Source organism: Delphinus delphis, chromosome 1 (genome assembly GCF_949987515.2).
Source record: "Delphinus delphis chromosome 1, mDelDel1.2, whole genome shotgun sequence".
NCBI classification, from domain to species: Eukaryota; Metazoa; Chordata; class Mammalia; order Artiodactyla; family Delphinidae; genus Delphinus; species Delphinus delphis.
This window is the reverse complement of record NC_082683.1, coordinates 19,545,535-19,610,416: the sequence shown is the minus strand read 5'-3', so window position 1 is coordinate 19,610,416 and position 64,882 is coordinate 19,545,535. Positions and strand designations below refer to the sequence as shown.

The 64,882-nt window shown below is 44.2% G+C and overlaps 2 protein-coding genes across 6 annotated transcripts; one reads left to right on the top strand and one right to left on the bottom strand.

Annotated features, from left to right (window-relative positions):
• Positions 1-8,242: 8,242 nt before the first annotated feature.
• RHCE (Rh blood group CcEe antigens) lies at positions 8,243-41,444 on the top strand. The gene is made up of 10 exons (XM_059998975.1): positions 8,243-8,390; positions 18,352-18,538; positions 22,123-22,273; positions 24,708-24,855; positions 25,623-25,789; positions 27,328-27,465; positions 29,854-29,987; positions 33,690-33,769; positions 36,751-36,824; positions 41,392-41,444. The coding sequence occupies exons 1-10, from the start codon at positions 8,243-8,245 to the stop codon at positions 41,416-41,418; spliced, it is 1,254 nt and encodes a 417-aa protein (XP_059854958.1). The 3' UTR covers positions 41,419-41,444.
• Positions 41,445-43,170: 1,726 nt separating this feature from the next.
• Positions 43,171-63,878, bottom strand: TMEM50A (transmembrane protein 50A). 5 transcript variants are annotated; one of them, XM_060016603.1, is made up of 7 exons: positions 63,630-63,758; positions 61,858-61,963; positions 60,019-60,131; positions 57,554-57,621; positions 55,399-55,491; positions 52,612-52,672; positions 43,171-43,655 (listed from the first exon to the last, which is right to left on the bottom strand). In XM_060016603.1, exons 2-7 carry the CDS (start codon positions 61,948-61,950, stop codon positions 43,610-43,612), a joined length of 474 nt encoding a protein of 157 aa, XP_059872586.1. In that variant the 5' UTR covers positions 61,951-61,963; positions 63,630-63,758; the 3' UTR covers positions 43,171-43,609. The 5 variants fall into 5 exon arrangements, with proteins under 5 accessions (XP_059872586.1, XP_059872578.1, XP_059872594.1 ...); XM_060016595.1 differs by lacking the exon at positions 63,630-63,758 and adding an exon at positions 63,321-63,603; XM_060016611.1 differs by lacking the exon at positions 63,630-63,758 and adding an exon at positions 63,177-63,224.
• Between the last annotated feature and the right edge of the window lie 1,004 nt (positions 63,879-64,882).

Sequence of the window (64,882 nt, the reverse complement as noted above, 5' to 3'; positions counted from 1 at the left end):
CGAAGATACATTTCATTATTATTGGATTGCATTTCATTGTATTATAATCCACATTAGAGCATACGGTGCTGTTTTCATTGTAGGCTATCACTAGCACCCTATGAAATCGCGAGGCCTGGGTTTGCGGCACGTGCGTATCTGGGCTGAACTGTGCTCCAGTCAGTCGCATCATTATGTAAGGGGCTCACAGCACCCTTCTCATCCCGGAGGCGCCGGGGACAGCGCGCCGGGGGCCTTTTCTGCGGAGCCTGGAGTGCCCGGCCAAGCCGGCCGCGCCTGCCACCGACGGGGGTACGAATGACAAAGCAAACCACACACACACACACACACACACAGACACACACACACACACAGACACACACAGACACACACACACACGCCCTGCCAGCTTCCCGCGACGTGGTGACAGCGCGGCGGCCTATCGGAGGAGGCGCGGGCGGGGCCGCTGCAGTCCTGCCTCCTGGAGGTGGTGTCACAGGGGGCGGGGCCGTGGGTGAGCGCGACGTCGCGCGAGGTTGCAGGGGGTGTGTGGGGCGGTGCGGCCCGGGCTCCACGTACGCAGGGCGGGCTGGGCGGCGGGTTTTGCGGGCACCGCGCCTGCTGGACCCGGCGAGCGTCGGCTTCGGGAGCGTCTCTGCCGCCGGGCAGAGGTCTGGAGATGCGGGGATGCCGGGCCAGCGACCGTTCTCACGTAACATTCCTAGAGCCCCGATTTTGTGCCAAGAACCGTGCTAGGTGCTCTGCATCTATTTGTTCATTTACCCCTGCAACGTAGGTATGGCAAAATAGCAATTAGAAAAGACAACAAAAAATTTTTTTAAGAGAAAGAAAAAGGTGAATGTATGTCGAAAAGAGGAATGCATGTCATTAAAGAAAACTGGGGAAATGTAGCACAGTTGCTGGGTTGGGGGGAACACCCATGGGTCTCATCACCTTAACACAACTACTGTTAGCATTCTATATATTCCCCTTTCTTTCCAGTTTTCCCCCATGGATGATATATTATTACTATTACTGTTGCTTTTATTATTAAGCAGAATAGTGATCATATTAAATATTCAATTTTGTATTCTGTTCTTTAGCTAACATAAGCATTTTTACATGCTATAATTAATGCACCCTTCCTAAATATTTCTGATGAATGCAAAATCTCCTGTCAAGTGGCTGTACCAACTTAAACACTCACCAACAGTGGGACAGTTAGATGGTCTTACAGCACATTTTAAATACTTACAGGAAGCAGATGCCGTCTTGTTTTGTCCTGGGATGCGTGGACCTCTCCCTGCCCTGTGATCATCCCCTGAAATAAAAACCCGCCCCAAGAAGGAACTTGTAATTTACACCAAATGCATCATCCTCAACTGCTGCTCTTTTATACTGTTGCAAATCTTCAAGGATCACCCAGTGCCTGAAAGAGAAAACCCATTCTCTCTATTATGGCATCCAAAGATGGTCACAATGGGGACCCACCCCTATTTTCCAGGCCTCCTCAGGCAAGCAAGCCTTATCTATTCACTGTCCTCAAACCCACCAGTACAACCTTATCTTCCCTCATTCCTGCCTTTACTTCTACAGAGAGCATCTCTGTCAGTATTGTTCCTAACTTGTGGTTTCTTGGGTGAGGCTTGTCCATCCACCTAGATGAAAAGCTTCTTGGGGATGGGATTCATACCCTGTACAGATGCAGTTTAGAAAAATGGCAAGAATACCTGCTTTTTCAGACCAAGATTGAAATTGCAGCTTGGCCACTTACTAGCTTGGGCAAGTTACTGAATGTCTCAGAGCCTCTGTTTTCACGCAGGTTTGTTTGAAGGCTTACCAGATGATGAACTCTCAGGGCCAGGCATGCAGTAGGTAAGAGCAAGTCATTTCTGTTAACACTATACTTGGTTTTCTTCCTTCACCTCTACTCCAGCACGTTGATAAAGTGTCACCGGGCAGCCAAGGATAACATACTCTGTGAGCTCAAAGTTTCACCAAGGCTGTCCGTCATTGTGAAATGCTCTGCTTGGAACTACAGAAAAAGACTTCAGTTGCCAGGGCAGGTTGGTTCATGGAGAAGGATACAGGCAGAACCTAAATCAATATGACTGGAGGCTGAAAGGCATAGGTACATGGTGAGGTCATGGCTCCAGACTCCATGGGGTTCGTCAACCTGAATAGCCCTCCTCTCCATGACTGCAAGTTTCCAGATTACCTGGGCCAGGGACTAAGACAGTCAACTCTGTGAGGTTAGGGGCCGTATCTGTGGTCTTTTCCACTCCTCACTGGGTCCCTGTCGTCTAGGACAGTGCCACGGCACACTGCGGAATGGGTAGGTGAATAATCCAGAGAAAAGATGAGAGAGGCACTGGGGACACATGCCAGCTTTCTGGAGCTCACTGTCTAGCCTGCCATCAAATAGGTTCCTGACAAGGGCATTCCATGTGGAGAAGTGTGGAGTGGCTGGGTGTTACTGGAGTATGTGGCTGGGAGTTACTATTGGGCAACAGACTATCTGAGAGCAGAAGAAGGGCAGAGAGAATCCCAGGGTTGGCCCAAGATGATGCAATCTGGAGGTCTGGGTTCCAGTCCCAATTCAAATGTCAACTCACTGGTGTCCAGAGTTGAGTCACCCGCCCACCCTGTGCCAAGGTCAACTCTGGAGACACTTCAAGCCCTATGTTTAGAAGCAGAACATGTTAGCTCCATTTTACGGATGAGAAAACTGAAGCTCAGAGAAAACTAGGTCATGCAGTTGGTATGGTAAAGGAATTTGGCTTGAGCAATATGAAGCCTTGATGCTCTGGTGCCTGTACATGGCTCTTGATGGTAAGGATTGTTGATCTAATGATTGGCTGGAGTGGGGTGATGGGAAAGGCCTCCTTGTCAAGAGCCCTAGGACGGGCCACAGTAAGTCTGCCCTTCTCCATTCCCTTCCTCTCACACCTCCTGTCCCAGCTGGACCCTGTATTTTCCTGACCGACCATAGCCCAAGCCCCTCTGGCTCTAGCCAAGTTCCAGCCTTTCACCTCTGCAACCTGAAAGGACCCTTTGGGATCCTAAGGGCACAGAACTGGGCTGAGATGAGGCCTGACACAGAGCTCCCCAGTTCCCCACACTGCCACCACCAATCAGGAAGCAGGGGAGATCAGCAGTGGCCATTTTACAGATGAGTAAGACAGGGAAGAGGAAATCATTTGCTCTCATTCAAAAGACCAAGGGCCAGACAGGAATTCAGGGCTGTTCCTCCTCTTCTCCTGGGACTTTCTGATGGCCAAGGGGTTGGGATTGGCATGTGAGCTTCAACTGAGCTCAAAATAGCTCAGAATAGCCTGGAGAGAGATCATCACACCCTATTTCACATATGAGGAAATTGCATACCCACCTCTTTCAGCAGCTTCGATCCCCTCAAACCCGCCAGGCACGGCTGGCCCAGCTCCCTTGAGCTTTGTTCCTGTCCCACGTGAGTCACAGAAAAATCCAGACATTGGATGGCCACCTCCTATACGTGTGTCTGTATCCCCCAGAGAGCCCTGTTAATGAATGATGTTCATAGTATGTTTAGAACAGAAACAGTTTAGAAATAGCCCAGCTATCCCACAAAGGGAGCTGGTCAAACAAATGATCACACATCCTTACTGTGGAAATCGGTGTGCCATGGAGAATGACGACACACAGCACTTACTATGTGCAGGCACTCCTCTAAGTATCATATGCATTTTGATCTAATCCTCACAACAGTCCTATGACAAAGAGATTACTACTGGTGCCACATTACAGGTAAGAAAACTGTGACACACACAACTACTGAGCCTGAGCTCTAGAGCCCGCAAGCCACAACTACTGAGCCCACGTGCCACAGCTACTGAAGCCTGTGCGCCTAGAGCCCGTGCTCCGCAACAAGAGAAGCCACGACAATGAGAAGCCCACACACCGCAACGAGGAGTGGCCCCCGCTCGCCGCAACTAGAGAAAGCCCACGCACAGCAACGAAGACCCAACACAGCCAAAAATAAATAAATAAATAAATTTATTTTGAAAAAAAAAGAAAAGAAAACTGTGGCACAGAGAAATTAAGTCATTTGCCTAAGGTCACACAGTAAGTGATAGAGCTAGGATTCAAACCTAGGCAGTCTGGTGGCAGAGCCTGGGCTCTTATCCACCATGATAGTGTTATAGAAAGATTTTTTTCCTGGCTTGGAAACCACTTATGATATTCTGTTCATGAAAAAAACAAGTTACTAAACATTTGCTATATAATCCCTTTTGTCGTAGGGGAAGAAAAAAGGCATAAATTCACATGAATAGAAAAAAATCTGAAAGGATATATGCACAACGAAGTAGAGCTGGTTTGGGGAGATGATGAAATCGTGGGTGCTTTATGGAAGCCTTATGCACCTTTGCATTTTTGAAGTTTCCTATGGTAAACATGCCAAGCTTGTGCCATAATAATAATGCTAACATTTATGGAGTGTTTTCTACACATGTGACACTTTATGTGCATTACCTCATTTAATCTTCACAACCACCCTGTGAGATCGACCCTGATTTTCTCCACTTTACAGGTAAAGAAACAGACTCAGAGATATTGGTACTCTTACCGAAGGTCACACAGCTAATAATTTGCAGAGTTAGGATTTGAACCCATGTTGCCTGACTCCAAAGCTCATGTTTGTTAAATGAATAAATTATTGACTTAGCCACACTTTAACCAGGCATGCCCAGAGCAGGATCAAACCCTTGGTGCGGACAAGCTTCCAGAGAGGAGATGGAGGGCCTGCCTACCTCCTTGGTCGCTGCTCATGACTTGGCTCAGGTGAGGAGGGCCTGGTGAGTATTCTCATAGAGTCCCGCTTTACAGAAAACGCATGATTACACGTGAAAGCTGCAGTCTCTCTGACTTGATTCATCACACGCGGGGGAAGCCTGGTCACTCAGAACAGGAGGCCACAGTCATGGTACCACTTGCTCACCTTCATTTCCGAAACACAGGTTGCCAAGCATGCTTACATAGTCTCACATTTATAATAACTCTGGGAGGAAAGCAGAGCAGCTCATCTTATTTGACTCATAAGGAAATTGAGACTGTGAGTTGTCTAGTTAATGGAAGGCAGAATTGCAAAGAAGTTAACAGCACAAGCCATGGCGTCAGATGGATGTGGGTTGGGTTCCGACTCTGCTGTTTATTAGCTTTGTGACTTTGGGCGCTCACATCACCTCTCTGAGCCGTAGTTTTCTCATCTGTAAAATGGGAGCGGTGATGCCTGTACTCACAGGCTTGAGGGGAAGAGCAGATGAAATAATGTACGCAGAATGCTGGGTCCGGTGCTTGGCATTCCAGAAATGGCAGTTGTTAGTCAGTCAACAGATATTTATTGAGCACCTACTACGGACTAAGCATCAGGTGCTGAGGATACAAGAGTCAAAAGTCCCTGGTCTCCTGTTGCTTGGATCTGGGTCAGCGAGGGCAGGAGCATGCAGATACCTGGGTGGAGGGGTGCTTTTGGCATAGGGAGTGGCAGGTGCACACAGAATATTTTCCCCCCAACATTTTGTTATGAAAAATTTCAAACATATATCAAAAAAGTTGAAAGAAATGTTCAGTGAAAAGCCATTCACCTCCCACCTAGAGTCAACAATTAACATTTGATTTGCTTTATGACATTTCTGGCCTAGATTGCCTGTGCTTTTCTGTACTAGGGACCCTGCCTTGAAGATTTGGAGTCACACTAGCTGGAACTGTCATCAGAAAACAGGGGTCTTTTGCAAGAATTAGAGAGGAAGACAGAAAACTCCCCTTTTGACCAGTCTTCTGGGAGAGGCCACCTGTGGGGGTCCCCTCCCTTTAATAAAAAAAGCCTTTCTGTTCACTGAGAAGCTTGGCCCTCTTGTCAAGCGGTCCGTCCCTCACTGAGGCAGGATCAGGTTAGGATGCCTCTGTGAGAACCAGCTGCCATCATCACTGAATTTGCTAGCTGGTAAACGCAACCATCAGGGGCTCCAGGCGCAGGAGCTGGCAGCGGCTGGAAACCTTTGGTGTTCATCTGCCTGACACTTGGTTTCCCTGGGCTGCCTGGTTTACAACCTGCTGGTACAGGACCCATGCCAACAGGGGTCACATTCACTTATCCCCCTCACCCCTCACAGGGGAGTCCCTCTTTAAGGAAACCCAGCTCATCAGAAGTGCTGATGGCCAGAAAAGGACCAGAAATCAGAACCAGGGCTGACCATGAGGGCTAATCTCTAGAGACCAGGGCACCTACTCCCTTATTTACTGTTGAGATAGCAGAAGCCTTAGAATCCTACATTCCTAGACTTTTAGAAGTGGAAGAAGACTTAGAAGTTATCTGGACTAAAGTTAAGTGGTTCAACACCCAGGTGCACAAGTCAGACTTCCTGGGTTGAAATCCCAGCTCTATTACTTACTAGCCCCATAAACTTGGGCGAGTCACCTAACCTTTCTGTGCCTCAGCTTCCTCTGTTGTAGTAAAGGCTAATAGTCCCATCTCACAGGCTAGTTAACTGAGTTCATACATGTAAAGTGCCTAGGACAGTGCCTAGCACGCTAAGTGCTTAGTAAATTTTAGCTCCCGAAAATACCTAAAACAAAAGTAACCAGGTAGTGGTTTGCAGCCATTTTTTTTCCTAGGCATGTCTTAACATACTGCGTCATTAATTTTTTACAAAAGTGGGATCGTACTTACACACTGTTCTGTAATTTCCTTTTTCACCAAATAATATATCCTCTGTGCCATTTTTGAGAAACCTTAAAAGCATTTTCCTCTGGATTTTCCCCCATGTTCAGAACAATCATATGGGTGGCAGATCGTGTGTCCTATAGTTTACTTAACCAGTCTTCTACTATTGGACATTTAGGTTATTCTCAATTTTTTCCCTTCTGTAAATAAAGCTGTGCTGAGCAAGAAGTGACTGATGCCCGTGACTGTATGACCTTGGGTGTGACCTTCTGTGTCTCGGTTTCTTCATCTAAAAACAAAAAGACAAGATTCTACCAGGTGATTAGAATCTCCCTTGATCCAGATATGAATCGCATGCCAGACATCTCTGACAAGCAACCATCAGTTTCTGCTTGCATTCCCCTAGTGACAGGGTGCTCACTACCCCATGAATGGTCAATAAAGTATCCACTCATGTTGGGTCAAAATCTGCCTCCCTGCTACTCCTAGCCAAGTTTTAGTCTCTGGGATCCCATAAATTCAGTCTATACTCAGTGGCCAGTGGCTGGCCAGTGCAGAAGGTAAAAAACTTTGATTCCTCCCTCCCTCCCTTTCTCCATGCTTACTATGTATTAGGTCTTCTGCTGAGCAGATGGATGTGACCACAGGATAAGTTAGCTGCAGGTCAGAACTAGATCTCAGGTGCCCTAAATCCTATTCCAGGGGACTATCCTCCATTGTGAGTTGGGCGTGCTAAGGCCGGTGGCCATCCTCAAATGCATTGCAGTGTTCATGCCCCAGGCAGAGTCCTGGGATGCTCTGTGAGCAAGTGACCAGAATGGGGGACAATTTTAGCCTCACCAGGGTTTTACTAGAGCTGGACCCAAGCCTCTTTTCTTTTCTCCCACCTGTCCTTAAGAGATTTAGAAACAGGTCCATTTAAATACAGTTTCAAATAAAAATAATTTCAACTGTGTAGCTCTGAGGACTTAGTTCTCTGTGGGTCCTGTGTCCTCCCCAGGGCTTAGCATTGCTCTTTGCTTTCATTCATTCATTCATTCAATATATCCTTTTTAAGAGCCCACTTGGTGCCCTCTCTGACATGTGGTAAGGTTTTAAAGAGAAATTTTGCCAATCCAAAGCCCCATCTGAGCTTTAGTTTCTCCATTTGTAAAATAGAGGTGTTGAGTTGATCTATTCTTTGCCATTCTTGCAAGATATAGTGAAGGTAAACGAAGTAAGGGGTAGAGAAGGATTCTCATGTTTGGGGATCAAGTGAATGAATGCCCTCCTTTCAACTGAGCACAGTGCCTGTAGTAGGAATGCAGCAACTACTTGTTGAATGAATAAGTCAATGAATGATTGAATGAATCAGTTAATGTTGGAATAAATGCATTTTTTTCCTCCTCCCTGTCACTGCCCCTCTGCTCCTGTGTTAACTCCATAGACAGGCCAGCAGGGCCAGCCTTGAAGCCTGAGATAAGGCCTTTGGCGGGTGTCTCCCCTATCCCTCCCCCGAGTGGGTGTGGAGCCGAGGTGTAATGCCCGGTGCTGGTGGAACTGACGCACAGAGACGGACACAGGATGGGCTCTAAGTACCAAAAGTCTGTGCGGGGCCCGCTGACCCTGTGGGCCTTTATGCTGGAGGTGACTCTCATTCTCATCTTCTTCTTTTTCACCTCCTATGAAACTTCTGTAAAGGAACAGAAGAAGCTCATGAGGACCTATCGAGGTGAGTGTCCAGAGGGGAGGTGGTCACAGAGGCAAGTAGCAGGGGCAGGGGAAGAGGAGGTCTGTGGTCCTCCAAGGGCCTAGGGGCTCCTTTCCACAAAGCCTCCGAGGAAAGGAGTTCCCTCATCCTCTTCCATTCATTGCACAAAGACCCAGCCAACAATACAGTCTCTTCTTTAGGACCGGTGTCACCATCACCTCTTCCATGAAGCCTCCCTTAATTTGTCAGGGCAGAGGGAGGGGCCTCCTTTTCTGTGTTCCTAGAATTCCCTTTGCCAAATGGTCTTCACAATTCTCTGCTTCTCTGCTCCCCCACCCCCGCTTCTCTCTCCTTAAAAGCAATGAATTTCATGTTATTGTTGGGTTCGGGGGATTTCGTTTCCTTTTTTTGTCTCTTTTTCGCATTTCTGTGCCACCCTCCTTTTGGAAGCTTTCCTCTCACTTAGGGGCTGGGAAGTCTGCTTTCTGCCTGCAAATCCAGAGCCATAAGCTCTGGCTGAAGGGGAATGTAGGATGGTTGTTATTTTATATGCAGCTAAAAATATTCATAGACTGTGATGAGAACAACTCTAAACAAGACAGACATCCACAGTGGTGTGGCTTTTGCTTTTTTTAAAAGTTGAGATGAGTTTTCAAGTATATCTGTGGGTCAATATGTTGTTTATGATAATGGAAGGGCCTCCTGGAGTGAAGTCCCTGGGACAAAGCTGAAACTTGAGCCTAGTTGAGTGCTTGCTTGTTTCTAATTGATATTACCTAGTTAACTGGAAGCAAAGGGAAGGCATCCCTGGGCCCTCAGCAGTGGAAAGGACAAGGAGATGACTTGGGAAAGGAAGTCCCTATACTGCTTAATGGGCTAGCCCAGAGAGGGCTCTCAGTGCTGGACAAGTGAGACCTGGGCGCAATTTTAATTCATTTCAATTTACTTTGATTCTTTTTAATCCGGTACAATGTAATTCAATCCATTCACTCATTCATTCCCTCAACCCTGTATTACAAACCATGTGAGATCCAAACGCATGCTAATCAGGGATGATATTTATTGATTACTTACTAGGTACCAGGCACTATTCTAAATGCTTTACCATAACTCTACAAGACAGGTGCTATTATGATCTCCTTTGTTCTTGTGAGGAAACTAGGCACTTAGACATGGAGTGATTTGCCCAAGGTTGTTCAGCTAGCAATAGCACAGCAGATTTAAACTTAGTCAGCCTTATATTTTAAATAGGTAACCAACAAGGACCTACTGTATAGCACAGGGAACTCTGCTCAATATTCTGTAATAACCTAAATGGGAAAAGAATTTTAAAAAGAATAGATCCGTGTATATGTATAACTGAATCACTTTGCTGTATACCTGAAACTAACATTGTTAATCAACTACACTACAATATAAAAGTTAAAAAATTAAAAAAAATTAAATAGATTAAATAAATAAATAAAACTAAATAAAGGGAAAAAAATAAACTTAGGCAGCATGGTTTGAGTTTCCATGCCCTTAACCATGATGCTTCACGACCCCATTTTACAGTCAGGTTGAGCCTCTTGTCATATAATCAGTAGGCGTAGGAGCCAACATTGAAACTTTGTCATTTGGGTACAGGGTCCCTCTTCTTTACCCCTAGGCTGTGCTGCTAACGTATAATAGATATAAGTGTCCTCAGGTGCTCACTTGGTATGGAAGCACAGAGGAGGGCCCACAACCCATGCAGGGAGATGGTTATGTCAGGAAAGGCCTCTGGAGGGAAGTGACTGCCCAGCCAGGACTTGGAGGCTCAGTAGGAGTTACCATGTGAAAATGGAGGGTCAAGAGCACAGCAGGAACCATTGTGTGTACACTCATCAGACTGCACCAATCTGGGGTTTAACAGTGCGGTGCTGTTGGAGCATAAATAGGGAAGCAGGGTGTGGTGGACCCATTGCATTGAGTGAGAAGTTTGCCCTTCATTGTTTTGATCTAATAGGAAGCAGGAGTGTGATCAGTTTGGGTTTGGGTTATGGAGAAAGCCATTCCAGGGCTGGCATGGGGATGGAGAAGAGAGCATGACTTGAGGTAGAAGGCCAGTGTGGAGGCTGTAGTGTAGTATGGACCAGGGGGCTTCAAATTTTTCTGATCATGCACACCATTATTCAAGCATGCACCATATTTATACGTACCGCTACATGAATACATTTTGTACATTATTATACAAGTACACAACTTAGAAAATTTGAAAGAAATCAAAAGTAAATATAAAATATTTTCAAATTACTGATCATAATGGTGTCAGTTACTCTTAAGGCAAGGTCCATGGTTACTGTTAATGATAGTGGATGGGACTTCCCTGATGGCGCAGTGGTTAAGAATCCACCTGCCAATGCAGGGGACACGGGTTCGATCCCTGGTCCAGGAAGATCCCACATGCCGCGGAGCAACTAAGCCCGTGCTCCACAACTGAGCCCGTGTGCCACAACTACTGAAGCCTGCATGCGTAGAGCTGGTGCTCTGCAACAAGAGAAGCCAGTGCAGTAAGAAACCCACACACCGCAATGAAGAGTAGCCCCCACTCGCCGCAACTAGTGAAAGCCTGCGTGCAGCAACAGAGACCCAATGCAGCCAAAAAAAATAATAAATAAATAAATGATAGTGGATGCAATCCATTCCTCGGGGTCTTCTTAACAATTTCAAATTATCTTGCTTGACTTCTTGTCAGATATGATTAGATTGACTTTTTTTTTAAACTCTGAATGTGGCTGACGGAGAGTCTGCACGAGGAGAAGTATCACTCTGCCCTTTTGTTTCTGTATGTTTGGCTGCCATTATTGTTCTGCCTTCAATCTCTGTTTTTTGGCAGGAGTTGTTTGAGCCATTAGTCCGTTTTGTGAAGGTTAGTTGAGTTAAAACTAGGAAGCAATCTGTCAATCCACTTAATCTAATCCAGTCCCCGTAAATGATAAGTTATTTAAACCAGCCAAGTCTTTTTTTTTAAACATCTTTATTGGAGTATAATTGCTTTACAATGGTGTGTTACTTTCTGCTTTAGAACAAAGTGGATCAGTTAAACATATACATATATCCCCATATCTCCTCCCTCTTGCGTCTCCCTCCCACCCTCCCTATCCCGCCCTTCTAGGTGGTCACAAAGCACCGAGCTGATCTCCCTGTGCTATACAGCTGCTTCCCACTAGCTATCTATTTTATGTTTGGTAGTGTATATATGTCCACGCCACTCTCTCACTTCGTCCCAGCTTACCCTTCCCCCTCCCCGTGTCCTCAAGTCCATTCTCTACATCTGTGTCTTTATTCCTGTCCTGTCCCTAGGTTCTTCAGAACAATTTTTTTTTTTTTAGATTCTATATATATGTGTTAGCACACGGTATTTGTTTTTCTCTTTCTGACTTACTTCACTCTGTATGACAGACTCTAGGTCCATCCACCTCACTGCAAATAACTCAATTTCATTTCTTTTTATGGCTGAGTAATATTCCATTACATATATGTGCCACATCTTCTTTATCCAGTCATCTGTCGATGGACACTTAGGTTGCTTCCATGTCCTGACTATTGTAAATAGAGCTGCAATGAACATTGTGGTACATGACTCTTTTTGAATTATGGTTTTCTCGGGGTGTATGCCCAGTAATGGGATTGCTGGGTCATATGTAAACAAGCCAATTCTTAAAAAATACATTTTTAAGACAATCTGGAAACTGGAATAAAACATGAATATTATATAATATACAGAAATTATTGTTAGTTTTGTTAGGTGTGATAATAGCATAGTGGGTGGTTTTTAACCTATTTAGAAACAGGTTTAACAATTTAACAAATAGTGAGCCCTATTTGTTAGAGAAGCATATTGAAATGGAATGATGTCTAGGGTCTGCTTCATGCCAAAAAAAAAAAAAAGAAGAAGAAAGGAAACAAGGATAATAAAAACAAGATTGACCCCGTGTGACAATCATCAAAGCTGGGAATGGGTACATGAGGTTCATCATGCTACTCACTCTGTTTTTGTGTATGCTTAAACTTTTCCATAATATAGAGGTAAATTTAAAAAAACAAATCCCTGTCGTTAGTTGCACCATGACGAATACAGAGAAACACATGTCACCCCCCTGCTCAGTGGCCCAATATTCCCTTAGAACACCTTCCGAAGCTAGGACACTAAGCTGTCTGACATCCTGAGCAAGTGAGAGGAGGCTCCTGGGTTCATCTCAACATTAAATGCTTGCAGAGTTGCAAACTTCACCAAGTGTCTTTAGGGGTAGAAGAGCCTAGATTAGTGGTTCTCACAGTGTGGTCCCCAGACTAGCCACCTCAGCATCCCCTGGGAACTTGTTAGAAATACCCGGGCCCCCATCCATACTTACTGATCTGAAACTCTAGGGTGGGGCCCAGCAATCTGTGTTTTACCAAACGCTCTAAGTGACTCTGACGCTCATGGAAGTTTGAGGACTACTGGAGCTAGACTGATTCACATCTTGCCTCTGCCTTTTCTTAGCTGTGAGACCTTGGGCAAATCACTCAACCTCTCTCTGCCTCTGTTTTAACCTCTGTCACATGATGATAGTACTTATTTAGTTGTCAAAAGGATTAGAAGAATGAACACATACCAAGACTGATAAAGAGTATTGTCTTTTATTATGAATAAACTTTAATTTCTTAATTTTGTTAGTAAAAATGAATAGAACTAGAGTGCTCATATCTCTTCTTCCAGCAGCCCCTGTGGTTGCCTGGAGCATCTTCTGAGGGGTGTGATCCCTACTCTGATGACCACTAGCCTGGATGACCTGTGATGAGGCCAAATGGGCAGGGACAATAGAGGAGAAGTGAAGAGTCAGATTCAAGAGCTACTTAGGAGATAAAATCAGCTGTTCTTGGCAAAAACGAGGGAGGAGTCAAGGATGGCTTCATATGTGAGATTTGGCAGATGAAGGAGCCCATTCCTGAGATGAGAGACACAAGGGGAGGGGCAGATTGTGGGATAAAGGAACAATGATATGTTCATTCTGGGCTTGGGATTCAGGTGCCTGTGAGATGCTTGGGGGAAGCAAGTGCATCCATTATCTACTGCTGCATAACAAACCACCCCCAACCTTAGTGGCTCAAAACAGAAATCATCTAACTTGTTCCTGATTATGATTCCATGGTTCAGCAATTTTGGCTGTATTTGGTGATGCAGTTCTTCTGTCAGTTCTACCTAGGGTCACTATGCATCTCTAGCCTGGAGGTGGCTGCATGGCCTCAGATAACCTCATTTGCATGTTCGTCAGTTAGTGCTGGCTGGCAGCTAGCCCATGTGGTTCCAGCAGACTAGCCCAGACTTTTCACATGGCAGCAAATGTGTTACCACAGTAAGAGAGGGCAAGCCCCAATGAGCAGGTGCTTTTCAAGCCTCTGCTTGTATGGTGTTTGCTAATGTCCCATTAACCAAAGCCAATCACAAGGCTCAACTCAGGTGGGAGGGGTCTATACTGGAAGCCATGATTCACTGGGGGCCATTACTCTGACAACCTATCACACAGAGCCTGCTTGCAAGCTGCCACATTGGGAGACCATCCTGGGCCCTGCACTGTGGCTACCACCCAGTTGCCCCCATATGCCTTAGAAGCAGTAAGCAGAGCTACTAAAAGACAAGAGCGGCTTTGCCAGTGACATATAAATACCCCCAAATCCTGGTACCTTCTATATCTCAGCCTTGACTGCCCCTTTGATTGGGCAATCTCTTTTTCTTTTCCCAGGCTGCTGCAGAGGTGAGGGTGGGGTGAGAGGCTGCGGGGAAGGGGAAGGCAGCATGGGGCTCCGTGGATGGTCCCTGACAGGGGCTGCAGAGGTCCTCCCAGTCAGTGGTGGGGAGCACGGTGTGGAGGCCGAGCCCAGGGCCTGAGGGACAGACGCTTGGCCTGGCTTCAGAGCTGTCGATGCTGAAGTGTCTGCAGGCCAGAGGTAGGGGCTAGGGTGGGTGGGGACACAGAGTGAGACTCCCAGGGGCAGCCAGGCCGAAGGAAGGGGGAACAGTCTTGCCTGAAGTCACAGCTAACCAGTGGCAGGTGTGGAATAATAGTTACTAACACTTACCGTGCACCCAGTGCTAGGATAAGCAATTCAAAGGAGCCAGCGAGCTTAGTACGCACAGCAAACCTCTGAGCAGGTGCTCTTGTTTCAGACCATTTTACAGACTAGCAAGCGGGTACACAGAGATAGAGCCAGACTCTGGACTCTGACAACCTGACTCAGAGGCCCACACACTTCGTTTGACACTATGGAGAGCGAAGAATGTATGGAGAGGCAGGATGGTATAGTGGTTAAGCCCAGAGAGTCAGGATTCAGCTCTGCCACCAACATTTGCTAGCTGTGTGACCTGGGCTAATTACAGCACCTCTCTGTGCCTCCCTGTCCCCATCTGTAAAATGGGGATAATAAATAGTACCTCCTACATGGGCTTGTTGAAGGTTAAGGCTGGCAGGCACTTGGAAGAGTGCCTGGTATGTGGCGGGCACCATGTATGTGCCCGCTGTTACAGTGATGGTAATTATTGTCCTGCAGGACTCCCAGGTTAGACTTTCTCTAAGTCATGGGACTTTCATAAACTTCTGAAGGCCTGCCTTAGACAGTATGTAAAACTCCCCTCTGGGGCCCGGTTGTTGGGGCCCCTGCAGCAATCCTCTCTTTATCACCCCTGGACACCTTAGCATCATTAGCTTATCAGACCAGCAGCTGATGAGGGGCTTAGCGCAGGGTCTGAGAGGCAGAGGCTGACACCAGTGGGGATGCCCTGAGCTGGGACCCAGCGCTGAAGTTGGGGTCCAGGTCGTGAGACATGGGAGGAGCAGGGGTGGGCCAGAGCCCTGAGAGGCTGGGAGAGGAAATGGGAGGATGCATGGGGTGAGAGTAAAGGGACCCTGAAATCAAATGTGATTTACTGACCAGTTTGGGGTGAATGTGCTCTGTCAACAGCTCCCAGAAACTGCCACCCTAATTTCATCCCCCTGGCCGAAGCACAAGCCCACCCTCAAGGACACTGTGGGGTCTTGGGAGGAGGGCCCTGAGTGCCTATACCAGGCAGCAGGCATGGCAGCTGTGCCTGATAAAACTCCCCAACCAAGAGGCTCTGACTTTCTATCTCTAGAACCCCACGTCTGCCGTAATCCTGGTGCCCTTCCCCTCCCCACCCGCTGCCCCCCTCCTCTGAACACACCAGAGTGGTGAGGTCCTTACAGAGTATCAAGTCCGACTCCCATGTGTTACAGATAGGGAAACGGAGGCCCAAAGAGGGCAAGGGACTTGCCCAAGGTCCTTTAGTGCATTGCGGGCAAACAAGAGCAAGAGACAGCCTAGCCTGATGGGAGGGCACTGCACCAGGAGTCCAGAGCTTGGCTCTGCTACTGACATGCTGTGTGCCCTTAAGTAAGTCACAGGCTGTCTCTGGTCCCCTTCTGTAGAATGAGAGGAAAATGCAAGATCCCCCTACTCATGGAAACGTTGATAAATCTGGACCCTTTGCATATAGCATTGCTGCAAGATGGTGGATGTGTTTGTTTGTTCGTTAGTTTATTTGCTTTTTAACAGCAGTGTTTAAGAAAAGATTGAATTTGAATATCTAAAGTGGGGTTCGCAGTCTCCAGTTGGCCATAGCCCTCACCACTCCCTAATACACATTGTACCCTTTGTATACATAGTTTCCTGCTCGGCCCCTGAAGGAATTTGAGGGATCCCAAGAGGAGCCCCTATACAAAATGTGCCCTGCCCACCCCCATTCCACCCCCATTCCTAAGGGGATGCAAGCAGGAGATGGAAACATGGCCTCCCCCTCCCTTATGTCAGAGAAAAAAGGTGAAAGAAGTTGAATCCTCCTGATTGCCCACTTCTCACCCACTCCAAGTCCCCAGATCCCGTGGAGATGCCCGGGTGTCCTACAGCCCGGTGTTTGTCAGACTGACCTGGGATCGTCAACACCCACCCAAGTCCTATGTGCAAGATTCTAGGTCTGTGTATTTTTCAATGAAAGTGAATTTAAATGTAAATTGAAGAGGCTTTGGAGAGATCTGGAAATGAGAGCTTCCTTATTATCAGAGCCAAGGGTGGAGACCAGGTGAGTTCTTATTGCTGTGATGGTGATGATGGTGCTGAGCTTTCTCCGTGTGCCAGGCATGGTGCCAAGCTCTTGAACAAAACATTACTTCCTCTGGCTCTCCCAGCACCCTCCGAGGGGGGGAGAATTGCCCATATTTAGCTGATGAGGAAAGTAAGCAACCCACAAGGCCGTGCAGCTAAGAGGTTGAAACATAAAAACCGCCATTTTTATAGGTCAAAATGGTCAAATGTTGGCAATTTAATATGGTTTAATCTAATAGGGAACGATAGAGGTGGAGTCAAACAGAACTGTGTGACCTCAAAGCCCATGCTTTTTCCTTTAAAAAAAAATTACTTACTGTCCACGTGCTGGTTGTAGAAATTTTTAACACTGAAAATTTTTTAAAATATAAAACTCTCCTAAACCCAGAGATAATCTCCATGGGGCAAAAAATTCCTTCAAGATCTCTCTCCAGGCATTTGTACACATACAAACATAGTTGGTGTTTGTTGATGAAATAGTCTTTACTATTCTGAGCAATTATGTGCCTCATACTGTTTGATTCTGGCAACCTGATGAGAGAGGTATGATTATTTTTCCCATTTAATAGGTGAGAAAAGCAGGAGGGCAGATAGTGTGGTAGCTCAAGGCACAGGCTCCAGAGCAGACCGTCTAGGTTGAAATCCCAACTCTACCAGCTGGAGCGAGTTACTTAACCCCTCTGTGCCTCGGTTTTCTTGTCTGTAAAATGGTGATAATAACAGTACCCGGGACCTCCCTGGTGGCGCAGTGGTTAAGACTCTGCACTCCCAATGCAGGGGGCCCAGGTTCGTTCCCTGGTCAGGGAACTAGATCCCACATGCCTGCTGCAACTATAAATTTGCATACCACAGCTAAGGAGCCCGCCGGCCACAACTAAGACCCGGGGCAAACAAATAAATAAATAATATTAAAAAAAAAAAAAAAACCAGCACCCGCCTTGAAGGATGCTTGTGAGAACTACATGAGATAGTTTACGTGAAGTGGTTAAAACAGTGTTGGCACTTGATAAACACTTAATAAATGTCGGCTGTTATTAAAACTCAGAGACGTTAAATAACTAGATTAAGCCACACAGCTGGAAAGTGCCGGAGCCCTGATATGACCCCAAGCTTATCTGGTTCCAGAGCCCAAACTGTTATCCATTTTGCAAACCTGGAATTAATTCAAAGCATCCGCCTGTTTCCTTTTGCTGGTCCCCTCTGGAACATTAGCTAAGTCCCTTGCGCTCATCTGTCACAGCAGCCCCTGTGCAGGGTCCGAGGCTGGAAAAGGGGAGGATCACCCATGTGGCTCTGGTGCTTTCTGCTGGCCCACCAGGTCCCTTTCAGCAGGGGTCAAAGGGAGAGAGCCGTTTTCTGCGAAGATAATTTTGGTTCTTGCCTATGAACCTCTAGACCCGCTTCTGCCCCCTCTTCTGCATGACCTGAGCTAAGTCACCAGCTTCTGTGGCCTTATTTTCTCTCACACATGATCAGGAGGTTGAACCGGATTCTCAAAAGCAGGAGTCAGTACCTTGACTGATTGTAAACTATGTGTAAGGACTTGTCCTGATGCTCTACACGTGTTCATATCATTGTGTTTAATAATAACAATAATTGCTGCATTTACTGAGCACTCAGTATGGGCCAGGCCCTGCATTAGCTCAGTTAAACCTTCCCTCAAACCTGCATGGTATGTCTGTGTTATCCCCATCATTCAGATGAGAAAACTGAGGCTCAAAGAGGGGAAGTAACTTGACTAAGCACTCTTCAATGATCTTCAATGTCCCCTCCAGCTGCCGTTCTGTAAAACTCCAATTTCACACAACCCTCCACCTTTTCTGCTTCTCCTCCTCCTTCTCGACATCTCTTCCCTGAGCAGACTTCCAGGATGTTACCATCATGGCAGTCCTTGGCTTGGGTTTCCTCAACACATCTTTGCGGAGACACTGCTGGAGCAGCGTGGCCTTCAATTTCTTCATGCTGGCCCTCGGGGTGCAGCTGACAGTCCTGCTGGATGGCTTCCTGAACCAACTCTCCCTTAGGAAGATGGTCCTCAATCTTTCCAGGTAACTGGACGGCCACTGGATCACTTTTGGGTCCTTGGGAGTCTGGGGCCCAAGAGGGCAGATTCTAGAAGAGCTGGCTTGTCCCCTTCTCTTTCCAGCACCGGCACCATGCAATATTCAGGACTTATTTATACTCACAAATTACTCATTGTTTGTCTAAAATTCAAATTTAACTGGCATCCTCTATTTTATCTGACAACCCTACGCTGTGACATCACAAGGGGCCCAGATCTACAGCCCACCCTGTATCCTTTCATTTTTGTTGATTTTGATTTCATAAACTTATACAATAAATATTAGTTCAAAGAAAAAATTAATAGAGATTAGACAAAAAGAAATAGAAATCTCACACTCAGAGAGAGAGTCTCTTGAAAAGAAGGAAGTACTCTCAGTCCTCAAATGCTGGTGGACAAGAAATAGCCTTGTCTTTAGTTTCTTTAAATTAACTCTGATTTCTTTAGATGCCTTTATAAGAACTAGCAAAATTAACCTGTGTTGCTAGAAGTCAGAATAATGGTTACCGGAGGAAGGTGGTGTTTATTGATTAGGAAGGGGCACAAAAGAAGTTTACGTGGTGCAGTAAACATTCTCTATGTTATCCTCTGTGATGGTTACACGAGAGTATATATATATATATATATACACACACACACATACATTAAGTTGTACATACCTGCAAAAAAAGTCATTCACACTTAATAGGAGGAACCAGGTAAAATTTTTCTATAAAAATTGTTTTTTGGTTTTATCCAATTCTGAAACTTTGTCTTGCCCAGATGATGGGTAAATCCCACCTTAGGTATCTTGGGGACCCCTTCAAGGCCATTCTACCCTCCCCTCTGAGACCCTACTAAACCTCTGGGCACTGCTGTTAAACATCTCTCCATGAACCAGGCTCTGTGCTGGGCACTTCACAAACATTGTTTGTTTAGCCCTTCCAACTAGGGGTCTGATGTGGCGTACAGGCAAGGAACTAGACGCTCAGAGCTCGTAAGACACTTGCCTAGGGTCACATAGCTAACTGGTGGAAGTGACTTCAGTTTTAACTCTGTAACCTTTCCCACACACTGCAGAGTGGTCCTGACAAGAAACACAGTGTAGCCAGCTCCCCACGGGCCCTGAAAAAAACTCTTCACCTTTTTTCTTTTAAACCATTTTAGAGCTGATCCCCATGGGGATTCAATAAACCACCCCCCCACCCCACCCCCAGTAATCACCTGGGAAGTGACAAAGGGCATTCTGGGGGAACTCCAATAGGGTGATCGTGGTCTGGTGTTTCTGCTGCCCTGGCTTAAGGTCACACAAGCCTTTGGCTTCCTGAGCCTGAGTCTCCAGGCATCTCCAGGCTGCCCCTGTCTTCTGACGTCCTGCCTGCAGGAATCTGTCAATCCGGAAAGACAAGAAGAGGCCATTTACAGCCCGAGTGAACGCCCCTGCCCTGCCCTGACCACTTGGGTCCTCCCAGCTGTGACCCCCCCAATGGGGCTGGCTTCACAGATTTGAACAATGGGCTCCTTCCTGACCTTTCCTGCTCTGGCTGGGCTGGTGGGCGGTGTCCAGGCCTGCCTCTCAGACGGCCCTCTCCCTCTCCTGCCGCCTCACCAGCTCGAGGCCTGACTTGGCACTGAATCGGTTCTGCCTTGAGTCACCGATGACCAGTCCCTTCAGGGCGGGGGCCTGTCTTATTCTGTTTTGTCCTCCTTTGTTTTCCTCACATAGTAAGGACTTAGTAAATGGTTACTGGAACAAATATGAAAATAAAAAGAACCCTGAAAGTTGTGATATTTTTAATGCTGTATGTTAAAAGGTCTTGGAGGGCCTATCATAGCAATAACCAACCCCCTTACTTTGCTTGACTCACTTTGCCCTCCCAACAGCTCCATAGGCCTTGCCTCTCTTACAGATGAGGACATGGAAACACAGAGTGGTTAAGTCATTTGCCCAAGGCCACACAGCCAGGAAGTGGCTGAGTCAGGATTCCAACCATGGCAGCCTGAACAAGACTGTCCTAAGCACCGTACTTCGCTGTCTCAATCCCTCCCTGGTCCCAACTGGCCCCTGAGGTCTGAAATCCTCCCACTGGCACAGAATCTCTTGAATTAGGCTTTTGCCAGTTAAATGAGTGCTCACCCAAAAGATAACATGGCCAGCCACAGTGAAGCACTGAGTGACCCTTCATTTCAAGTCATTCCTGGCCCCTGTGAGGCTCCTTCCCCATACCTTTGGCCTCCTCTGGCTTTTCCTCTGAAGTCCTTGAGCCTTAAGTAGGACACTACATTGGCAGCAAACAGTGGGAAGTCTGTGTCCAGACTTCAGAACACAGGCTTTGGATCCAGGCCAAATGGGTGGGTTTGAACCTTACATTTGTCATTAACTAGCTGTGTGGCCATTACCAAAACAGTCACCTCTTCCAGTCTCAATGTACTCACCTGTAAAATGGAGGTACTGAATGGTACCCTGGCACCATTTACAGAGGGCTACCTGGAGGATTAAAATTTAAATGAGATGATGTACTTGCAAGCCTGTTATACATAATGCTCAATATATTATTATTATTACTGTCACTATTATGGTGGTGGTGGTGGTTGTAGCATCATCATCATCAGCTCCCAGGGGGAGGGGTGGTCTCAGCAAAGTGCCAGAGGAGGGTGGGTTGGTTTAACCACAATGGATTGTCCAGCTCAGTGCCACCTCCTCCAGGAAGCCCTCCCTGAGTCCAGTTCACATTGCTCTCTCCCTCCAGCGAACCCCTCTGGCCTCATGATATTGCAGATGGTTTTAATTGACAGGGTCATGATGTCGCTTTGTCTCCCCAGCCTAATCGTAAGTGTCTTGAAAACAAAAATTGTTTTCTCCTTCTGAATCCCTGCACTAAGCTTGCTCACTTGTCAAGGGAAAGAAGGAATCAGTAATAGCACTGAGTTAGTTCTTTGTGCCAGTCATGGTGTGCGAGACACACATGCACGACTGTTCCTTCTAATCCCCGCAACACTCCCATGAGATAAGTATTATCATCCTCCTTATTTTACAGATGAAGAGACAGGCTCAGTGAGATTAAATAGCTGTTCAAGTGGAAAAGCTGGAACTGGAAGCCAGGCTTGTCCTACTTCCAAACCCAGTCTCTTTCCACTACAGGGAGAGGGAGAGAGGAGGGTGGTGGTGCCTGAAGGATGGGCGGGCAGGTGAAGAGCGCCCTCTATTGAGCATCTGTGAGTGATGACAGTAGAAGAGAAGCCCAGGGCAGAATCCTAGTAGTCAGATCCCAGAAGCGGTCCCGTGGGAACAATCAGACATTCCTATGAGAACTTCGGAGCATCCTCAGTACAGATGAGTGTATGCAGATCAATCAGAGTGTGGCTGCCATCCTGAGGGTGGGGGAGGGGACGAAGGAGAACCCAGACTTGGCAGCCTCCATCCCCATGAGAGCGGAAATTTTGTCTATTTGCTCTCCTACTCCATCCCCAGTTTCTTGAAAAGTTTCAGGCAGAGAGTAGGTCCTCAACAAGTGTTTGCTGAATGAGTGGATGAATGAATGGGAGGCATCCTTCCTTCTCAGTCATCCCTGTCTTGGCCTCTCTCCCCAGTATTCAGATATCCACCATGAGTGCTACATCTGTGCTGATCTCAGTGGGTGTCATCCTGGGGAAGGTCAACCTGCTGCAGCTGCTGTTGATGACATTGATAGAGGTGACAGCCTTTAGTGCCACGAGGATGGTCGGCAAGGAAGTCTTCAATGTGAGTCATGGTGCTGTGAGGAGGGACCTCGGGGATGAGGGCTGAGCAGGTGAAAGGGGAGGGCTCTGTCTCCATTTGATAAAGCTTCTGGGATTAAAAAAAATTAAAGACAGGCCAAAATGGGGTTGCAAAAGTGTGGTCTATGCTAAGCATTCAAACATAGCAAGCAAATGCTATGAAGGCGGTTCCCACGGTAAAAACTGTCAAGGAGGACTTCCCTGGTGGCGCAGTGGTTGAGAGTCCGCCTGCCGATGCAGGGGACATGGGTTCGTGCCCCGGTATGGGAAGATCCCACATGCCGTGGAGCGGCTGGGCCCGTGAGCTGAGCCTGCGCGTCCGGAGCCTGTGCTCCGCAACGGGAGAGGCCGCAACAGTGAGAGGCTGGCGTACCGCAAAAAAAAAAAAAAAAACCAAAAAAAAAAACTGTCAAGGAAAGAGGTCAGTTCCCAGAGATGGAAAGCCCACTGTGGGCAATGCATTATAAGCCTTTTCCTGCTTTGTTACGGTTTTCATAGTGGTTGTTTTAAAAAGCTGCATTAATTCAAAGCCATCTCCTCTCTTCTCTGCAGCTTCAATGTTTTAGTTTAGCTGGTCCGGGGGAGGGTTTGGCACTGACTTTGAGAGTTCACTGCTTCTCCTCAAAAACTTCAATTCAGCCTGGGTTTGTTGCATGGAAGGGCTCAGGGGAAACTAGAGCCAGAAACCAGAGCTGTGCCCAGTAGAGGCAACTCAAGAAATGAGTATTCCAAGCTGACGATTCCTGGGGGACCTCAGAGAGATTAGAAATGCAAGACTTCTTCAGTTCTTACAAGGGAATTCCACAGACTTTCATTTTTATGTGTGACTGAGGGTTCCTTACCATCCATTCATTCCTTTCACAAATATTTATGCTGAGCCTATTGTGTACCAGGCACTCTTCTAGGCAGTGGGAAAATGCAGCTGTCGTGGAACTTCTATTCCAGAGGGAAAGACTGCCAATAAACAATAAAATAGGCAAAAGATACAGTGTGTTAGATAGTGATAAGTACTATGGAGAAAAAAATAAAATGAGGAAAGCAGACGGGAATAGCTGTGAGGGAGGATAAAGTGTTAGAGAGGTTGGCCAAGGAAGGCTTCCCTGGGCAAATAATTTTTGAGTAAAGAGCTGAAGGCAGCAGGTTTGCAAGTCACGTGGGTATCTGAGGACAGTGGCAGATGGAAGGCAGGGCCGTGGGAGTGGTCTGCCTCTTTCAGGAGGAGGATTGTGTCAGTGACACTGTTTAGAATTGTTGGCGCATGATGATAATAAAAAGCAGATGGGCTTTTAGTTGCTTTAATTGTTTTAAATTCTCTACAGACAATGCATCCCCTTATTGCCTGTACCCAGGGGGGTGGACCACTCCCTCCACCGTGCACTCCAGGCAGTGGAACAGACGGTGCAAAGTGGTACTGACGTGGGAGCATGAGTGTGGGTTTGAGGAACAGCAAGGACAGTGTGTGTGGAATGAGTAGGAGGTGGAGTCACAGAGGTTGTGGGAGGGCAGATCATGCAGGGTCCTGTAGGTCGTAGGAAGAACGCTGACTTTGACATTGAGGGAGACATGGAGGAATTCCCACCCCCCTCACTGGGGGATTCTGAGCAGAAGTATGCCATGAGCTAAGATTTTAACAGGGTCTCTCCGGCTGCTACGTGGAGAAGAGTCAGTTGGGGGACAAGGGTGGAAATGGGGAGACCAGTTAGAAGATTACTGCAAAAATTTGGCAAAGTGTTGATGGTGGCTTAAACCAAGGTGGGGGTCAGTGGAGCGTGGTGGTGAAAATTTTGCCAAACCTGGATATTGGTTGAAGGCACAGCTGACAGGACTTACCAGTAGCCCACGAAGTGAGTTACGAAGGGTTACTAAATTCGATATTCATAAAGCAAAATGAACATATAGCTGGAATTTTGCGAACACTTCAGTTCCGTCTTATAAAAATTCTGGCTGCTTCATGGTGCAAAGATCATATCACTCATACTCTACGCAAAATTTGAAATTCTGCCAAAATGTAGGAAGCAGTGGGGTACATGTCCGTGTGGCTCTTCCCCCACCTAAGTGGACTTCAGCCAAAAGTGTTTAAAGCCAACCAGAGGGGAATTCCCTGGCGGTCCAGTGGTTAGGACTCGGCGCTTTCACTGCTGTGGCCTGGATTCAATTCCTGGTCCTGGAACCAAGATCCTGCAAGCTGCAAGACGTGGCCAACTAAATAAATAAAGCCAACCCGAAACCTGTCGGGAATAAATACACAGCAGCTCACGGGACTCCTCTGAAAGGGGGGCTGCTGGGCTGGGTCAGTCTCCTGACTTCAAGTCACGCCTCCTACACGAAGCCAGAACTTTCTCCAAGGAACACGGGAGGTTCCCTCCCTGTGGGCAGAAGATGCTGACACTCACTGTTCCCGCTGGGTTTTGTTGCAGATGGACAACCACGTAAGCATGATGTACATCCACGTGTTTGCGGCCTGTTTCGGGCTGACTGTGGCCTGCTGCCTCCCGAAGCCTCTGCCTAGAGAAGCGGAGGACAAACAACAGACGGCCACGAGCCCCAGTTTGTTCGCCATGCTGGGTGAGGACACGGTGGCGTGGGCGGGCTCGGATCTGGGGTGGGCAAGAGGCTCCAAAAGAGGAAAATCTCTCTCCTTTTCCAACCTTCTCTGGGTGTCTGAAGCCCCTCGGTAATGATCCATTTCTTCAAGTGGTATCTGATGAATTCACATCTTTGAATTCCCCTCTAGGGAACTTCTCTTCATTAATATCCAAAGGAGAGGAGAGGCTCATTACATCTCAGTTTAAATAAGGTTATCCAATCCTTTTGTCCTCAACTTAAAGCAGAGAATTGGATACATGAAGAAAACCGGGCCTAGGAGTGGAGGAAAGAATGGGAGTGGGAAGAGAGGAGTAATAGTGGTGTATCAATAGTTGGAAGAGCTCCAGTAAAAGTGATGAACTTAGAGGCTGGGAGAGGCTTAGGAGAAGGAAATCAGGCAGTGAGATCGCCAGCAGGCAACTGAATACCAGGCCATTGGGCCAAATGAAAGCATCCCATTAATTTTTTAAAATAAGCATTTAAGCCATCACAGGCCAGGGTCAGGAGGCCTGGGGTTTGGTGATTTCAACTCTCTGGACCTTAGTTTCCTTGCCTGTAAATTATGTTAGCTGGGCCCTTCCAGCTTAAGAATTCAGAGAGGAGACATGATTTGCCCAAAGTCACAGAGCAAGGAAGTGACAGAGATGAGACTTGCCAGGTCCAGAATTCTCCTGTCTGAAGTGCCCCTGGCTCAGGCTTTGGAGCAGGAATACTGGTTCCGGCCACTGACCCTCTCTGGCCTCCAGGCACCCTCTTCTTGTGGATGTTCTGGCCGAGTTTCAACTCCGCTCTGCTGGACATTCCGGACGAGAGGAAGAAGGCCTTGTTCAACACCTACTACGCCCTTGCTGTCAGCATGGTGACAGCCATCTCAGTGTCAGCCTTGGCGCACCCTCAAGGGAAGATCAACATGGTGAGGAGGGGGGCTGTCCCTTGGGCAGCACTTGGGTCTTCTAGGCCTGACACACATATTCACACCCAACCCGCCGGCCTCAGTGCCAGCCCCACAGGTCGGGAAAGAGCATATCGGGTGATGGGGTCTTGTCTGCAGCATCGTGGGGCATCAGCCCATCAGCACTGCCTTGTCAAATGGGCCTGGAACATAGGAGACTGTCAAATGAGCAAAGGCCCTCTGGGGGGAGTGATTAAATCTATCAGCCTTGACATCAAACAAACCCAAGTCTGAACCCCATTTCTGGTGGTAACTAAAGCCAGCTCCCATAAGCAAGAGTCAGCAGAGAAAAACTGGGGTAGAATGAGTCATCCTCTCCCCTTCCCCGAAGAAATTTCAAGAATGGAATAAACGGAATCCAAAGTAAAGATCTTTGTTTCCCTAGCCATCTGAACTTGGCCAAACCACTTAAACTGTTTGAGTCTCAACTGCCTCATATGTAAAGTGGGAATTGAGAGATGATGCACGTAAAGGGCTTCGTGCCCAGAGCTAATAAGTACTGGGCAAATATTAGCTGCTATTAACAACGTAGCTGCGAGTCTGTGTGTGAGTTTTCGGGGGAGAGATCCGTGAGATGGTAGACTAAAGACAAAACAAGGTCCCATGATGATCAGGGCATGAGGTCAGCCAGCCAGACATGATGGGAAAGTCTAGACAGATGGGGCGGGGGGGGGGGGGTGGGTGAAGGGGAGAGAAGATGGCCAAGGATGACAGGTTAACAGCACTAAGGGGAGGTGAGGGTCCCCACAGGTGTGCTCCATGGTCACAGGGAGTCTAGGATCAAACAAGGTAGCGACATCCAGGGAGGCAGGTGTAGGCATCAGGTCGGGGAACCCCAGAAGCTGGTCCCAGGGCCCAGAGCTCCAAGATCTGGGTAGAATTGAGAGAGGCAGAGAGCAGTAGCATAAGAGCAAGGCAAAGCCCCAGTTCTAGAGGAGGTGAAGGTCATAGCAGAGACATGACCCAGGAACAAGGGCCAGCTTCTTGGGATGGGGTCCAATAATACAGGGTGACATCGGCACCAAGTAGCCAATAATAATAATAGTAAAAAACAATAATAATGGCTTATATTTGGGGGGCATTTACTCATGTTCTATGCCAGGCATTGAGCTCAGAGTTTTATATATGGTGACTCAATTTTCACAATAACCGTATCAGTAGATACAATCAAAACCCCATTTTTCTGGTGACAAAGTTAAAGCACTGAGTGGTTAAGCACCCAACGACACATCACAACTGAGTGTGAGCATGGCTAGGATCCTGAGAAACTGCACTTTCAGGCTAAATGACTCCCAATCAGGGTGACTGCTCCCTGAGCCTGAGAAGTGGGGTGAGGTAAGACCGTTGGTGAACTCTCAGCAGAGGGGAGGAGCTGGTTTCAGGATCAGAGAAGCAGGGAAGATGTTACACTGTTTTCTTGCTACCGGCTTACCAAGTAATTTAGAGAGATCCTGTCATCTCTATGTCATTTCATTCACCCACAAGCTATTCCTCTGCAGACGCACATCCACAATGCGGTGCTGGCAGGAGGTGTGGCTGTGGGCGCCCCCTGTTACCTGATCCCTTCTCCTTGGCTTGCCATGGTGCTGGGTCTCCTGGCTGGGCTGATCTCCATCTGGGGAGCCATGTACCTGCAGGTAAGGAGCTGGGCAATGAACACCTGCTGCTTTGGCTTCCACCAGGGTCCAGGCCCCTAGAACATGGCAGGCCATCTTGTAGTGCCAAGGGCTGCATTAGGCAGCCGTTGGCAGCTTCTCAGTTTAACTTCAGAGCTTGGGTGAGGGATCCACCCAAGTCGGATGGTGCATTAGTTAAGATCTGGGGAGCAAGTATCAGAACATATTCAAGCTTGCTCAGGAATAAGGGGGATTTGCTAGAAGGCTACTGGGGTATCACTGAACCCAAGGACAGGAATGCTGCTGGGAGCCCAGGAATGGCTGGCACCAGGGATGCGAGTCTTGTGGGGAACCCAAGAATTCCCCGCTCTTCTTTTTTTGCTTTTCCTGAACATCTGCTTTATTCTCACTCTGTAGACTTCCTTCTTCTTCTCCTGCTCCACATGGTGGAGTGTCATCTTTCTCTTCAAGAAAGCAGCCAGGTGAAATCTCTTGGCCCCAGTTGCAAATTCTTTGGAGAAGGGGCTCCTTGGTCTAACTTGGATAATGTGCCCATCTTTGGCTGGGTGGGAGGTACAGCACATCATACATGCAAGTCTGCTGTCCATGAACCATGTGAATGGGGGTGGGAAGGGCAGCACTCAAAAGAGGGATGCTGGGTTGATAATCCAGGTCACGTCCACTTCTGATTATTTAGTTCTTCTTCTAAGTGGATGGATTTTTCTTCCTTCAATGTTCTACATATACTGGTAACGTCAGAATGCGCCATTATAGCCGATTTGTTATCACACACTTCTAAGAGAAATATTTAGGAGCAACAGATCTTCATAGGTTTGAAGACCTGATGGAGGAAAAAGGAATAGACTTTTGGGTGACACAAGAAGATGAATTTGGATGAACCGTGGATATTCAGGGAGGCAGTTTCAAACCCAAATAAGGAAGAACTTACCAACAGTTCAATCTGACCAAAAGATGGGGTAGTCTGCTTTTCATCTTTGGAGTGGAAGCGCATGTCTTTTATCTCCTCTGGCTTTGAGATCCTCTGATGAAAGTAGGACATATTCAGCAAAACGTGTATCACAGGAATTCCCTGGTGGTCCAGCGGTTAGGACTCCAAGCTTTCACTGCCGAGGGCCCAGGTTCAATCCCTGGTTGGGGAACTAAGATCCCACAAGCCACGCGGCGTGGCCAAAAAACATGTATCGCAAGTATCATGAGGCTCAGTGTCTGTCACGTTCTCTGTGCCTCAGGTTCCTTGAGTCTATCACTGCGGGAAGGATTCAAAGATGATTCACTGATTTTTTCGTTCATTCATTCACTCATTCATTCATTCATTCAACACATTTGTTTTAACAGTCTTCCTGCTTCCCAAGCTATAGTGTAGTGAAGGAAATGGACAAATAAACGCAACACAGTGTGTTAACTGCTACTGGAGCACATCTAAGCTGGCCTGAGATGGGTCAGGAAATGCCTCCCAGAGCAGAGAAGGTCTCACCCGAGCATTGACAAAGAACTTATATTAGCCAGGGAAAGAACTTATATTAGCCAGGGAAAGAAGTGGGAAATGTACTCCAGGCAGAAGGAACAGTGTGTTCAAAGGCTCAGTGGCAAGAAGAGCATGTGGCCCAACCAGGAAACGGAAAGATGTTCTTTGGGCTGAAGCATAAAGTTCATCAGGGAGTGTGCCTCTCACCGTAGCCTTGGGAGATGGCAGGTGCTCAGGAATACCTTCTGGGCGAGTTCAAGAGTCTGAATTTTTATTCCCAAGACAATGAGGATTCTAAGGAGGGAACTAGCCTGATGAAATTTGCATTGGTATCCACATCTGTTGGCTCCCAGCCATCTGGGAGGCCAAGTGATGAAATGGAAGGAGTACTGACTGGGCGTCTAGAGGTGTGGTCAGATTCTTTCCTTTTAATCAACCATGTAGTCTCTTGGATGGCAGTTAGGTTTGGTCTAGACCAGTGGGTCTCAATCAGTCCCTGGGGACATTTGACAATATCTGGAGACAGTTCTGGTTGACACACCTGGGAGAGGGGTGCTCCTGGCATCTAGAGGGTACAGGCCAGGGGCGCTGCTAAACTACCTACAGTGCACAGGAGGGCCCCTAGCATAACACAGAATTATCAGCCCCAAATGTGAGTAGTGTGGACAACGGACCAGCATCGGTGTCACCTGGGACTTTGCTAGAAATGCAGAATCTCAGGCCCCAGACCCACTAAATCCAACTCTGCATTTTAATGAGCTCCCCAGGTGCTGTGAGTGCACATTCAAATCTGAGAAGCACTTATTTAGTTGAGTCCTAATGCCCATCCCCCTGGATACCCTGGATGCCAAGGGTCTGTGAAAGGGTGGGTAAGGAGTATCAGTCCCACATGCAGATCTGCTGGTAATGGTGTTTGTTCCCAGGTGTGTCTTCAACGAACGCTGGACCTCCATGACACCTACGGCGTGCAGTATACCTTCGGCTTGCCGGGTCTACTCGGAGGGATCACCAACATTGTGCTGATGGCGCTTCAGGTCAAGTGGACCAAGGTTTCCACGTAGGTCACTTGGCTCAGCCCCTTATCACCCCATCCAGCTCAGGAAGGAGTGTGCCCAGAGCCCCTGGCCGGGGAAGGGGGGGTGGTGCCCAGGGCCGGGCAGTCAGAGGCCTCAGTGAATATTCGTTGGCCAATTTATTCTGAAATTCTGCCCAGCCCCTACTGTGTATGGACTTATCACCTGTCCAGGCCCCTTCTTTCTAAAGCAGGCAGCTTAGGTGCAGGGCAAAGGCAGACAGTCCCGAGTCCTCCCCAATTGCAGGCAGAGCAGGCGATCAGGCTCAAGCCAACTGAGACTGTGTTTCAGTCCCTGGTGGTTTAGGTTGTGGTGAAGTGTGCCGTGGGGTCTTGGCCTCTTACTAGCTGGGCCATGCTACCTAACCTCTCTGAGCCTCTGTCACCCGATGGTAAATGAAGATAATGATAATTCCTCCCCTCCTAGGGGTGTTGGGTGCTACTTGAGGCCAGGTACTGTGTGGTTAAGAGGATTTGATATGTTAATGTAGGAAAATGCTGAGTACAGCCCATCCCTGAGACCCAGAGAGGAAAGGAGCTTGGCTAAGGTCACGCAGTGAGGTGGGACCGTGGGTCTCCGGACCAGAGTCAGGTCCTGTGCCCCCCAGACAATGGACAGCAATGACCAGAACCCTGGCCATCACTTTCTGGAAGTTATCTTCTTGTTTCTTTCCTTTTTTTTTTTTTTTTTTTTGCGGTGGGGGGCAGTTGTTTATCTTCTGAATGTGACTCACATATAATGGAAGAGTAACTTGGGCACAGGGATAGATTTTTCCAGATGAACTGAGTTAGTGATAACAATAATAATATTACTGATGACAGTACTGTTTGACTGCTTTCTAAATGCTAGGCATTATGCTAAAATCATTACGTCATTATCTCATTCAATCCTCACAACCACCTGGTGAGGTATTATTAGCTTTCCCTAAGAAATGATACTTCGGGGGAGTTAGCTGTCCAAGGTCATGTGGCTGAAACCTGGCTGTAAGGTTATGAGCACCTGCGGTGGGTGATGAGAGCTCATCATTGTGGAGGTATCTCAAAGAAATCATGGAGGTCTGCATCCCTCAGTTCTAACAAGAGAGACGACCATAGCCCCAAATTATAGGAATCTTCTGTGAGTAGGTGAGATATACCTCCATGAGCTGCTTGGGGGTGAAGAGGATCCCATTTGGGGGTGGGGAGGGGATGGTCTGTGGGAGGCAGTGCATCTCTGTAATGGACTCCAGTGATGCGCCTGCCACTGCTTCAATAGCTGTGCGACTCTCAGCAAAGCTTTTTCCTCTCTCTGGGCTCCTGAGTTCCCCTCTGTAAAATGAAGGGTTGATCTAGCAGGGTCCTCCACTCAGATACCTGTAGGGACCAGGCAGGTAAGGCTAAAACTGAGACCGGTGAGGGGAGGAAACTATGGGCATTTGCTCTTCAGTGCCGGGCAGCTAATACCGTGCAGGGTCCCAGGATAAGTGTTGCCAGATCTAATGACTTTTCAAAAGTCAGAAATCCAGAGTTTTGCATGTACTTCCCAAGCATTGGCAAAAGATTCAAAATCACTAGAAACATTGTGTGGGCCAAATTCTGCTCGTGGGCTGCCGACCTGGAACTTCTGCACCACCTACCCTTCTATCCCCCAAATTCTGTGATTCTGTGGCTCTCCTAGAACAGTGGCTCTCAACAGCATCAGCATCACCTGGGAACTTGTTTGAAATGCAAATCATACCCCACCCCAGACCCACACAATTAGAAATCTGGGGGCAGGCCCAGCAGTCTGTTTTAACGAGTCCTCTGTGTGATTCTCATACAAGCTCAAGTTTGAGAACTATTGGCCTATAGCAAAAAAAAAAAAAAGCAAAGCTGTCAACCAGCAGTGTGCTGCTAAAGGACGAACAACTGGCTCTCCAGGGAAACAAAGCCCTGACTTAGAGCATTTGCTGATTTCTCCCTGTGGCCAATTTCAAGCCATCAAGGTAACACCCCTGAACGTGGAGTTGAGAAGAGCTGAGAACCATCGGCCTGTGTGTCTGTGTGAGCTGGCTCCAACACCCGTCCGCAGGCCAATTCTCATCAGGATGAGACAGCTGAGGACCAAGAAGTAGTCCTCTCTCCTCTGCGGGAACCTGGCAAAGGGAAGGGCACAGTGACAGCGATGACCCCTCTCGGGGTGGCCTCTGGTCTGCTGGAAGCAAAGGGCACAGGCTTCAGGGACACACAGACCAAGGTCACATTTACCAGTTGTGTGACCTTAGGCATGGTATTCAAACTCTCTTTAAGTCTCAGTTTTCTATCTGTAAAATAGGATAATAAGATCCATGTCCCAGGGCTGCTGTGATGATTCAGCAACATATAATAATTAAAGGGCTCGGGACAGGGCTTGGCATGCAGTAAACACCCAACACATGGCCCCTTTCTTTATGATGGTTACTGATGCTGCTGCCTCCGTAGGAGGGGCATCTGGATGTAGTGGAAAGATGGGGAAAGGACTGAGCTGGCAGTTAGAGCGCTTTCTGGGAAGTGTGGATCAGCTGTTTTATTAGCTCTGTGTCATTGGATGAGTCAGTTGACTTTACATTCATTCCACAAACAATATTTGTCGATTTCCCATTTGGGTGAGCGAATGTAAATCAGTCAGATGCTGTGCTTGGAGGCTGGATGGAGCATTTTTCACAAATTGTGGGATTTTTAAAAAATAAATTTATTTATTTAATTTATTTATTTTTGGCTGTGTTGGGTCTTCTTTACTGTGCGTGGGCTTTCTCTAGTTGTGGCGAGCTGGGGCCACTCCTCGTTGCGGTGTGCAGGCTTCTCATTTCGGTGGCTTCTCTTGTTGCAGAGCATGGCCTCTAGGCACATGGGGTTCAGTAGTTGTGGCACGTGGGCTCAGTAGTTGTGGCTCACGGGCTGTAGAGCGCAGGCTCAGTAGTTGTGGCTCACGGGCTTAGGTGCTCCACGGCATGTGGGATCTTCTCGGACCAGGGCTCGAACCTGTGTCCCCTGCATTGGCAGGTGTACTCTTATCCACTGTGCCACCAGGGAAGTCCCTTGATTTTTTACTTTCTTAATGGTATCTTTTGATGAACAATAGTTTTAATTTTATCATAGTCCAATTTATCATTGTTCCCTCTATGTTTAGCTCCTGTGTGTCATGTTTAAGAACTTTTTGCCTACTGCAAGGTCACACAGGTGTCCTCCAAGGGCCGCTTAATAGTTTAAAGTGAAGCCCTGGGGTTGCTTTGAAGGAGAGAGGACAGGCACATATGTCCAAGGGGGTAGGCAGGGGAGGTGGGTCTGATGGCCAAGCTGTACCCCATCTCGCCCTGATAGAAATAAAACCTTCATCTTTAATTGCCTAATGAGGAAACTCAGGACTGTGAGAGTTTAAGTGCCTAGGGTCGTGCAGCTAGTAACAGAACTGGGACCTGAACTTGGGTTTTCTGACTTCTACTCTAGTTCATCGTTCATGGGGTCTGAGAACTAAAGTAAGCCAAAGAGGATCTTGAAATCCCTTCTTCCCCTTCTACATGTCTGCATAGCTTTGTGGGAGAATGACGGGAATGTACTGCCTAGGGAGGGGACATTTGTTCTCCTGGTGGCCCTTCCTGACAGCATCACTACTGATGCAATCTTTTCTGTCCCCAATGACCTCTGCGGCCTGATGCCCAAATGTGACCACCTCTGCTTTGTCATTTCTAGGCTTGGCTACCAGATACTCACTGACTCCGGGGCATTCAGCTTCACCATCATTATGGGTGTGGGATCTGGTCTTCTGACAGGTCAGTGTGAGACCACCCTTCTTCCACCATTGTCCAGGGCACAGGGCCTGGGCCTAGACTGAACTTGCCCCATCCCTGGACGTGTATGTGCCCATGCCCTTCCCCCTGAACCCACCCCCTCAGCTCCAGCCAAAGGAGGCAAAGAGCCCAGACCTTGATTAAAAAATAAAGGAACACAGAATTACAAACTTTCATAATTGGAAAGGTCCTCAGAAGTCACCTGGACACTGCAGCCTCTTGAGCCCAGGACTGGTGATTTCATCAAATTTTGCACAAAAGACCAAGGAGACCCTTATGCTACAGAGCTTACCTTTTACTCCCTGAGAACACCTAAATACTATTTTGTTCAGCAAATATTTGTTCAATATCTGCTATGAGCCAGGCACTATTCTTAGGTACTCAGGATACAGCAGTGAACCAAATTCCCTGGCCTCACCTTCTAGATGGGGAGGGGGCTTTTCCCATAAACAGAAAAAAATAAAATAAAATAAAATGAATATATATGTGCTATGTCAGATAGTAATAAGCACTATGAAGGGAAATAAATCAGGGTAGGGGGAACATAGAGTTATTGTGAAGGTGGGCTGCTCTTTTAGAAGGGTGGTAAGGAAGGCCTATCTAAGAAGCTGACTTTTAAGCAAGGACTTGAATGCAAAAAATGAGGGAGATACCATGTGTTTATTTGGGAGAAGAACATTCCATGAAAAGGGACAGCAAGTGCAAAGGCACTGAGGCAGGAGCATGCATTGCATGTTTGGGGAACAGCAAGGATGTCAGTGTAGCTGATGTGGGTGGAGTGACAGGGAGAGTGGCAGGGGTTGAGGATAGAGTGGTAGCAAGGAGCCAGATCATTCTGAGACATGGGAAGGCATTAGAGATCTGTAAACAGAGGACTGATGTTCTTTTGCTTCTGCAATATGACAGACCTGCAAAGAATCTTGGGGAGATACCAATTTGCCAGTCTTACATGCTAGGTGAAAACATGCATTCTGTACAGAACTGCTCACTGTTATTCTACAAGCAAACAGCTTTTATTGGTTAGATTTTCATATATTGTACCTCTAAGCATGGAGTGAATGCCAAATAAGAGACAAAGTAGCATAAGTAGACACTAAGGAGTTGTGTGATCTTGGGCGTGTCACTTTGGGCATTGGCTGGCTTCTCTGTAAAATGAAATGATTATAGTAACTAATCATATGGCGTCCTTTCAGCTCTGAAACATATATGAAAGTACTGTTTGGAGTTTTAGAGAATGAGATTGGCTAGAATTGCTTTAACGTAACAATTGGCCTCGGCTTTCGACAGAGTCTGAGGTGATTAATTAAATACAGATAAGAAAAATGTCTCCAGCCATCACTTTACATTCTATTCGTGGTGGCAGTCCAACCCTGAATAGGGTTGCCAGATTTAGCAAGTGAAAACACAAGGCACCCAATTTGGAATTCAAAAGGAACTGAGCATCTTGTATTTTACCTGGCAGCCCTACCCCTGGCCTCTCACACCATTTACCACTCTCCCCAGCGTGCGGAGGCTTCCCGTGCTTCACTGAAGCCAAGAAAGAGAATAGAGGAAAGACACTCCTATCATTCCTTTAAGAGTTAAGACCAACCAGCTTTCCTCTTCACATGTTGCTTTCCACATGAGGGAGCCAGTGATAAAAAAAGGACTTGGACAATGGAGGCGGAAAGAGGCCTCCAAGAGGCCAAGATGGCAACAAACTGACCCCCTTAAGCCAACCATTTTACATGTGAAGAGACCTCGTTCCGTGGAGCCCGTCTATAATATATGCACTTATTTAAGAAACCATCTTATCAAGCATAGTGATGGGGTTTCCCAGGTCAGGCAGATTAGAAATAGCAGATTAGACGTGGATAGGCTTCTAGAGGCAAGGCACCCTCGTAGAAGTTAGAAGTGAAAGCAGAGAGCCTAGCAGGAGAAGAGAATTTCCTAAAACCAGTCACAAGAACATGAGAAGCTTGGGCTGCTGGAGAACAGGCCAGTAACCTTCAGCAGCTGTAGCCCTTCTCCACGTTACACAGCACATTTCATAAAAGGATGTTCCTAGGAACAGTTCTGATTTTTTTTAAAAGTCTAAATGTGTTCAGTGTTGTCTCATAAGACAAGAAAATATAATAATTTTAGAGGATTTGCATCAGATGAGTAAGCCTCAGCTATCTGGAAAATATATGTAGGCGACAGGGATCATTTCTGAGTAATTCTAGCTAAATGAGGTGTGCTGATTGCACTCTACATGCCAATATCAGTTAAAGGCACACACTATAAGATGAAAATATGAATAAGCACACACCTACTCTTGTTAATCTTACTATTTAATACATTGGGACTGATCATCATTAAAAATACACAGATAAACCTATCAATGGCATTTCCCTGCTTCACATGAAAGGTAAACACTACTTTATGTACTGGAAATTTGGCAGACTTTGAGCGACTGGGGAAGGCATAGGGCCCGAGCTCTCTGGGCGGAGGACGGATGGGTGAAAAGAACAGGCACAGACGCAAGTTGTTATAAACTACTTTCCTAACAAGTGGAATCTTGAGCTGAGGTCACTGGGACTTTATTGGAACCAGTGAGGATGGACCTGCAGGGGTGGCTATTTGAGTCGCTCTCCATGGTAGCTTTTGCATTTTAAATAGACCAGCTCTTAAGAGGGGCACCGTCTAACAGGGTCCTTCTATTCCGTCTTGGGAAGTGTGTTAATCCATGACGATCATATACCTCCCTGCGTAACCTAAATCCTTTGGATGTAATTGTTCTTGCCAGTTCCTTTTGAAAGATGTCTATAGAATTAATTAAGCTGGTCCAGGAAGGACAGTGCTTCAATTTGTCTATCTCCTGGTTGTGGAAGAAAAAAGGATTTCTGCTGAGATACCATAGTTGACTTATAATATTTTGATTAATTTTGAGATAACAAATGCAATCATCTAAGTGTGTAACATTTAATTATGAATTTAAACAGGTATGCTCTTAAACCTCAAAATATGGAAGTCACCTCACGTGGTTAACTATTTTAATGACCAAACTTTCTGGAAGGTAAGCGCTTTAACCTATTAATGTCTAAGGTTTTGAGTGAATGAACTTAAAAATATACTGGGTATATATGTTAACTTGGTGTTTATGAGAGTAAAGTAACAAACAAATCCAAGATGTGTGTGTGAGCGTGTGTGCACGTGTGCGTGTGTAAGCATGTGTGCATGCGTGTGTGAGCATGTGTGCATGCGTGCGTGTGTGAGCGTGTGTGCATGCGTGTGCGTGTGTGTGTGTTGGTGGGGGGGTGAGGATGTAGTAAATGTTCCCATTTCCCTGATGCCTCAAAATCACTGAGGGTCAGGGATGCGAGAACTGTCACTGGCCACATGTCTCCTCCCCACCTGGAGTCACCAAAGTGGGCGGGCGAACAGTTTGATGTGAAGGTGATGGAATCCTGCAGTGCAAGAGCCAGAAGGACCATAGGGGCCAGAAAGTCCAATCCCCTCACTTGATAGACCTCCAAGTGGAGCCACGAGTATCCAAGTTCTCACAGGGACTGAGTGGCACAGCTGAAGAAATTAGAGCTAGTGGACACGAGAAAACTTGCAGCATAGGTGTCTGGGGTTATTTAGTCAGGGGACATAAAGTTCAAACAACTCAGCTGCTGCTGAGGGTCTGTGTGACATTGTAGTGTTTGTTGTCATGACTGGGCTAGAAAGGAGGTCAGGGCTCATTCCCTGAAACCCCACTGCCCTCCTCCCCTTAACCTACACTCACAGTTCACAAAGCATTCTGATGTGTGTCACCTTAGGTAATCTTCCAATTGATGCTGAGGTTGGCTGGGCAAGCAGGGACCCATATTGCCAAGTTATAAATGGGAAGTGGGGGCCGACAGAGGGCAGGCTAATGCCCAGCATCATGCCTTTGTGAGTGGAAGCAGTCCTTCTGAGTCCCAGGCCAACCCTTTCTCCACCCAGCAGGCCAAGATACTGACCACTAAAGGGATAGAGAACCAGCCTTACTATAGGCCTTGGCATTTGTGTCTGTAGGGGTGAAACAGAGAGAACCTATGGAGAAAACCCACCTCGTCTCCCTTTCCTTCATCTCCGCGCTCTCTTTCCTCCTCTTCCTCTTGAAACAACTTTCTAGAGGTATACTTGACAATGAACTGCACAGATTTGAAGCATACATTTTGAGACATTAAACATGTTTATACGCCTATGAAACCATGACCGCAATAAAGGTAAGAACATATCCATCACCACCAAACATTTCCTCCTGACTCTTTGAAACTGCTCCCTCCTGACTCCACCCTGTTCCATCCCCAGGCCACCACTGAACTGCTTTCTGTCCTATAGATTAGCTTACATTTTCTATAATTTTATATAAATGGAAGCACACGGCATGTACTCTTCTTCGTCTGGCTTCTTTTGCTCAGTGTAATTATTCTGGGAGTCATCCACGTTGTTGTGTGTAATCTGCCTCATCTTGCACCAGCTTCTCTCTATATGGCTTCTCCCAACAGCTAGTCTCTCCCAGTCCCCTGCAAGTATTCTTGCCCCTTTAGCAGAAACAGGGTGATCTAGTGAAAGGATTCAGAGAATTGGCTTCATCCATCCATTCATTCCACAAGTGCTTATTGAGCAACTATTATATACCAAGCACTCTGCTCATTAATGAGAGATACCACAAATAGGACAAATATCCAGCTGAATTATTTGAGTTGCAATAAATACTTGCTGAACAAATGAAGGAAATCTGAGGAACCCCCGCCCCCAACACTAGCCCCTTGCAGCAGCAGGTGAAATGGAGATTGTGTCCCTGGAACAAGAAGACCTGGATTCTAGTCACCATTCTGCAAGGTCTGATGTAGGCAAGACCCTTGACCTCTCTCACTGGTAAAATAAGAACAGTAACCTTCGTTCTACCCCACTGGGTTGTTTTGAAGACCAGGTGGGGTCATAACATATGTGACCACGTTATGTAATATGCAAACTGCCATGTGAATGTGAAAGTTTATTACTAGGGGTTTAGACAACCACCAAGGAATGTGTAAGCCTAACAGCTATCATTTATTGCAAGCCTATTGTGCTGGATGCTTTTCAACATTATCTGATTTGATCCTCGCAAAAACCCTGCGTAAGAATAAGTCTCCCCGTCTGCAGATGAGGAGTAACTTGTCCAAAATGACAGACCTAGTAAATGGAACAGGAGGAATTTGAATCGGTGTCTGTTTGGCTCCAAAGACACAGCATGTATGTGTTGTGGGCAGCTACTGGAGAATGGTTATGTCTCCCCTCATCTTCTGATGTATATTTTTTTACAGCTGAGTAGAACTATTGATTCAGCAGTGTAACACTTATAGCTTGCATTTAAAAAGCAAGAATACAAACTTCCAAAGCTGATAAATCCAGAGGTGATTTTTTTTTTTTTTGGTAAACCATCCAAAAAGACATTTTAAACATTATGGAATGCCCTTTATTGTGTGTCATAGAAGCAGACTACTGGGGGTTGGAAGGGACATTCCTTCACTGGTTGCCCAGACCATGCTCAGCACTTCCTGGGATGGGCACTCACCACCCCACAAGAACACCCATGCCATCCTTGGATGATTTTATTAAGATGTACTCGTTCATTCACTCATTATTAATTCCATAAATATATTAGCTAATATGTGATCAATATTGTATGAAGAGCTGGGGAGACACATCTAAATAAAATTTAGTTCTAGGTCTTAAGGAGCTGCACGTACTAACCCTTTGTCTTCTTGGAAATTACAGTGATCCTCACCCAGATACTGATTTACAAAAATCCAATTTATAATTTTTCATATGTCTTCTGCCTTCACTAAGAGGATAAATTCTTTCAACTTTTAATTTCAATTTCATAAACCATGGATTTTATTTCATGCTTTCCAAGGCACAAGGACCCACTGACATCCATTTATTAAAATGAAGAAAGGAACTTTGTTTTGCGAGTCTCCCATGGACAAGCCCCTGTTCTGATTATTGTGTGGATGCAAACAGAGAAAATAGGGGTCTAAGCACTTAGAAGAACTGGATCTTTACCTGTGCACAGCTCTATCTATTAGGTACTAAATAAGTAACCCTGGCAGTAGCTGCTAGTTGAACCAGCGGAGGCAGAGGTCACAAGCTTGGGGAGGTCAGGATTCGCTGGACGTGGCTAAGTGACAGAAACTGGAAGACATTCCAAGAAAGGGCAGGATTGAGAGCAAACACAGGAGAAGCATGAAGCAACTGGCTCAGGGGCGAGTTGGTGAAGAGGAGGATGAATGGTGGGCAGAGTCACTTGAATCATCCTTCAGGCGATGGGAAGCTCCCAAGGTTTATGTGGGGAAATGGTACCATAAAATGAATGTTTCAGGGGTGAGCAGTATGACAGGGTTAAGCACGTAGGACGGATTCTGAAATGACTGCGGTACACTCAAGGTCATCCGTTGCTTTCTGAACACGTATTTGTAGTTTATTTTTTACAGGATTGTATTGCCAAAAAATTTAAACACCACCGTTTTGGCACAAAAACACGACAAAATGTGTTGAGTTCCTCTTGCTGTTTTATGCAAAACAGTATAGCCTTGTCACACTGGTGTCACCCCTGCTTCTGATTTAAAATAGATGTTCTAGACACACAGTTAAGGGTCCAAAAAATGCTCGTTCTGCCAAAATGAGGAGAGCCGGTTTTTAAAGCAAAGTAGGAAGACAGATCAGGAGCCTGCTGATTCCTCCCCTTTGGGAGAGGCCCAGTGGAAACAGCCTTCTCTGGGCGGCAGATCTGAATTCAGTCCTAGCTCACCCACCAGAGGCTGGTGCCCTTGGGCAAGTCACTTTACTTCTGTGGGGTGGAGGGGAGGCTCAGTTCCTTCATGTGTGAAATGAGATCAAATTCGACGTTCTGGAGTCAGACAGATCTGGGTTCCACCACCTCTAGCTCTGTGATCTCTGAAACGGAGATCTCTCACCAGGTTGTTGGAAGGATTTAAGGGAGGTAACATGTGAAATGTTAGCACACTGATCCATAGAAAACACCGCATAAACTTTAGCTGCTCTGATTTCTGGTTCTAGAATTCTGTGATCCAAGGCTACTCAACATGCAGTGATGTTGTATGGCAGGGTACCATATGGCACAACCAAAGAACTGAGGATTGATTTATTTAGCTTGCAGAAGAGAAGACCCAAGGGAGACCTAAGAACAATCTTCAAACACTTGAGAGACTGTCATGTAGAAGAGGGAAAAGATTTTTTTCTATGCTTCTCCAAAGAATTTAACTAGTCCCAGTGGGTGATGCAGTATAAATTGCTAACAATTTGAACTGTCTGCAAAACGGAATAAACTACTTCATGTGGTAGTGAGTCTCCTGTCACTGAAGGTGTTCAAACAAAAGCCAGGTGACCACTAATGATCCATGTAAAGAGCTATATGAAATGAGATCTACCTATCTAAGAGATCTTCCAATTCAGATTTTATGAAAGAACTTCTAAGACCTTTGTGATGAAACAACATTTGGGGCAACATAAGTTTCAAAAGATCAAGCCAGAATCCATATGTGTACAATATTAAGCATATAATAAGGCTTCATCTGTAATAAAAAATGTTTGCTTTCCTTTTACAGTTTCCACATTTGGCTGTTGGATATTAAGCGAAATCATCCAAGAAAAACAAGGGCTGTTTGAAAACAACTTCTTTTCACTGTTGCCCATTTTTTTGTGTGTGCGACACTCATTACAGCAAAGTCTCATGTACAATGAAACAGGTCAGAGACAGATTTGATATTAAAAATAAAAGACTAAAAACATAAGGGATAATTTTATATTATAATAATTTTAAATAATTATGTTTGGTTTCATGAAAGATAATGGTATCATTATTTTCTTGGGTGCAGACACACAGTTCACAAAATTAAGGTTTTGGTTCAATTTTATTGACAATTTAGATCCTTTCTTGCGCTTAGTAAAGTATTAAGCTATCAGTTAACTCATCTACATCAGCAAAGCAGATGATATAAAACAGGGGAAAACTAAGAACTCACTTAGATTTAGCCCTTGCAGACACTGTGCTTTTATTGCAGTGGTTTTACAAGGAGTTCCTACTCCCTGAGCATATCCTGAATTTAACTGTGGGGAAGACATTCGTGGTCAAAGGTGGAGATACACTGCCTCAAGATTTAAAAACTAGTTCTATGACCTTGAGGAAATCATTTAAATTGCCACGGTCCGGGTTCCCTTATCTGTAAGAAGAGAAGGTGAACTTCAACCCCTAAGATCGCCTCCACTTCTCACATCCTGTGGATCTAAAACTTCACCAGGAGTGATTTGCTGTGAGATGAGAACAACACAGCCGTTTCTTTGAATAGTTGATGACCAGGCAACATTCAAATTGTACACACTGGGAGAAAACGATGGCTGACATAGAAAGGGGACCACTGGGACTTCCCTGGTGGTCCAGTGGTAAAGAATCCGCCTTCCAATGCGGGGGACGAGGGTTTGATCCCTGGTCAGGGAAGATCCCACATGCCACGGGGTAACTAAGCCCGTGCACCACAACTACTGAGCTCGCATGCCTCGACTAGAGAGCTCGCGCACTGCAATGAAGATCCCGCGTGCCGCAACGAAGATGCAGCTAAATAAATAAATAAATAATAAATTAAATTAATTAAATAAATAATAAACTAAATTAAATAAATAATAAATTAAAAATATAAATAATAAACAAACAAAAATAAATAAATACTAAATAAAAGGACCACAATTTAAATCTAAGTGATATTTGGCATTTAATGAATGGCTAATTGTAGCAAGTTTTATGAAAGAAAACATTTCAAGCTTTAGTTCTGAAGAATATGTATCCCACAGTTAGCTAGTTTATTAAAGAAAAAAAAAAATTCCCATTTTGCCAAAGTGGGGAGCCTGGGGGATAACAGAATTCCAAAGAGGAACAGACTAAGAATTCCCAGTAGTTAACATTTGTCATTATAATTGACCCTGCTGGTCTATCTTGAGCTTAGTGGTTCAGTACAGAGATACAATGAAACGGAAACCAATTTATTATCAAACCGACAACAGAATTAGTCATGTGAGTAAAGACCAGTGTCAAGCCCCTATCCTCTTCCTCTTTCCTTCCATGGTGGCTGTGGAGTGATTGTCAGCGTCCCACCAGGACCAGGTATCACAGCTGAGTTATTACTCACCCCCTTCCCCCCCCCATCACTACCACTGAAGGGACACTTTTGAGGAGACTGGAGGCAGGATTGTGGGGCTACTCTCTTTCAACATGTTCACTCATCCCTTGGGAGATGCTCAATGGTTACTTACACTGAAATATTTACAGAATTTTTGGCAAAACCATATAAACCAAACATAAAGTATACTGAGAAATAATTCTGACCACTGTATAGTTTTTTAAAAACAACAATATGTTTATATTTCATTTAACATTTGACACAGAAGAGGCCACATTTAAATAAACACATTAAATCTTCAGAGAACTTTAACTGCAGTTTTGCACCTTGGATATGACAAATACTCATATAAGATGCTTCCATAATTTCTTTTGTGATTTATTTTTATTTTTACAAATTATACCATGATAAAACATAATAAAAATTTCTCATATGAAATATTTTTAACAAGTTAATCAAATGCATACCACAATAGATTTTGCTGTTGTTGTTTAAATAGGGAGTTCTCATGATTTTAGTATTATACAAATTTAAGTTGAGACTACACTCAGAAAGAAGTTTAGAAAATGGCATTACAAAAGACTGGGAGTGAGCAGTGAAAATAAAAACCAAACCCATGCAGGACTTCTCTGCAGTAATAAATCAGATGTTTTCACTGCCACAAGTCTTCAGTGCGGCCAAACTTAAAAATGAGTCCTCTGTGAATAAAATAAGAAACATCATATGACTAGCTGAGTTTGGTAAAAGAAAGACTGTGTGAGATTTAGAATCGTGGGAAACTAACAATAAAGAATAATTGATGAGTTGTATGGAAAAAACTCATGGGATGTATCAGAACAGAAACTGATCATTCTAAGGTAGTAAATTCTTTCACTGTGCTCAGCTGTGCTATTTACCACTAGCTTCCCTGCATCCTTAACTTCTAAGTGTGGAGACATATGTCCCTCCTAAAAAGTTAACCAATGTTTAGCATGTAACCATTATATGTCTGATTTTATCTAATTCATTCAACAAGCCTTTTTTTCTTTTAACATCTTTATTGGAGTATAATTGCTTTACAATGGTGTGTTACTTTCTGCTTTATAAAAAAAGTGAATCAGCTATACATATACATATATCCCCATATCTCCTCCCTCTTGCGTCTCCCTCCCACCCTCCCTATCCCACCCCTCTAGGTCATCACAAAGCACCGAGCTGATCTCCCTGTGCTATGTGGTTGCTTCCCACTAGCTATCTGTTTCACATTTGGTAGTGTATATATGTCCATGCCACTCTCTCACTTTGCCCCAACTTACCCTTCCCCCTCTCCAGATCCTCAAGTCCATTCTCTACATCTGAGTCTTTATTCCTGTCCTGCCCCTAGGTTCTTCAGAACCATTTTTTTTTTTTTTTTAGATTCCATGTATATATATGTTAGCATATGGTATTTGTCTTTCTCTTTCTGACTTACTTCACTCTGTATGACAGTCTCTAGGTCCATCCACCTCACTACAAACAACTCAATTTCGTTTCATTTTATGGCTGAGTAATATTCCATTGTAATATGTGCCACATCTTCTTTATCCATTCATCTGTTGATGGACACTTAGGTTGCTTCCATGTCCTGGCTATTGCAAATAGTGCTGCAATGAACATTATTGTACATGTATCTTTTTGAATTATGGTTTCTCAGGGTATATGCCCAGTAGCGGAATTGCTGGGTCATATGGTAGTTCTATTTTTAGTTTTTTAAGGAACCTCCATACTGTTCTCTATAGTGGCTGTATCAATTTACATTCCCACCAACAGTGCAAGAGGGTTCCCTTTTCTCCACAGCCTCTCCAACATTGTTTGTAGATTTTGTGATGATGGCCATTCTGACTGGTGTGAGGTGATACCTCATTGTAGTTTTGATTTGCATTTCTCTGATAATTAGTCATGTTCAGCATCCTTTCATGTGTTTATTGACAGTCTGTATATCTTCTATGGAGAAATATTTTTTTGAGGATTTTTGCATCTATGTTCATCAGTGATACTGGCCTCTAGTTTTCTTTCTTTGTGACATCTTTGTCTGGTTTTGGTATCAGGGTGATAGTGGCCTCATAAAATGAGTTTGGGAGTGTTCCTCCCTCTGCTATATTTTGGCAGAGTTTGAGAAGGATAGGTGTTAGCTCTTCTCTAAATGTTTGATAGAATTCACCTGTGAAGCCATCTGGTCCTGGGTTTTTGTTTGTTGGAAGATTTTAAATCGCAATTTCAATTTTAGTGTTTGTGATTGGTCTGTTTATATTTTCTATTTCTTCCTGGTTCAGTATCGGAAGGTTGTGCTTTTCTAAGAATTTGTCCATTTCTTCCAGGTTGTCCATTTTATTGGCATAGAGTTGCTTGTAGTAATCGCTCATGATCCTGTGTATTTCTGCAGTGTCAGTTGTTACTTCTCCTTTTTCATTTCTAATTCTATTGATTTGTCTTTTCCCTTTTCTTCTTGATGAGTCTGGCTAATGGTTTATCAATTTTGTGTATCTTCTCAAAGAACCAGCTTTTAGTTTCATTGATCTTTGCTATTGTTTCCTTCATTTCTTTTTCATTTATTTCTGATCTGATCTTTATGATTTCTTTCATTCTGCTAACTTTGGGGGTTTTTTGTTCTTCTTTCTCTAATTGCTTTAAGTATAAGGTTAGGTTGTTTAATTGAGATGTTTCTTGTTTCTTGAGGTAGGATTGTGTTGCTATAAACTTCCCTCTTAGAACTGCTTTTGCTGCATCCCATAAGTTTTGGGTTGTCATGTTTTTCTGTTTGTTTGTTTTTTTGCGGTACGTGGGCCTCTCACTGTTGTGGCCTCTCCTGCTGCGGAGCACAGGCTCCGGATGTGCAGGCTCAGCAGCCATGGCTCATGGGCCCAGCCACTCCGCTGCATGTGGGATCTTCCCGGACCAGGGCACGAACCCATGTCCCCTGCATCCGCAGGCGGACTCTCAACCACTGCGCCACCAGGGAAGCCCAGGTTGTCGTGTTTTCATTGTCATTTGTTTCTAGGTATTTTTTGATTTCCTCTTTGATTTCTTCAGAGATCTCTTGGTTATTTAGTAGTGTACTGCTTACACTCCATGTGTTTGTATTTTTTATAGATTTTTTCCTGTAATTGATATCTAGTCTCATAGCGTTGTGGTCAGAAAAGATACTTGATACAATTTCAATTTTCTTAAATTTACCAAGGCTTGATTTGTGACCCAAGACATGGTCTATCCTGGAGAATATTCCATGAGCACTTGAGAAAAGTGTATTCTGTTGTTCTTGGATGTAATATCCTATAAATATCAATTAAATCCATCTTGTTTAAAGTATCATTTAAATCTTGTGTTTCCTTATTTATTTTCATTTTGGATGATCTGTCCATTGGTGAAAGTGGGGTGTTAAAGTCCCCTACTATGATTGTGTTACTGTCGATTTCCCCTTTTATGGCTGTTAGCATTTGCCTTATGTATTGAGGTGCTCCTATGTTGGGTGCATAAATATTTACAATTGTTACATCTTCTTCTTGGATTGATCCCTTGGTCATTATGTAGTGTCCTTCTTTGTCTCTTGTAATTGTCTTTAAAGTCTATTTTGTCTAGTATGAGAATTGCTACTCCAGCTTTCTTTTGATTTCCATTTGCATGGAGTATCTTTTTCCATCCCCTCACTTTCAATCTGTATGTGTCCCTAGGTCTGAAGTGGGTCTCTTGTAGACAGCATATATACGCGTCTTGTTTTTGTTATCCATTCAGCCAGTCTATGTCTTTTGGCTGGAGCTTTTAATCCATTTACATTTAAGGTAGTTATCGATATGTATGTTCCTATTACCATTTTCTTAATTGATTTGGGTTTGTTATTGTAGGTCTTTTCCTTCTCTTGTGTTTCCTGCCTAGAGAAGATCCTTTAGCCTTTGTTGTAAAGCTGGTTTGGTGGTACTGAATTCTCTTAGCTTTTGCTTGTCTGTAAAGGTTTTAATTTCTCTGTCGCATCTGAATGAGATCCTTGCTGGGTAGAGTAATCTTGGTTGTAGTTTTTTCCCTTTCATCACTTTAAATATGTCCTGCCACTCCCTTCTGGCTTGCAGAGTTTCTGCTGAAAGATCAGCTGTTAACCTTATGGGGATTCCCTTGTATGTTATTCTTCCCTTGCTGCTTTTAGTATTTTTTCTTTGTATTTAATTTTTGATATTTGATTACTATGTGTCAGTGTGTTTCTCCTTGGATTTATTTTGTATGGGACTCTCTGTGCTTCCTGGACTTAACTATTTCCTTTCCCATACTAGGGAAGTTTTCAACTATAATCTCTTCAAATATTTTCTCAGTCCCTTTCTTTTTCTCTTCTTCTTCTGGGACCTCCGTAATTTGAATGTTGGTGTGTTTAATGTTGTCCCAGAGGTCTCTGAGACTGTCTTCAATTCTTTTCATTCTTTTTTCTTTATTCTGCTCTGTGGTAGTTATTTCCACTATTTTATCTTCCAGGTCACTTAACCATTCTTCTGCCTCAGTTATTCTACTGATTCCTTCTAGAGTATTTTTAATTTCATTTCTTGTGTTGTTCATCACTGTTTGTTTGCTCTGTAGTTCTTCTAGGTCCTTGTTAAACATTTCTTGTATTTTCTCCATTGTATTTCCAAGATTTTGGATCATCTTTACTATCATTGCTCTGAATACTTTTTCAGGTAGACTGACTATTTCCTCTTCATTTGTTTGGTCTTATGGGTTTTTACCTTGCTCCTTCATTTGCTGTGTGTTTCTCTGTCTTCTCATTTTGTTTAACTTACTGTGTTTGGGGTCTCCTTTTTGCAGGCTGCAGGTTTGTAGTTCCTGTTGTTTTTGGTCTCTGCCCCCAGTGGCTAAGGTTGGTTCAGTGGTTGTGTAGGCTTCCTGGTGGAGGGGACTGGTGCCTGTGTTCTGGTGGATGAGGCTGGATCTTGTCTTTCTGGTGGGCAGCACCACGTCCAGTGGTGTGTTTTGGGGTGTCTGTGACCTTATTATGATTTTAGGCAGCCTCTCTACTAATGGGTGGGTTTGTGTTCCTGTCTTGCTAGTTGTTTGCCATGGAATGTCCAGCACTGTAGCTTGCTGGTCCTTGAGTGGAGCTGGGTCTTAGCGTTGAGATGGAGATCTCTGGGAAACCTCTCACCGTTTGATATTATGTGGAGCTGGGAGATCTCTGGTGGACCAATGTCCTGAACTCGGCTCTCCCACCTCAGAGGCAAAGGCCTGACACCCGGCCAGAGCACCAAGACCCTGTCAGCCACACGGCTGCTGCCATTTTCCCCCGGCCAACAAGCTTTTTTAAGTCGAGGTGCTAGGTGCTAGAAGCTAGGGCTATAAAAGTAAAGATACAGTCCCTGCTTTCAAGTTGCTCATGTTCTTGATGACACAATGTGGTAGTATAGGGGGTGCGGGTGGGGAGACACATATATATCACATGTTAAGGGAGCAGAGAACATATGGGAATTTATTTTGCCTGAATGTGTTAGAAAAGGATTTACAGAGGAAGTAATATTAGATGAGTTTTGAAGGATAAGCAGGAGTTTGAATGGGAGGTTGGGAGGAACAGGAGCTAGTGGGATGATGAAGGAAGATGTTTCAGGGAGAGGAAAAGGAAAAGTAGATCAAAAGGCAAAGAGGAATACAAGACCATGGGGCCTCAGGACAAGCCCAGGAGATGGATGTGTCAGGAAATGCCCTCACAGAGCTTACACTCTAGGTTTTAGTTTGGGAAGTATCTATAGTTGTCTTCAAGGCTTCAGTTTAAGAGGGCAGAGTGGAATTATATGCATATGTATACACACACACATATATATATCTCAATATAAATATCTGTGGTGTAGTAAAGCAGCGGAGAGTCCAATATGGCGAGTATAGTTTAAGAATCAAGGAGGATGAGGAACAGCAGTGGCCGGATTTGGTAAGCCAACTGACCAGGGTGGCAAATTGCCCACAGGGGCCTTCGGTGCCTTAGATGAGTCAAGGGGGCAGGCACCAGCCTGTGATCTACTAAAGGGGCAGCTGGTACTCGGGCCCAGGCAATGCATGAGATGGGATTATGCAGAGATGCGTCCCCCATTAAAAGAAACAACTTTAACTCCAGTGGATTGTTGCTGAGCAGGGCCCAGCGTTGTCAGATCCTCTAGTTTTTCAAGAAAGGCCCCAAATTCCAATTTTTGATGAAATCTCTTGATATTTAAATGTCAGCTCAATAAAACAAAAAATACTGTATAGGTTAAGTAAAACAGAATTGTGGGCAGAATTTGGTTGGATGGTCATTAGTGGTGACCTCTTCTGTAGACAGCTCCGAGTTTTGAAAAATTTTAAAACAGGACATGACAAGCTTAGAGCTTTGTTTTAAAAGGAAACATGACATAGGAAAACTGGATCCAAGAGAGGTATCAGTCAAGGATGTGAAGTGCTCAGGAAGGGATAAGGACGGCCAAACATAACAATGGAAATAGACAAAAAGAGAACAGGTTTAAGACAATTCAGAAGCAGACTCATCATCAGGGCTTGGATGTGGGCAGTAAGTGCAAGGGAGAAATGAAGAGAGGAGTGGACGCTTCAATGACATCTGCTGGTTTTCATATCTGTTTTCCAATCTCCAGTGTATACTCAAGGTTAAACCCTCAATCAAAATGGTTGATTTAACACAGGTTTCATAGGGAATTCCCTGACGCTCCAGTGGTTAGGACTCTGCGCTACCACTGCAGGGGGCCCAGGTTCGATCCCTGGTGGGGGAACTAAGATCCCACAAGCCTAGCAGCACGGCCAAAAAATTTAAAAAAAACAGGTTTCATAGGCCTTTATAAAGGTAAACACCTGAGTGTTTTTTGATGAAAACAAAAATGCAACCAGGAAAAAAAAAAAAAAGTGCAACCAGAAAGTCATCTATACCCTCTCTTGGAAGGTATATGAATTTCTCTTTATAAAGGATTTCATAAACCTCCAAAAAGTGATTTGATCTCTGCTCTTCCAGGTAATATCAAACCTACTGCTGCAAAAAAAGAAAAACCAAAGTTGGGTATTAGGGACCCTACTCTCCAGAGAGCTTAAAAGAGATGTGGTAACTTCAGCACACTAGTCACCAGATGTAAACTATAATCTCAATAGTTTCTTGGGCAAGAGCCAGTCCCTCCTACATTGTCAGATGGTCACCTTTGGTACTGACATCTGTTTCTGAAACAGTAATTTCTAAGTGTTGCTGAGAATTGTTCTGTTATAAATCAAAATGGTAGGCAATCTGCTACAACTATTCTAACAATAGTGTCTATTAGTTGAATTTAATTTCGATTTGCTTACAGTATTTTCACAAAACCAAATTAGTTTTTAGACTTAATAGATAGAATAGTAATAAATGAGAAATTAACCAAACTCGTTGCATAGAAAAGTAATTTATTATAACTAATTTGAGACAATGACAAGTCATTGATCGGTTTCCAAGGTTTTGTGAAATGTGCTAACTACTATATGAACTTAACATGTTTCTTCCCTCATTGGAAAAGATACAAGTTTCCCACAAATCTTCTCTCAATCTTCTGGTTCCTCCCTGCTGTGACAGAGTAACTTCTCTGCCAAAACCAGCATCTCAAGGTGGAACTTACTTTATCCTCTACCTCTGCCCTTCCTTGGCTGGTTCTCGTAAATCCCCTCCCCCTCCCTACCACTCCATCCTGAAGCTTTTCTAACCCCTGCCTCTGACCCTGTTACACTGCCTTCCTTTGGCTGAAGTTGTGGGGCACTGAATTCCCCCGAGCACCTCTAACCCTGTGGAGATACTGGAGTAGTGAGCTCAGGGTGCCTGGTCCTTCTTTAAAGATGCCCAAGCCTTAGCATTGCAGCTTGAAAGGAAAAGAAATCATAAATATCAACACTGTCCCTCTCATAAACACATGCTACATTACCCTATAAAATAACAAACTTACCCATATTTACCAAATTTGCATAACCTGCGGAGTGAGGTTTGTTCACTTTGTATTTTTCGAGTACAGTGTTATACTAAGTAACTGGTTGAAGATTCAGCAAAAGGAGAAAATGTCAATTAAATTCATTCCAAATTTCAAATTTCACCCTCATAGTAGCTGGAGACTGAACTTTGAAGTCAGATAGCCTGAATTTCAGCCACTTGATCTCAAACATGAGCTCTGTGCTTGTTTCTCACATATAAAATGGTGATAATAATGGAGCCACCTTCCGAGTTGTGTTGGGGATTAACTGAGAGCACACATGTAACACTAAGATGATGCCTCGCCCATAAAAAGTGCTCAATAAACTTTGGTCATTATTATTTTCTGCACAAAAATCAATGGCCTTTTTTTTTTGTGTGTGGTACGCGGGCCTCTCACTGCTGTGGCCTCTCCCGTTGCGGAGCACAGGCTCCGGATGCGCAGGCTCAGTAGCCATGGCTCAGGGGCCCAGCTGCTCCGCGGCATGCGGGATATTCCCGGACTGGGGCACGAACCCGTGTCCCCTGCATCGGCAGGCGGACTCTCAACCACTGCGCCACCAGGGAAGCCCTGGCCTAACATTTTTAAAAAACCCTTTGGGTTTTTTCCACTAGTTTCAAGATGCAAGGTATGCCCCAAAGAGGCTGTGGATCTTGCCACATGTAAGTTCACATTTTTCTTATTTCTAAACTGATTTTATAAAATTGCAAAAATGCTTTGTGGTAGAATGGAAAAAGTGTGAATACCAACTGCTGACTATTATTAAAGGGCAACTGTTAGCATTTCATGAGTGGTTCAAGTAGATATGGGGCATCTATTTCCTTTTAGGAGGTGGGTGGGAAGGGACAGGGAAGGAAAAGTCCTAGAATAGACTGTCCTAGAATATACAGCATATAAAGAAGATACAGAATATAAAGGTTTTTTTTAAAACCTTTTTTGGATTAAGGACATCTTTGAAAATCTGATGAAAGCCACAGACTCTCTTCCCAGAAACAAGCAGAAAAACCAATGTCTTGCATACAGAAATACCTGGTGGTTTCCAATCTTTAGCAGCCTACCCATGGAAAGGAAGTTAAGAACTCCTGATACACAGGATAAAGAGAAGTTTTTGTTGTTGTTGTTGTTTTGGGGGGGAGGGGTTGAGTGGGGGGCCAGGGATAGGGGAAAGAGCAGGCCCTAAGTGTCCAGGAAAGAATGAACATTAGAAAAGACTAGTGATAAAAGTATTAAGGTCTTAGCAATCTTTTAATTTGTCATTGCATCAGAAGGATAAAAAAAGGTCAGGGCTTTTCCTCTACCCCTCAAATGTCCCAAATTCTTGTGACACCAAGGATAGTAAGAACCATAAAATGCATTCAGAAACAAAATTTTAAGAAGAAATGATTTTAAGCAGGCTTTCATTAAAAGCAACTGTTAGAGATACAGATTTTAAATGAACAGTGCCAGTGTTATGTAACTAAATCTACACAAATCACAGTTCTTCGTTAAAGGGGAGGTGGTGGCGATTTAAAAAATCGATGTATGTTCCCAAGGTGGGCAGCAAGCCAACCCACGTAGTACAAATATCTTTCTTAGTCTCGTTCTTCGTATTTTATGACACTAACATGGGGAAGGGGCATTAGACGGGGAAATTAAGCAACTAAATATAGTAAATGACATAAAATAAACCATAATTTAAAAAAAAGATAGGATGAAGAATGCAAAACAAACTTACCCAAAAAAGATGAAGGCATTTTGGAAAAAGACAGCAATTCCAGGGTATACTATGGCTTTTTCTGTAAAAGTAATTGTAACATTTAGAGGTTTATGATCTCAACACATTGTTTCTGATAAACTGGTGAATATGTTTTCCTGCCTAACATAATTGATTTTTCTGGTAACTATGGTTGGTGTGGGCATTAAATGACATAATACATACGACAGAGTGTAGCGCTGGTAGCCTCCTTCATTTATTTAACAAATACTGAGTACATATTACGTGCCAGCACTGTTCAACGTGCTGAGGATACTGCAGTACATAAAACAGGCAAAGTGTCTGCCTTCACGGAGCTAGAGAATACCAAGAATAAATAAGGAGAAAAAGCAGGAAAGGTATAAGAAATGTAGTGAATGATGATATTTTATACAGGTGGCCAGAAAAACCACATGAGAAGGTGACACTGGCATAAGGACACGAAGAAGGAAGTGGGGGCAGGAGCCATGCAGAAGCAGCAGAACAACAAGTGCAAAAGCCCTGGGGTGGGAGTGGTCTGGTACATTAGAGGAATGGTCACGTGGGCCAAAGAGAGAAAAGCAGGAGACAGATCAGAGAAGTACGAGGGGCAGGCAGGCTGGGAGGTGCAGATCCTCTAGAGCCTTGCAGTAATGGTGAGGACTTTGATTTTTCACTCTGGGTGAGAGGAAAAGCCATTGGAGGGTTTTGAGCAGAAAAGTGACCTGAGCTGACACATTTCAATAGGATCCTGCTGGTTGCTGTGCCGACAGTAGACTAAAGGGAGGAAGGGGAGAAACAGAAACCAGTGAGGCGGCTATTTTAAGAAATCAGGCCACAGACTATAATGGATTGAACCAGGGTGGGAGCCATGGAGAAGGTAAAAAGTGGTCAGATGCAAGACCACTTTTTTAAATAGCAGAATCAACAGGATTTGCTGATGGACTGGGGTGTGTGGGATGTGAGAGAAAGAGGTGTCATCCTTGACAGGCCTTAACCACCCAGGTTTTGGGCTTAAACACCTGGATGGAGAAAGCTGCCCCTAACTAAGATGGGCAAGACTGCCAGAGGACAATTTTGTCCCCATTTTATCCTTGACTGAGTTGAAATTCTCATAAATTTCTACTATTGGAACTGTTCATCATCACTGCCTAATTGACAAACTGAGGCATGATGAATAGATGAAGAGCAACTTTTTGTCATAATAGTTTTAAATTAATCTGATTACCACAGCCACTGGTTTGTACAGGCCTTCTCTACTAGAAGGCCACATTAAATATTCCACATTAAACAACTATTGACACTAGAATGACTCATAAAGATCCTATAAAGGCAACTTTATAAAATTCCAGATCTGCTGCTAATAATTCTCAAAGCATAACCTGGCTTCAGAAGCCTTTAGGAAAATAACTTAGAAGTCTATGAGATGAACACATTCCTACAAAAAGGGGCTCTGTATTAATAGTTGTATCTAGGAAGGAAGAATTATCAGTAATTTTAGTTTCCTCTTTGAGCTTTTTTTTTTTTTGGCGGTACGCGAGCCTCTCACCGCTGCGGCCTCTCCCGCTGCGGAGCACAGGCCCTGAACGCGCAGGCTCAGCGGCCACAGCCCACCGGCCCAGCCGCTCCGCGGCACGCGGGATCCTCCCGGACCGGGGCACGAACCCGCGTCCCCTGCATCGGCAGGCGGACTCTCAACCACTGCGCCACCAGGGAAGCCCTGAGCTCTTTTATATTCTCAATTTTCTACAATGAGAAAGAATTATGCACTTCACATGATAAAAAAGTAACATTTTTGTTTCTAAAATATGATGGTGATAGATTTTATAGCAGCAAGAAAACTATTTATGATATCATGTTAAATGCAAAAGGCTAGGTTCAACATTATATTTATACTATGATTATAACTACTTAAAAAACGCAAGATACCAAAGGAAATATACCAAAATATTTAAGAGTAGAAAGATTATTATAGTTTTTTCTTTCTTTTCTACATTTTTAGTAACATGGTTTTATAATAAATTATATAAATAAAAGAAAAAAATATAAATATTTAAAATTGTCTATCATTCCTATCTGTAAGATTAAAACAATTTTAATAAAAAATCAGAAAACCAATGATTTCAATCCAAGAATTACATTTTATTCAAAGAAATAAAATGTTAAAATATGAGCTGGCTTAGATCTCTGCTGGTCTAGTTTGGCAAATCATTAATATTATATTTTTACTATGATAAGCATCGTCAATTTTACTCAGAACATTAAATGGATTTCATGTTTTTCTGGGGTCCCTCAAGGCAAAATTTCAGCCAGGGACCCCAAAGCAGGTCTTTTCCTAGCCTGCCTTAAACTGGCCTTATATAGCAGATACGCCTTAAATGTTAATTTGCTTTTCTGTCTAAAAGCAGATGCTATCATATTATCAGGGAGCTTTAGCTCAATAAATTTCAATTCTAGGATGTTAGAGCTTTGCCTGGATATTATTCAGCAAGTCAAAACTTGCCAAGTAGCTGGACAACATATGTGCTCTGCTTTTGAGGTTTTTGGAAGCCAAAGAGAAACAAGGTATAGAGCTGTGTCCCATTCCTTCCAGGCTCTAGATTAGAAAATACAGAAGAAAGGCACACTAAAAACATAGCAAACAAACAAAACAAATACAGATGGGGGAGGAGAGTTCCCAGGCACAAATGCCTTGTTAGTATGAAGAAAGCTTTATTCTAAAACAAACCAACTTTAACACAAAATTTCAGTATTCCATTGAAGTAAAATAAAAACTGCGTTTTCTCTTACCTTTAGCAACATACCCTCCAAAAAGAATCCACATAGATGCGATCAGAGAGCCGAAGGCCAACATGAAACCAATGAACAGCCAAATGCGAGCACCTTAAGGAAAATAATATTTTACCAGAATTGTTTCTCAAATGGCAGCAGTCAGTTCAATTAACTTTTCAAAGAGAAGACAAAAACCCACAGAGGAAAAGAATGTGTAGTTGCCATTAAAGTCTAAAGCAAGAACAGTGAAAAATGTGCTGAGTATCATCAGTGTGGACGTTGGTGCTTTTCCTGTTGGTTGGTTGGTCTGTATGTTCTAAGTGCCTATGCTTACTTTCCCCAACTATGACACTGAGAAAAACTTTACTCTCCCTTCCTATAGAAATCTCATGAAATATGTTTCACCATATTTAGAAGCTCATTCTCCAAGTATTTTTAGCAATTGTGCTCCAAAGTTTAAAGCCCTCCAAGAGAACTTTCAAACAATAACATAGGCATACTTAACAAAAAATTCATATTCAGTGATATGTGAACCTAAACACTACCGTATTTCCCTTTCAGGCAAGTCAGGCAGCAAAGCAAATTCAAATTTAGTGTGGCTGGCACTTAGGACTAAGCTGCATTAAAATTATGTTAACAGAGAAAGACAACCAACTTATAACTCACATTATACAATATTTCTGAAGATTTGATATGAAATAAATGGAGTCATTAGATGGCCTAAAATGAATACTGAGATGAGTTTGTTTAATTAGCACAAATACATTTTAATAAAAACACTGCCCTGCTCAATAAAGCACAGCAAATAGAATGTTATAAATTTCTGATTTCATACCCAAAACATAAAATAGTTCTGAAATAAGCTGTTACTCATAGACGAGATACTAAAACAAATACAACTAGCTCAGGACCCCCAAAGCTGGGCTAGCTGACAAATTTTATTTATGGACATGATTGCCATACTCTATCTGGTCTTAGCTCAAGCTATTATTGGCTTATTATCACCAACACTAACTGCTAACGCTCATCTCTTTGTTTAGAGTTTAGAAGGTTGTGGTATGCCGGTATTTCTGTATCTTTTCTACTTAAGTTGATCTACAAAGAGAGTGAACCAAAGGAGAGTCTGAAAGCATAGACCAGAGCTGACTACTGCAGTTTCTCCTGTTTCATTAGGGAAAGAAAAAAAAAGTCACCTGAAATTTGCCTATATCCAGGTTTATTTTTGTATGGAGATAATATTTCACCATTTAAACTGCTCAATAAATATCCGTCCTCTCAAATCTCTGACTAAATTGCACCCTATAGGAAGCTGTGCTACACGTATCCTGTATTCTGCCTACCTTGGGTACGTGGCCATGGGGTTCAGGGGATATGAATTCCTTAGTTGAGCAGGGCAGGCCTGGGTGAATCTAAGCGCTAAAATTCTATTATTCTATTCAGTTTTGCAAGATTAAAAGAGTTGCACAACAAAAATGAATGCACCTACTACTGAACTGTACACTTAAAAATAGTTAAGATGGTAAATTTTATGTTGTGTATTTTAAAACACACGAAAAAACTATGACTCTAAGCTATTTCAAAATGCTAATTCAATCAAGTAAGGTTGGCAAAAAAGGGAAGAAAATAATTTATATGGTATAGCTTCTTAAAAAAATAATAACAATTAATTAATTAATTTGGCTGCGCTGGGTCTTAGTTGCGGCACGCGGAATCTGCATTGCTGTGTGTGGGATCTTTGTTGCAACGTGCAGGATCTTTAGTTGCGGCATGTGGGCTCTAGTTCCCTGACCAGGGATCCAAGCCAGGCCCCCTGCATTGGGAGCGCCAAGTCTTAACCACTGGACCATCAGGGAAGTCCCGGTACAGCCTCAAGTAGCAGAAATTCTATTTTGCACATGTATTCTTTATTATATACTGTTCTTTACTGTACTCTGTATACATTTATATCCACATATTATTGCACAGGGTTATATATTCAAAACTGTGCATATATTTAAAAATACTATTCGGCAATCTTTGATCAAATGCGACTTTTACCTTAGGCCTTGGAACCTATGACCTCTCCTTGGAACCTATAACCTATCTCTGATCTGAAGGAGGCAGACAAGTGGCCCTTCCATGCATAATTCTCATTTTAAGGGTGTATAGTAAGATGTTGTTTGCACCTATTTACCTGTTTGACCCAGGCAACCTTCACTGTAACTATCACCTCGCACTTGTCCATTCGATACTGCATTAATCCTGTGTGAATACAATAAAACCAAGAGATCAGGGTCTCTGACTCTTAACAGGAAATTATCCATGACATCAAATTACCAGGTACAATAAACTAGAGTTCTGCAAATTTAAGGTAAGTCTTCATAAGTCTTGAGTAATGGGTTTATACACCTTAGGCAAATCCCCTCAACCAGATATCCTGTAAAGCAGTGGCCATAGTCCCCAGACCAGCAGAATCAGCATCACCGGGGAATTCTTTAGAAAGAAAATTCCCCGGCTCCACCCCAAATTTACTGAAGCAGAAACTCTGGGTATGGGCCCCAGCAATCTGAATTTTAACAAATCCTTCAGGTGATTCTGATGCTTGTTAAAATTTGAGAGTGAAATTCTCAAAATTATATCTTGCTAAGGTTGGAAGGATCTTTAGCTTGGTCCTATCTAGTTTTCCATTTGTACACATCAGACATACTCAACATGAAGAGGTCCAAGTGGTAAAATCTTGTTTTCTCAATCCCTGTTACACGTTCCAGACATAAGAAGTCTTTTGCTGACTTTCACAGAATACTAAATTGAGATAGCCTTGCTTTCTTTAGAAGTATCCTCTGAAAATTTTAAAATATCATGGGAAACTGTTCACAAGACATCAAGTTAAGAAGTTAGAAAACTATATATGTGTGTGTGTGTGTGTGTGTATCTCCATTTAACTGTGTATGTGTGAGTGTCTACTGCTAGAAAGGCACAGGGGCTGTGTCTATCTTATTTCTCACTTTTAGTCTCAGTGCCTAGCACAGGGATTGGCACGTAGTAGGTGCTGAATACATGAACCCTAATTTTTTCACAACAACATAAAGTCTTAATTTATTCATTCAAATCTAAGTTTTAAAAAGAATGATCAAAATACTCTTAATTATTTTCAGTGATCTCTTGTAAGTTATTTGGTACATAAAATAAATACATTTTAAAACAAGTTTCATATTTTTAATCAATGCAGATGTTCTTGGGCTAGTGGCTATTGGCTCTGCTTTTTCCTTGCTGAGCCACCTGCTCTCTGTGGGACAGCCATGACCCTGCCTCGTCAGTCTTCACCATTAGGCACATCCTCAAATGAACAACCTCTTTTTGTTCTCTGGTATTACCGGTTTTATACATATCTCAAACTTATAGAAAAGTCCCAAGTATAGTTCAAATAAATCTGTTTTCCTGAAACATTTGAAACTTGCCAACACGATGACCCATAACCCCAGAAATTTGTATGTATTTCCTATAATGAGACAGTTCTACCTAACAATACAACCTTCAAGATCGGGAAATTAACAATGATCCATTCCCATTAGTTAACCATCACACCTCATCCAAGTTCCCCGGTTGTCCCAATAATGCTCTAAATAGTAAAAGGATCCGGTCCAGAACCATGAGGGACATTTTGTTCTCCTGTCTCTTTAGTCTCCTCAGTCTGGACAGTTCCGCAGTCTTCTCTTTTATGACCTTGACCCTTTACTCCAGCCATGCTGGTCCCCTTGCCACACAGCCTTTGTGCTTGCTCTTCCGTCTGTCTGGAATGATCCTCTCCTACATATCTCCATGACCGGGTCCTTCACTTCTTCAAATCTGTACTTAAAAATCACCTTCCAATAAGGCCTTCCTTGACTCTATTTAAAATTTCTGCACCCTCTGCTGACATCTCATATCCCCACCTCTGCTTTTTCTCTCTAGCACTTATCATTATCTTACATGCTATATATTTAATTTATTTCTCTTTAGTTACAATCTGCCTCACTCATTAAGGTATAAATTCCATAAAGGCATGGATTTTCCTGTTTTACATACTGTATTTACTGTACCTAGAGCAGAGCCTGGGAATATAAAAGCTTAATAAATATTTGTTGGATGAATGAATAAACAAACTCTTAGACAAAGTATATGGTTTCTGACGTGAAAGTAAAGTTATAAACACTGACAGCCTAGAAATAAAAGGATAGCTGACAGAAGCTGGGAGACAGAAGTGGGAGAGGAGAGGTGGAAGGAAGAAAAGAAGCCTCCTGCTTTTCTTCAACAGTCCTTCTCTATGATTTGACTTTTTTTGTTGTCGTTGTTGCGGTACGTGGGCCTCTCACTGTTGTGGCCTCTCCCGTTGCGGAGCACAGGCTCCGGACACGCAGGCTCAGCGGCCATGGCTCACGGGCCCAGCCACTCCGCAGCATGTGGGATCTTCCTGGACCGGGGCACGAACCCGTGTCCCCTGCATCGGCAGGCGGACTCTCAACCACTGCGCCACCAGGGAAGCCCTATGATTTGACTTTTAAACCATGTCCCATATGTTAATTTGGTTAACACTTAAAAAATTTAACTCTACTCAACTGTATGTAAAACATTTTTCTTTTGTGACAATCTGTAAGTCATGTCACTAACAATGACACTTACATTAGGAAGGCTATGGTTGCTATAACACCACAGGCATGGTAGGAGTGGTTGAACTCGTCCATACTGGGATAAATGACAGCTGCATCTATGATAATCCACCAGCCTGTAAAAAACTAAAACAAACAAACCACAAAAAGGAGAAATTACAGTTATTTCATATCTTACTGGATAAAAAGAATGCAAGGAATCTTGCTTTCCAGCAAAGAAAGCAAGAAATCAAGCAAAGAATCTAAGTGAACAGATCCTTTCTAATAAAGTCCAAAATTTTCTTAAATGTTCCAGCAGTTTCTTGCATATAATTAGTACATGGCTTAATAGCTGATGAAAGATTACATACCCTAAAGTCCCACAGCAATTATTATTTATTAACACTTCTTTTCTAAGTCTACTTTAGTCATTATTTTATGTTGTCATATTAAAGTCTGTAATCTAATTTTGTGAACTAGAAGTTACAATCTTTCACGGCAGGAGAAAGGAAAAAAGTGATTCAGCCTCCAGCTGACAGGAGGAGTGGCCTGTTGCCGATATATGATAAGCCTCCAGGAAGATATTATTGAAAATGAAAAAAAAAGTATTCAAAATAATATAGGGAATAATTATCGTTGATAGAATTTTAGCTAGCCTCTTGGTGTTGTGAAATAAACAATGGCTATGCAGTACTGTTTTCCCTTTTGATGAACTATAGTGCAGTCTACAGATGGTTTCAGAGATTATGCTAAATTCAATTTAAATACCAAATTATAATTTATTTTAATTGCATTTGGTTCTGGACACTATCAAGGGCAAACATATAATGAAAAAACATTAAAACTGCACAAATATTTTTTAATCACCTGAGCAGAAACTTACAATAAGATGATATTAAGCAAATACTGACAAGTAGCTTAGAAGGTTTGGAAAGTAACCCCCTTCTCTATCCCCACTTGCAATCCTGACCTAGTTCGCTCTCAGAATTGCCATCTTCAGGGAATCATTTTAAAATAACTATTTTAGGCTAATCAAATTATTTTTATCAGGTTACAGACAGATCCATACTCCATTAATGACTTTTTTACTAGCTAGTGCAAGTACTCTTTCACTGTTTTTTTTCACCCTTAGCTCAATGTATTCAAGATATTTTCTTCATAGATTAAAATTCAAAGCTTTTTTTTTTAAGAGAAGAATTTCTATAGTAGTTTTATATTTTGACATTAGTTTGGAAAAATAAAGGATAATTATTTTTCATAGATTATAACTGTCAGAGACTAGGCAAAGAGGACATATTTAGAGTTTTGTTTGTTTAAAATTCACTGTTTAGAGCATATGACAACATTAGAGGACAAAACAAATATCAGATACCTTGAAGGATCTGTAATGTAAATAAGAATTTTATACTATAAATTACTTCTAAGCAATATATTTTTATGAGTTCTTTCTTTCTATTTTCTAATGAGATTGAGAAGAAAGTTAATGCTGGATCATGGAGAAATGCAATCATATCTCTTGAATGGTTTTGACCTGACTGTTTCTTAAACACTTCTTAGTAACTTAATGTACTCATTAAGAGGAAGCATAATCCATGCTATGAGTAAGTGTATAAAATATACTGTCTTACTATACAATTTTTTCATGCAGTTAAAGTAAAATAATCTAATCAAATTTCAAGCCATAATGTCAACTCTTTAGATGGAATAACTAAACCCTCTCATAAATAAAACAAAATATCAACATTTATTTTTAAAAATTCAGTAGCAAAGATAAAATAAATAGCACTTACTTAAAGACATCACACAGAGCTTTAAATACATAAAAAACAAACACACCAAAATAATGAAGGCCCAAATTATCAAGGACACTTACTAGGATACCAGCAGCAATGGAAGCAATAGTATTGCGCTTTTCCCCCCAATCAATGCATTCTGAGCATCTCAAGCCTTCTAGAAATCCAGACATTTTTTTCAGGTCACTTGAAAAAACAAACAAACAAAACCAACTAAAGTACTTCTATTGACTTGCTTCTAAGCTGACTTATGTTTCTAGAAAATAATTAACAGTTTAGGAATAATTTAATAAAAGCGAAGTTACAAATACTTTATCTGGCTACATATACTTCAGAATATTTGATTTAGGTTTTGATGAATTTCCACATAACTTTGGAAAACAAAATGTGGACTCATTTAAGTTTCTTTTTTTTTAATTTAAAAGATGGTTTTGGTATATTTTAAGCAATGTAAACAAAAGTGGGCATCCCAATATTGAAAAAATTTTATACTGATTATTAATTCCAAACTAAGTTATTATGTGACTTAGATATTTACAGTCCAGCAGCACTAGCATAGCAGAGACAAGTGATAAAACTTTGGTTCTGAGTTAAAGCATGGACTCAGATGAAAAATATTTCTCTTAACAATTTACACATTTTGTCATAGAACATGTTTCTTCACACTCAGATTAAGAAATTAAACACTGCACCCGCCTCACGTCCCTTCACTTCATTGTTTTTTCCTTCTCCATGTCTGTCCGTTGGCGTCATTTCTATGTAAGGAACACCCATTTCATTTTAGTAAGCTCTATCTCTGACACTAACATGTTTTCTAGCCAAAAGAAAGCACAAAATTGAAGTCAATATTAATTCAGACCATAAAAAAAGAAAGAAAAAAAAAAGAAAGGAAGGAAGAAATTAAAGAAAGAAGGAAGGTAAGAAAGGAAAGAAAGAAAGAAAACGCACTGCTATATTACCATGGATAAGTTACCATAGACGACACTTACATAAAACATTCCTTAGAGCTGGGCCATACAAACCTGGTCTGATACACATCCATAGGATCTCTATTTCAGAATATGAAAAAGCCTGCATTAAGTGTAAATTGTTAATAATCAAGCAAACATCCAAACTCCTACAGTGAATCTTAACCTGTCCATGAAGCTACTCTGTAGCCAGCAACCATGGTTGTTCAAAAACATATCCTAGAAAAAAGCAATGAATCCAGTTGGAAACTCCCTTATAAAAATTAAATTTAAAACCGTGATTATACCCAGTGCTAATATGCCTTTAGGACAAGTCCAATTTTGAAAATTCACTCGTTTTATTCTTCCCTGGGAGGAACGGCAAGCCAGTACGTTGTTTTCGGTTCACCCCAATGACGCCGCCCCGAATCTGTTTTTCTTTGGTTTATTACCCGCACAACTCGTGCCCAAACTCCGCCCTCCAGATTCTGGGAATCTGAGGTGTAGAGAGTGCCCTGCGACTGGGAAGATGTGGAAACTAGTTCTAGCTCTTGTGGCTCGTCCATCTCCCTCGCCCAGGGAACCAGCCGGCTTACACTCCTTCCGGGGTGTCAGTTTCTGCAGCTCTAAAGTAGGGGGGCATGCTGAGTTTCAGGGATCCTGTGACGTGTCGGGGAGGGCGCTGGCCGGACTGCGGAGACGGTCATCCTCTCCCGCCGCCGGCCGGACACGAGTCAGCAGGAAGTGGCCAGGAAGTGGCCAGCAAGACACAGCCTGAGCCTGCAGCTTCCCAGAGGGTGGACCCAACGACTCAGGCAGCATCAGCCGGGCAGACACTCCTATGTCCCGGCCTCATCCGGCCTGCGGCAGTTCCTCCCCTTCCCCCACTCCTGCCTGGCACTTACGTCCAGCCCCGCGCGTGCAGTCGGTCCAGAGCCCGGTGTCGCGCCACGCCGGGCCGCCTCACTTTCCCAGTTCCAGCCAAGAAAACAAAACTGCCACAGGCCGCCGGATACCCGGATTGAGCAGCACCGCCCCAGGAGCTCGGTGGCGCATGCGGAGAAGGGGCGGAGGGAGCGGTGCGCGGAAAGAGTAGGACTCGCTGAAGGAGGGCCAGAGAGAGCCACGCCCACCGCGCCGACGTCTCTGCGCATGATCCGGGCGCCAGCTGTGGGGACTTTCCGCAGCGCTCAGTTCACATGTGAACGTCGGAAGTGGTACGTGGGTCCGGCATTCCAGGGTAGGTGTGGGAAGTTGCTTTCTCCTAAGCTTTCGAAAGAAGGCGTTTGTTGGGGCTCTGTATCCGTCTTCAGTGAGGTGGTAAAGTTTCTATTGCTGGGGTCGCTCACACAGTTATCTCAGGCATGGGTCCCGTGTGGTGCAAAAGGTAGGTCCGGGTTCGCGGCCCCACAGCACTAATAGAGGTTTTAAAGTCCCGTTTATTTTCTCAGAGCCTGGCCCCGTCCTCGCCGTAGCTTCGCCTGCGTGAGTGGCGGGGTCATTCCCGGGAGGCGGGGACCTCCCGGTTCTGGAAGCGGGCTACTTGGGCGACCCAGAGGGTCCCAGCGCGGTGACCCTCTTCTGAGACTTGACCTTTTTTTCCCGTTTGCATTAAGGTAGGGTTTCTCAGCCTAAGCACTACTGACATTTTGGGCCAGATAATTCTGTTTTTTGGGGGCGGGGGGAGCAGTCCTGTGCGCTGTAGGGTGTTTATCTGCATCCCTTTCTTGCCCCCAGTTGTGACAACCAAAAATGTCTCCGGATTACCAGACATCCCCTTCCGGGGAAAATCGTTGGGAGATAGGATTAGGTTTAGGAGATACTCTGGGTTTTGGGGAAGTGACCCTTTTCAGAGCCGGCATCAACGATGTCTTAGCTACGTGAAGGAACTTGTGGCCGGGCTCGCCCGCTCTTCCAGACGCTCTCGTTCCTGTTCCAGCGTCTCGCTGGAGTCGGTCGTGGTCCAGGAGTCAGAGCCCGCACGGGAGAAGGAGCAGGTCACGACCTCGCTCCGGAAGGCGCCACCAGAGAAAGTACGGGTGCCACTCGCAGTCTTCCTCGCGGAGCGGGTCGCGACCCCGCAGGAAGTGCCGCTCTCGGGGAAGGTCGTATTACAGAAGGGCCTTCTCGAACACGCGGGGTGACAGTACTAGGGCTT

Coding starts and splice junctions, on each gene's coding strand:
- TMEM50A (XM_060016585.1), bottom strand. CDS start 63,878: ATGCGCAGAGACGTCGGCGCGGTGGGCGTGGCTCTCTCTGGCCCTCCT. Junction 55,492..57,553: donor AGGTTGCCTGGGTCAAACAG/GTAAATAGGTGC, acceptor ATTTTCCTTAAG/GTGCTCGCATTTGGCTGTTC. Junction 52,673..55,398: donor TGGAGGGTATGTTGCTAAAG/GTAAGAGAAAAC, acceptor TTACTTTTACAG/AAAAAGCCATAGTATACCCT.
- RHCE (XM_059998975.1), top strand. CDS start 8,243: ATGGGCTCTAAGTACCAAAAGTCTGTGCGGGGCCCGCTGACCCTGTGG. Junction 22,274..24,707: donor TCGGCAAGGAAGTCTTCAAT/GTGAGTCATGGT, acceptor GTTTTGTTGCAG/ATGGACAACCACGTAAGCAT. Junction 27,466..29,853: donor GGGGAGCCATGTACCTGCAG/GTAAGGAGCTGG, acceptor GTTTGTTCCCAG/GTGTGTCTTCAACGAACGCT.